Here is a 72089-nt window from a genome sequence, read left to right on the forward strand (position 1 = left end):
TTAGAAATGTAACAAAATTAAACAAAGTGATGTGAATTTTTATGGAGAAAAATAGAGGTGAAGATTCCACCATTCAACAATATTTATGTAATGTTATTTAATTTTTAATTATGCAAATTAAACAATTGATTTGATTCTTAATAATTGCCAAAAGCAGATTTCCAAAATATCAAATGTTAGTCGCAAGCATAATGCATCAAGAGTATAAAACTAAGCATGCATTATCAAGAGAAAATACAATTGATTAATAAAAACCATTTAAATCATTTTTTTTTCAATGCAATTAATCATATAAAAATATTACAAAAATTAAATAAATAACAATTACCACATAAATATTGTGTGAATGGGCTGCCTCCGTTCACCTCCCTTGGGATTGGGTTTAGCTCATCATGGTGTAATACATCTCAAAGATTTTATTAATGCTCAAAAGTTGATTACAAATGATGAAATAATAGGAAAATCGATTTAAGACCGTCCGTTGCGACACACAGGAAGTGTCACGGAAGAACGGCACAACTGAAGTGCTGTAAGCGCTATTCCTAAGTCGCGAGAAAGGAATTGGAAATTGTCGCAATTAATCGACACTTTTCAACGACTCTCCTGGACTGTACAATGTTCTTCGTGTTCTTGGCTGAGCAGCAGCATAACTTCTTCGCCTGTCGACCTCTTCTTTTGATTCTCTCGGCTCTAACTCTCTCTCAATGACTTGCCAACCTCTTTTCGACGAATTAGGCTAGTATTTATAGTGTTTTGGAGCCCAAAAATACTAACATCAATGCGTATAATTTCCCATTAATCCTCTAATTGCTCGCTGCCCAGAAATAGGAATAATTACCAAATTTAGATTCTCCACACGTTAACTCACTCCCTGTACGCTCCTAATCAGCTTCTCCACGCCTTGGAAGATTTCCCGCGACTCCACATCACTCCATGCATAGCAGAAACACGATTGAGCTCGTGTTCAGTTCACGTTGATCTGTTTTGAGATCGTGAATTAAAACGAGCTTTCCAGCCAATGTCGATCAAATTCGATGCCAAAAATGTCTTCCCTATGTCATATCACATCTTTTGATTCTTGGCTGAGCAGCAGCATAACTTCTTCGCATGTCGACCTCTTCTTTTGATTCTCTCGGCTCTAACTCTCTCCCAATGACTTGCCAACCTCTTTTCGACGAATTAGGCTAGTATTTATAGTGTTTTGGAGCCCAAAAATACTAACATCAATGCGTATAATTTCCCATTAATCCTCTAATTGCTCGCTGCCCAGAAATAGGAATAATTACCAAATTTAGATTCTCCACACGTTAACTCACTCCTTGTACGCTCCTAATCAGCTTCTCCACGCCTCGGAATATTTCCCGCGCCTCCACATCACTCCATGCATAGCAGAAACACGATTGAGCTCGTGTTCAGTTCACGTTGCTCTGTTTTGAGCTCGTGAATTAAAACGAGCTTTCCAGCCAATGTCGATCAAATTCGATGCCAAAAATGTCTTCCCAATGTCATATCACATCTTTATGCCAATTTTCAGTGATTGAATCGCATTCCAACTTCTTCATTTTCTCGACCAAACATCATGCAGAACTGTTCTTCGTTTTCCGCCAATTTTCAGTTTTCAAACGAAGAAGAAAGGGTGTCCCCCTATCCTGAACTGGGGTGACCTGGGGGTGCCCCTTAGTAATTAGGTTACCCCTTATCCAAAAGCGAGAGTCTGAATAACACTTGTCCTCCGGGTGCCAAAATCAACTTTTCGAGCCGAATTTTCCAAAAATATTTATTTCCAAAAAAATACCTACAAATACATAAAATAACAAAATTAGTACAAAATCGAGTGCCAACAATATATAGTATTGAGATCAAATTAGACACAAAAATGTGTCTATCATGTCATGATTGGAGCGTCGTTTGATGAGTATAAATTGGTGTTGAACCGCTGATTTGGACGACAAGTCCGTGGTCAGTTAGGATTCGTGGGTCGGGCCCAATAAGGAAATCCTTAGAAAATTAGGTTTTGGGAATAAAATTGATATAAAAGGGATTAATCTTTTTTTCCCACGACCAGCTCTCCATCATTCTGCACCTTCACGCCAGCAGGAGAAGATTCCCGCCGCCGGCGGACCACCACCTGCCGCCGTCGGTCGTCGTTATTGCCGTCGTCGGCCAATTTCCGGCTGGCGCTCCCAGGTACGTTTTTTTTTTTGTTTGCTGATGTTTATGATCCTCATGAGTTGTTCATGCTTTGATCATGATGAAGTTATATACATGTGTGTATATTAGTATGAGTTTTATGAAAAATCCTCGTTTTTTGAAAACGTATGTTCGTTCAATCGTTAGTTTTGAAAACTAACTATAATCCCTGATTTAGGAGAGATATTTTTTTTATATGAACCTAGGTCCAGTGATAAAACTTAGTTTATGAGTTTTCATGTGTACCAAGGTTTTATCATAAAAGAAGTGAATTTTCATGAAATCAGAATAATCCTTCGTTTTAAAGACAAATAATGATGACACGAAGGAAAATATGTATGATGAACTTGTGTCCAATGATAAAATTTTTCTTATGAGCTTTCATGTAAATACAAAACTTTATCATATGTATGAGATGTGAGCTTTCACAATATTTTTGAAATAAACCTTCGTTTTAAAGACAAATAACGACGATACGAAGGAAAAATAAAATTTTTTTTATATATATGCAGCCGTGACATATATTGTGTAAAATATGATGGTATATTTTATTTGCATGATTTTTTTTTCATTAGATAAAATTCTTGAGAATTTATGTAAACAATGTTGCATTAATTGTTATTTTTTCGAAAAATCAGAAACGTGGGTTTTGAGGAAACTTCGAAGATAGACAATATATTTATGATGAAATATTTTATTTTTGTAAACTTCATAGGTCAGTCGTGTGAATGTTCACATTATGAAAATTGTGTCCGTGATTTCATGAAAAATCAGTTTCGGAAATTAAATAAAGTTTCGTTCGTTTTTGCAGTTTTCGAAGAGACGAACGATTAACTCTAGCATTACTATCACTATTGTTAGTAGAGGTATAAAAGGTAAGAGTTAAGAGTTACCATTTTTGCTTGTATTTCCTTGATTTATATCTGGACGGCATACTGAAGTAGAATGTAGTGTGAACCTTTTCAGCCACTCAGCAAAGATGACCAATTCCCAAGCTGACGACGCCTCGAGGGAAGAGATGTGCGTTGATGATGGTATCTCCAGATATGAGACATGCATGGATGAAACTTCCGTTGGGGGAGATGAAGACGAAATCCCTGGGATTAAGAATGTCCCGAACATAGATGATGCATTCTTTGAAAAAGATATTCCAGGAGCTGAGCAACATTTGAAATCCCCAGTGTATCGTCTTTTGATAAATCCCAGAACTGTTACTCAGAAGAAATTGGTGACTCCTAAGACAGTGATTCGATTTTGTCTTGAACGAGGGATCTTCACCTCATCAATCATAGAGTTTAAGCTTTCTCGACGACCTTTGGAGAAATTTGCCGGCTGGGCGAGGCATATGTTGGGTTTTCCTCATGTGAGGACTATGCTCGACCAGGCGCAGGTGAAGAGAGCTATTCAAGCTTCTGGAGAGTTGTTCATTTATCATGACGCAAGTGGTATTGTGGCTCTGTTTGCTCGCTGGTGCATTCCCACTCACACTTTCATATGTAGATGGGGAGAGTTTACCATTACCTTGGAAGATGTGGCGGCTCTGATGCATCTCCCGATCACGGGCAATCTTCTTGGGGATCTTTCAGATGAGGAGACCGCCGTTTCTCATGTCTTGACAGCTGCAATGGAGAAAGCGAATAAGTCTGGTAGTAAAGGATGCTATGCTTCCTGGTTGACACACTGGTGGCCCAAAGACGAGGTTTCTGATAAACCCATCGACAGTATGTTACCCATTGCTTCTTTCTTATGTTTATGGTTGTCCAGAGACATTTTTGAAGACAGTGGAAATTTGTTGAAGCCTTTTGTGATTCCCTTTGCTATTAAGATGGCTCAAGGTGAGCAACTTCCGGTAGGTAGTTTATTCTTAGGCTCCTTGTATTACAACCTGGACTCCTTGATTATAGACTCCAGTGTATCGAACGGCTCTATGAATATTGAGTGTTATGCCAACACGATGTTTCTTCAAGCTTTGATGTGGGAGCATTTTAAGAATTATGCACCTACTCCACGTAATGTTCTGCAAGGACCGAATACTGATGCGCGCCATACTTTCCCTGAGAAAGATAATGCTAGGATCATGTGTTGGTCCACAAAGCAGCCTCGTTCTAAAATACGCTTTATTGATGTGTTAGATGACCGAGTTCAATTTTCGCCCGTGGGTTTCAGTCCCTGATTATGATTCTCAGCCGATGACATTCAATACTGGAGAAAGCACGAGTTTGATGTCTGGTGCGCATCTGAGTGATGGCGAAAGATCTTTCATGTTGAGTTGCACCCCTGGTCATTTGCTATCAACCACGTTTGGAGAGATTTCAGTGGAGGAGTATAACATTGATAGAGCAGCTCGACAAATGGGTATGGATCAGTGTGTTCCAACCATACGGAGAAGGAAGCCATCAGTTGAGCAACTCATGACTCATTTGGATCATACTCACGTGGATGGGAGTAGCTACTGGTTTCCTGGTTTTGATAGATTTGCCTATGTAACTCCAGGTTATGTAGAATTCTGGGATCAGCAACTTGGGCGTTTGCGTGGCTTTATAAGATTTCCCAGACCTCCATTCAAGGATCTTCCTTCGGCTGAGATGATTTCCAGTCGACCAAGATTGAAGTATCTTTCTGGTGATAAACGGAAGTCGCCTCCAGGATGCTCTCGGGTATGTTTCTTCATATAATATTCACGAAATTATAAGAACTGTATTATGATTACATTACTGGATTTCACCACAGGATGGTCGTAATATACAACCTTGAATCGGTGTAGATTTCTCAGAGACTGAGGCGGTTATTCATGGCGGAGAAGGCGGGCATAAAGGTTATAAGTTGTTACCCAATACCGTAAAGTCCCCAGTTGGTGCTTTGGTGGGTTCCCAATATTTCTCACCGTGACTTTCATTGCTATTAACATTAGAATCATGAAGCCAATGTTGTTAATTTTGTTGCAGAATTTTACTCCATCAAGTCTTGAAGGTATTCAATTTTCCTCTACTGAACAAGCAATCGTTGATTTGAGTGACGAAGGAACTGTAAGTATTTCTTCACTTGTTCAAATGTGGTGCTTCATAGATGAAAATATTGATTATAAAGGACGTGTACAGGAGGATGCCGTCATGGAGATGGAGAATTCTGGAACTCAATCATCCACTGGGAATGGGAATGGAGGTAATTCCCATGATTCGGAGCCGGATGGAAGTGATGTTCCTCTTGTCGTTGATGTGGAAAATTCCAACCCCTTGGACACTTTGGAGACTCCTCAAGTAAGTATTCATCCTGTATATTCTTCATAGAAGTATAAAAGTGCTGACTTGTGAATGAATTAATGAGAACCCATGTGAATATACGAAAACTTAGTCGAACTTCGTCGTCAGAAAATTCAGAACCCCAGCTTTTAGTAAAAACGCTGTAGAATCTTTGTACGGAGTCGGATTTTGATGATCTGCATGTGCAAATTCAAGCCCGGAAAATTTCCAAGCTTTTGACAAAGAAGATTTTTAAGTTTTGAGCACGTTCAGAGCCTGAAAAAGGCGAAATAGTAAACTTCCAGGAGACTTCCAGAACTTTTTCAGATTGCGCGTCACTTGATATTTTGGCCACATCTACTCGATCGTTCATCGGATTGTCATGAAATTTTGACATGTCATAGAGGACATACATACGAAGAGAATGGAATATGACCCATCCTCAGATTCCTTGTAGATTGCTCCAAGTTTGTCTCTTAGTACAGGGAAGAGTTCAGTTTCTTCAGACGGACTCATCGTAAAATGTGTTTTCATGACTTTCATGTTATTTGCTCGTGCCTTGAATGTAGTATGATGAAATTTGATGATATTGCCTTGCGGGTATACTGTGTTTCATAATCTCCTTTGGCTTCGTGACTCTAACCTCATGTAATCTTCGTATTAGGTGCTAAATACCGAAGTTGAGGATATTGTAGCCCATGATGACAACTCTAACCCTTCCGAAGTTATTGATGAAGAGACAACCATCCCTGAACTTCGAGGCCATGAGATGGTCGCTACTGATGTTGTGGAAAACCAGATGGTTGTTGCCTCGGTGATAGAAGAAACCGAGATATCAACAGAGAATACCGAAGGAATTGTTGCTTTGGTCGTGGAAGCTGCTCCAGCGACTGAGAACCGTATAATAGTGTATGAATATCCAACTGCAGGGGTTGCTTTCGATCCTACCTTTAACACTTCACTCCCGTATCATGAACTGGTCGGTGGATTCAGCGTTCCCATTGGATATGCACGCTTGTACGAGACGATATGGAAGAAGTTTGGCCACATGATCGTTGACAGGAACTCTGGGCGTGCTTATGCTTTAACCATGCAAGTAGGCGTTATCTTGCGTGTCGTGAGTGATATGCATACGAGACCCAGGAATACCGTGACTCCATATATACTCTTTGATTGGGAGTTTAACTTGGAGAATTCAGAAAGACTTGGCCTCAACGTGAAATGGCTTCGTAAGCAAATAAACATTATCAAGGATTCATGTGAGAAGAACATACCCTTTCCCAATGATGTTGCGAAGGAGAAGGAGGACAAGATTGCCAAGATGACCGATGAGTTGAACAAGGAGAGGGCGGCTTTGCAAATATTGAAGGATTCTGATGAGCAAAAACCTTTTCTTGCTGATCTCTTGAACTTATGAACTTCTAAGAGATGTGAGGTTTATACTTGGGTTTTGATATTTAGATGGTTTTGGATTGACTGATGGTTAAGGATTTTTCTTGTAGATTTGATAGAGATTTTCTTTTACGAAATATGAACTGAATTTTGATAAGTTGCTGAATTCAAATACTGATTGCAAGTATTGCAAATGTTTTGGAGGAATTGAAATAAAAATGAATGAAAATCCTAAATGTTAAATCCCAACGCCATGAATGCTTCAAACGCCCAATACCTTAAATGTCCAATAATTTCAGATAAACGCCTTGAGCCAATTTTCGTGAATTACTGGTAGGGTTCTGCCATCTGTGTTGGTCAATTCGTAGTATCCTCCGGCCACGGACTCAGCGACCATGAATGGTCCTTCCCAATTGGAGTTCCTTGTAGAATGAAGACCGCGCTGAACTGCTTTGAGAACCAGGTCCCCTTCATGAAACTTGTTAGGCTTGGTCGATCGTTCCTTGAATATCTTCCGCTGATTCGGAATTCCCTGTTTGATGGAATTCCACGATTGTGGATCGTACGGACACTCGCGCGGAAGAGAGTATCCAGCATAGTGTTTATCATGCTTAGCCAAGTCTTCAGCAATAAACCTCTCGATGGAGTGACCGATTTGAAGAAGTTCTGAACCCAACCATTGAGTGTAATATTGCTGAGGTGAAGTTACCCACTCGTAGCTTTTGATGACTGCTAAATTATTCATGGGGAGAAGTCCCTGGACCATAGTAGCGTATTTGAACATTGGTAATATTGGAGCAAGAGGAGGAATAAGACTTGAGCTCGAAACCTTCTGACAAAGGTGTGCGGATTTCTCCAAGTTCCTCGTAAGTCCCATCAGAGTTTTTTCTTCCAGATGCTCAAACGGTGGTGCGTTCTGCTTCGTCTTCCGACTCGGAATCCTTGTCGATGACAGGATGTGTTGAAGGCATCGTTGTCCTTTCAGCATGAATCCAAGTTCTCCCAAGGACCATGTCGTATCCAGGGTCTTCCCGGATTATGAAAAACTTGGCCTCAGTGCAGATCATCTTTCCGTAACTTTGAGAGTGATGAAGCCGTATGCGTTCTGGAGATTCCTTCGTGGTCCCTGATTGCTATGGGAGCGTGGGTGGCTTCCCGTCGAGTAATACCAGCAGCTCTGAGAGTTTTCAAAGGGATGATGTTGACGGCGGTACCAACATCGATGAACGCCCTCTTGAACTCATTTCCTTTAATGTGCACTGTGGTGAGCAGTCCCCAGTCATACATTTCTTGTCGGTGGCTGAAGGTCCGGTGGTGGTCTCTTGGATCAGCGGACGTCTTCCGGACACGATGTGGTTCAGTGCAGCAAACATGTCTTTCCTTTGAGCTTTCGAAAGATACAACAGCTCGCAGACATGTTCGATCAGAGATTGGACCGTTTCCTTGACAGGAGGTTCAGATGGTAAAAGTTCTGACTGGGAGGGGGTTTTTGTGCACCCCTCAGTCCCCAGGTTGAGCTCTCCTGATTCGACCTTTTCTTTGAATATGCGCTTCAAAATTTTGCAATCACTCGTGGGATGGCTGACGTATCTATGGAAGCGACAATACCGATAATTTTCCATGACCTCTTCAGTTGGTTCCTTCTTGACATAAGGCAATTTGATTGCACCATCTTGAATCCAGGCATCCAGTAGTTCATTAACTTCTTCCATTGAACAGGGAAAATCAGGTGCTTCTGGATCTTCCGTATGCTGAGGAGGGATTTTCGAATTCTCCTTCTTGTGTGCCTTTGAAGGGATGGAGGAAGTATGATTGTGTTGTGGTTCTACTTTTCTCTTACTCCCTTCTGCGACAGTATTTGTTGAAGGTTGCAGGTTGTACTGCTTGTTGATCAAACGCCTGCTTCCTCGAGTGTCTTTTGAATCTTCAGTCTTTGTAGACTTTGCTCTTTCCAAAAGAGCGGGTGCAGTGGTTGCCGACCTCTTCGCGGCTTCGTGAAGCTCTGAGAAAGTCTGGAATCGAAGGTTTTCCAGCAAGGCCATGTAGACCGGGAGCATGTCATTGATGCACAAGTCCACCAGTTGTTACTCCGTGACGTTTGGGTCATGACAATCCAGGGATTGGACTCTGAATCTTTTCACATAATCATTGGGATTTTCACTAACCCTCTGAAACATCCTTCCAAGGTCGGAGAGGGTGACTTGTTCTGACACGAAGAAGTATTTCATGTAGAATGCGTTAACCATTTCTCCCCAATTGTTGATAGTCCCTGGTGTAATGTTGTTATACCAGGTGTATGCTCTGCCTTTCAGAGATTTTGAGAATTCCTTGAGACGAACGGCATGATTATTTTCATGTTCTCCCAGGGCTTCGAGAAAACGAGAGACATGTTCCCGAGCATTTCCATTTTCATCATATAAGGTGAAGGTTGGAGAAACGTAACCTCTAGGGAGTGGAATCCTCTGCGTAGCGGCAGGATAAGGAGGTTGATGACGATGATCATGCGATGTTTTTTCTTTTCCACGGTTCTCCAGATACTCGCGAGTGATGAAATTCGATGATCCCTTCGCTAAAGAGTTGTCTGCAACAGTTTTGTGGACTTTGTCGTCTTCTACTGTATGGATTGGAATTACTTCAGGACCGTCATCTGAGGATTTCTCCTTTCCCTTCTCTTGAGTCTTCTCTGACATCTTGTCAGTAAGAGTTTTGAGATAATTACACAGCTCCTTCTGTGTAGCAGCCATGTCAGTCTGGTTCTTTGCAAGAATCTCTTGCACTTTGATAAGATCAGCAATGGTAGGCGGTGGATCTCCTCTGACTTCTTCATGGTGTCGTCCGGACAGTGGATGACCTTCGGCATGAGGAGGAGTAGTGTCACCACCATCAGTGTTGGAGGTCGGAATTGTCTCCGGGATATTCTGATTGTTGTTGTTGCTAATGCTAGCACGGTTTGTGTTAGGATTCGTAACTGAACCTGACCTGAGATCAACCATCTTGTGAAATTTTTAGATTGAAACCGAGAGATTAATCTCCCACTGTGGTCGCCAATCTGTATATGGAGAAAAACGATTTGCTGGTTTTTAAGGAATTGAGGAGACGAGCATATGGAGGAGACTCCTCGAACCGAGCGAAATGTTAAACCTCACACAGATGCACCGCTGCAAAGGGGGTGCTTTAGATTCGAGAGATCAATCTGTAGTACCCCGGCCTAAATCAAGACAATGACCGTTCCAGGGTAAATTCGGTCACAAGAGAGGATGGGTTGATCTGTAGGAGGGAAGCTGAGAAATGTATGGAATCAATGGTAATCAAAGATTGTGGGTGTGTAAATTCTGAATACGATAAGCTCTGAATGATTGAAATTGCCCAATTGAGATTAGTTGCTCAATTGATGAGTTGATGATCTCGTGTTGTGAGTTTGACGTGAGATTGATGATACTGTTGATGCTGATGATTCAATCATGATTCAGAGACTTATTTATATTGTTGGAATTTTAGACACCATGATTCCATGAAGTGTGACAGTTGATGGAATCAAGGAGTGGGGAAGTGGAGATCGTGTTTGAAACCAGCTGCTCAACGTGTGAAGAGTTGGTCGATTTTCCACCCACTACCTCGTGAATTCCTTCAACTGATTGCACGACTTGCTCACATTCCATCGTGTGTTTGAACACACGTGCCGTAGACCGCCAGACCAAAACCCTAAGTGATATCCCCCAAGTGACACGATTGACGTCTCGTGGTTTGTTAGTCAATTGATAACTTCGTGGTTTGATGGGACGATGAGTCCATGTAGTTGCTGAGTTGAGCATGATGTTCTGAAACTCATGAATTGAACATGTCATGAGACAGAGGTATAGTTCTTACGATGAAGTGAGCAAGTATTGCTCATTCGATGGATCGTTGAATATTGATTGTTGAACCAATATTCCTTGGTTTGAGCAAATATTTATCATCTGAGCAAGTGTTTCTCATGTAATGAATTGTTGAATATTTGATCGTCTGAGCATGTATTGCTCATCTGATGGATTATTGGCAGCGTACCCAAAATATTAATTAGAATACTGGTCGTTGAACCGAGCATAATTAATAAAATTAATGACCATGAGTCCGTCGTAAAATTATTAAGGTTGGAATCTGGAATGATTATCCTTGGATTCAGAAACCCTAATTTGATCAATTCATGGTTCATCAGAATTTCAACCATGGGACGAAGGAGGGAGCGACTACATGGACCGTGGGTCAACCATGTAGTCTCCACATGCTCACGTGAGCAAATACAAAGAACTCATGAAGAGTTGACGATTTGTTGGTGAAAGAATGATCAAATGCTGATTTAATCATTTATTCGAAAATGCTCGTCTGAGCCTTAGGTGAGAAAACCTAATTAATTATGACGAGGCGAGGGACCGACCATGGAGTCATGAAACCGGCCCTGGGTTGTCATGTGTCCACCTGACGATCACTTCATGAAAATCCAAAGTGTTTGGAAGAGTTTTGGACCTAATACGAGCAATTGTGCAAATTAGGTCAAAACTGTGAAAATTGATGGGACCGGCTTCCGTGAGCCAAAGAGCCAATCTTGGTCGGTCAAGATAGCGTGCTCGTGTCCCCAAGGCGTCCGCGTCTCAGTCCTGAGAATTTTGATATTTTTTGGCGTGCAATTGAGCATCCATTCGAGAAAACATGCCAAAATTAGGGTTTCGACGAAACTGAGGAAAACACCATGAGATGATGAAAAATAATTATAAAATAAGGAATGAGGAGGCATGGGACCGCCGTGGTCAATGCATGGTCGGCCGGTCGTGACCACGGTCCCGTGGTGTCTTTTCCTTAATTTTATAATATTTTGATGATTTTATGAAAAATTCATGAATTTTGAGAAATTTGATGAATTTAGGGAGTTTCCATGAATTGAAGGAGTTTTCATGAGTTCAGGGAAGCAAAAAATATTAAAATAATAAAAAAAAGGACGTGAGGGACCGTGGAGGCATGGCCGGCCGGCTTGGACCCGGTCCCACGAGTTTTCAAAAAATTTTAATACATTTTAGGTATTTTTGATGATTTGAGGGAATTTTTCCTAATTTGAGAGAAATACCATGAAATCAAGGAATTTGATGAATTCAAGGAAAACTAATAATAAAATAATAAAACAAAGGGGCGTGCGGGACCGGCTAGGGCATGGCCGGCCAAGGCCCGGTCCCACAAGTTTTCATAATTTATTTTATTTTATTATTATTATTTGATGATTTATGCAAAATACCATGAAATCAAAGAGTTTTTTCATGAAATTAGAGAAATAATAATAAAAATAATAAAATAATAAGGAACCGTGGGGTGTGGGGCCGGTTGGCCAATGGTCACGCCCCACACTCCTTTCCTTAATTTTATATTATTTTTTATGGATTTATGGAAGTACCATGAAACTGAGGAGTTTCCTCGAGACGAAGGAGATTTGATAAAATGAGAGAATTTTCATCAAATCATGGAAAATAACAAAATGCATTAAAAATATAAAACTGGCGTGGGATTGACCACGACATGGTCGGTCGGTCGTGTGTCCGTGCTCCCAGCACCCTGGTCAATATTTTTATTATTTATTATTTTCTTCCCTATTTTGCATAGGTTCATCGTTTCGTTTTATTTTTGAAATACTCGTTCGTGCGGTGACTGTTAGTGTATCGTCGTTGAATACACCTTCACCATTTGAATCGGGGCTTACTTAGAGGTAGCTCAGACGCCCGATTGTTGATTATTTATTACTAATTGTGGAATTCGGTGGAGAATAATTCACAAAACTGAGCAATAAGATGTTTATTATTAATTCATAGGATCAGCTGAGGATTCGACTACGAATTCAGAATAATAAAGTGAGCATTACCATTCCACGGGATCGTAGATTCGACCATAGAATCGGAGTAATTAAGATTTATCTATTACCAGTTATGGATTCGATCATGAAATCGGAGTAATGAGATAATATAATTATTGAAATTCTATGATATCAAGCTGTGGATTCGATCATAGAATCAAAATAATTGTTTATTGTCATTCCATGGGACCAGTCGTGGATTCGACCATGGAATAGGAGCAATTATAATTAGGAATAATTAACTTTGTGGCTCTATACTAGCAGAGCAAGCTGTCTAGGAGCATTAATTATCCTGATATGAGCTTGTCGGTAAGTCATATCATTTATATAGTCAGGGTAAACTCGTTGTTTGTTCCTGAAGACGTTATCGCTCTATACTAGCAGAGCAAGCTGTCTAGGAGTCGTCCATCTCGTGATACTATATAGAAATAATCACTGAAAGTGCTAAGTATTCATGAGATATGTCGTTGTCCAGTCGTGAGACTACATATCTACATGTACTCTGAGAGAAAGTACTCTCCGTTGAGAATTCGATGAGAGACCCGTGTCTCGATACTCACGTCTGATTGCTGAATCAGAGCTTCGTATAATTATGAGCTTACGATTCTAGCCTTTGTCGAAAATCCACCATCTACAAGGTGATAAAATTTTGTGGAAAGATTGGCTCGAAAAAGTGTTAAAGGCACTCGGGAAATTACGAAAGGCACCCTAGGGCAATTGCTAAAGGGACCCCAATCGAGGATAGGGTCACCCATCTTCTTCTCCAAATTCAAAATAGAAATTGGCGGGAAAATTTAATTTCATCTGGCACATTTAGGGTTTGAGAATTAGAAGTGTTTCAGTGAGATTAAATGGCTGGAATTCATTGGGCATGCTTGATTCAGCTACAAAGGAATGATATGGGCTTTAGAATCAAGTATATTTGGCTGGATAATCAATTCAAAGTACGCTATGGTTTTCTCGTGAAAAGAGAGTTTGAAGTACGCTCGGGACTATTTTGTATTATTTTTGGAGGGTTGGGGTGTGTTTTGAGCATGTTTAGCACCATCTGAGACGTTACACAACCATTTGATGCGTTATTGAGTAAATATTAACAGCTGCAGACACAAAAGCATGAAAAGAAAAGGAAACAAGATATTCTTGAGTTATGAGAGAATATGTGAGAGTTTAATGCAAGATTTGGAGGTGTTGTGAGTATGTAAAGATTTGGAGGTGATGTGATCGTTTGGGGAAATTTAGGATTCGATAGAATAGAGAAAATCGAGTTGCAGAGATATTTTTCAGCTGCTGCAACTGAAGAACACGAAGAATAAACGATGCCAAAGACGGTTGCAAAACCGAGGAAACATCATGGTTTATTAACGGCGGTATTTGATATCTAATAGATATATAATATTTCATTTTTCAGGATCTTGCCTTGAGTATCAAAGGAAAATACTTGAACATCAAGATATAAGGGTTTACCATGTGTTCAATTAATTTTTTCGATATTATGTGGACATTCCAAGTTTAATCTGAGTATATCTTGATGTTTGTACAAACCGGAAGATTAACAAGCGTATCGAAAACGTATACTTGAATTAAAGTTTAAAAGGATCGGTCCTTGCCATAAGGGATCGGTCCTTGCCATGGATCGGTCCTGAGGTCTATCCTACAATTAGGATGGTCCTAAGATCTATCCTGAATTTTCTTCGACCACGAAACATACTTTCACGAGTCGATATACTTACTTATATTATGTTTAACATATTCCTCCATTCATAATCTCAAGGTTTGAATTCAATCCGAAAGTTCAATACACTAAATAATAAAAAGTCACCAATTAGTATTATTTCGGTTCACGAAGTCCATATATAAATTATACTTCATAACTCCATATACTCAAGTTATAAGAAACAAGTGGTATATCTTTGCTTGATATTTTGATCATATAGTAATGACCAACTCACTGATACTAGAGACAAGTAAACAAACTTTAATTTGGATGTTATGTTATGTTTTCAATAAATACAGACTTGAAAGGACAAAGATAGAAATGGAACAAGACAAGCCTGTTGTTACTGACCTCGAACTGAAGAATGATGTGTTCCTTAATATATATAATTACGTCTTCAGGTTCTTCATGAGTAACACGAGAGAGTCTCAATATTTATATGTTCATAATCCAATCTGACAAAGTTGACTCTAGTAATCAAATCAAGCAGTTTCGAGTTTTGGAACTAAAATATGACATACTAACGGTTGGTGAGTTCAACCGAGTGATGCTTTAACAATTGTGTTTAACTTCTGAGAGGAAATCCAAATTATGTTTCTTGCTTTTTATGGATAAACCACACCTTCCTCCTCAGATGAATTTGACCAACATATTTCTTTCAAAGATCCATGAGTCACAGTACTAGAAACATTATTAGTAGGACTATTAGTAATATGAGATCTTTTATTATCAACTTTTATTGCTAATTCTTTAACGGTTTGATTAGCTTCTTGAAGAGATATTTGTTCAACAAATGCAAGTTGAGCATTATCGATAATGAGTGTGCCCACTCTAATTGCTTCTCAAAGAATTCACAGCTACATCATCTACCTCAATGCAAGCATCACCTTTAGATGCACTATGAGCAGTTAATTCATCTGTATTATGACGTAAATCATTACTTTCACCCATATTATCGTCAACATTCCCTGGCATATATTGTTGATTGACTGATTTCTTCCTATTATCACCTTGATTGTCATCAAGTTTTTTGTTTTTCTTTCCCATATATACATCGTTCGTTATCCACATTCTCCTTAGTTTGATTTATCTACACATTCTCCTTGTTGGGTTTATCTTGAGCTTCATTTTCTCCATCAATCGAAGCACAAGCTTTATGCATACACTATGATACCATCTTCTTTTATAGTTGTATCGTAGCATCTACTGGTTTTTTCTTATACTCCCCCAAAGAATGACCAGTAATTCTACAATATGAGAAGAAATAAAAAACCTTCTCATACACCACCTCAGCGATGATAACTTCGCATTCATGTTCTATAGAGCATTTCTCGGTTAAACTCATCAAGTGTTGGTGTGTCAAGTTTAGTTGTCGTATTTTAGTTCCAAACTTGAACTTACTTGATTTGATTACTAGCCTTAACTTTGTTAGGTTAGACTAGGAACATATGAATGTAGAGGCTCGCTTTTGTTACTCACGAAGAACCTTAAGACGTATCGGCATCAACGAACACATCGTCCTTCAATTCAAGGTTAGAAACAACAAACTTGAGTTGTTCCATTTTTATTTATGTTCTTTCAAATCAGTATTTATTGAAAATATAACATATGAAGTAAAGTTTTTTTACTTTTCACTAGTATTAGTGACTTGGTCATTATACCATGATCAAAATATCAAGGAAATATATACTAGTTGTTATATACAATTTTAGTATATGGAGTTACGAAGTATAGTTTAATTATGGACTTCATGAATCGATATAATGCTAATTGATAATTTCTATTATAACTTCTGGAATGAATTCAACCCTTGGTATAATATATGAAGGAATATCATAAACATAACCTAAGGAAGTAAACTTGCAAAATTTCATTTCGTAGTCGAAAGGACCGATCCCGTGACGGATCCTTTATGGCGAAGACCGATCCCTTATGGAAAGACCGACCCCAGGTGTAGGACCGATCTCTAAGCGATCTTATTTGAAGTTTAATCTGGGTTTTGCATTTTCGATGTTTTTGGTGATCTTTGGGTTTATACAAACATCGAGATTTGCAAGGATTGAACTTGGGATGTTCACGTGATGTCGACATCATGATTTGAACATGTGTTGAACTCTTATTACTTAATGTTTAAGTTTTTTCCTTGATTCTTAAGGCAATATCCTGAATTTAAAATAGTCTATATCTTTTGGATATATAGTTTATATTCTTACCATATCCTAGAGGTTTGCATATCTCTAATTACTATATTAATGAAGTATATGAATGTATGCTAGCTAATATTTTTTTTAACTAAGAACATGTTTGTTTTTAGGTCTGTATAAATAGAGGGTTCTATGTAGAGGTTTACCTCTATCTCTATATAAATACCACTACCTAGAGCCTTTTAAATTTATCTTTGTTTAACCACTACATAGATACCTCTATATTAAAATTTCAAATGTCAAATTGTTATATATTTCTTTTTTTACCCTTATGAATTAAAAAATCATGTGAAAGTCCCATCCCGTCACCATTAACATTTAACATGGTTATCATTTGATACTTATGAGTTTAATTCCTGAATGTTCATATATATATATATATATTTGTAGCACCCATAATTAATACCTAACCTCAAATAACAACTACACAATAGTTGAATTGACACTTGCACAACTCGACCTTTACTTAAACTAATAAGTACATCTTCCTATTTTTTCCTAAAAGATGGCAAAAAGGACGATGACAAACAACGACTGAAGATGCAAAAGAAGCAACAGGAAGACAAGAAAATCATGAATAACGAGAACATGATTTGAAAATCAGTGCACTACTTTAGTCAAATAAATATCATAAGTTTGTACCAACACTCTTTTTTTTTCTGAAGTTTGTATAACTATGAATTTTAATTTATTGAACAACACAAATGAAGGATTCCAAATAAAGAATAATATCTTAGGCCTTTTGTCAAACAGTTTCCATCCCAAATTGATATTGAGTTAAAAAAATTATAGTCTTATACCAAAATTCATGATCAGATGAGAAAAAGAAAACATAGAAAGCAAACCCAATTCAAGTGTTATAATAATAATATCAAAAAAATTAAGCAACACTCATTGGAGATTAGAATCGAGACAAACCCAAATTATTAAACCCTATATCTAACAAATTCACAAAATAATGACTACAAAGATAATTTATTGTAACGAAATAAGGAACACATAATAAATAAATAAATATCTTATAACCATGAGATAAACTGATGTAAACTCTCTACTATTCAAGTGGAGAAGTAAAGAATTGGGTTTCAGCGGAAGAAGACGATAAGAGAGGTAACGATCTGTTTTTTTAGTTTGTTACAGGGACAGAAGATATGAATTTTTTTATATTTCACTGAGGACTGAAGAGATATTTTGCATATTAAATAGAGGTTGGTCCATAAGATAGCACCCGGTTGGTGTAATTTTATTTCCTTTATTTTGGTAGAGGTAGAGGAAAAAACAAACATCAATAAAACTGGGTCCTCCTCTAGATAGAGGAAGGTAGTACTTTGCCTCTATGTAGAGGAAAAAACAAACATGCTCTAAGAGTGATTTCGGTATATTTGTTGGAATACAATTGGAATTTGTCAAAACTGAAAATATACATTTACTGCACATCTTAAGGATTTTGGATTCGGTAATTCCTTGTCTTACAAACAAGCCTTGGTCATAATATTATAAATAGTATAGCTTGTATTCTTACAAACTCATTCATTGACACACTTCCTAACCATTTGTGTGGGAAGCTAACTCGTTAATAAAGGAGTGTAATCTAATTAGGTGAAATCTCTTGAGTTGTCGTCATTAATAAAGTCTTCTTTGGGATCAAGAAGTTTTTAGTAGTACTATTGGTGGGAAACTAAATCGTATTGTTATTTTAGTTTTCGATTATTGATTCAATTGGCTAATAGTGTATGTATCCTTGATCTTTCAAACTTGATTATTATATGGTCATTCTCTTTTGGTTTGTTTGAGGATTGACTATTACAGATCTAGTGATTCGAGATTTGTAGATCGAACTAGTGATCATCCAATGTTAACATTGTATGTGTTGATCATTATTAGGAATAAAGTTGTTTGTGCAGGTTACTTTGAAGACTGGAGACTAAAAGTTTTTTTCTTTCTGGTATTTTGGTCTTTGTGAAACTTCGTGCACACTTGAATCTCTGGGATTCAAACATGCGATTTATTTCGATAGACATCAAACTTATTGAAAAATCGAACAAAGTGTTTAGTTGCTTCTCCTTATAGAATTGGTATGATAGAACTTGTTCACTGAGATTGATTATTCCGATAATCTTTGTCTTGGTTCGATTTTGACCAAAGGAGTTTACAAAGTTTATATTCAACTTTTTCTCTGACCATTACCGGATTTCGGAGGTATATAGTGAGGTGGTTACTAAAACAGGTTAGACCTTTACTGCTTCGGGTTACGATCCAGAGGGAAGAGCAGAAGTCTTCACAGCATGTGACTCTATCTTGGGATTTGCTTGTGCAGACCGGATTGGTTGTAGGCACAGATATACTGAAGGAATTGAGTAACTAGGAGTAGTTTACTTGGTCTCATCTATACGAAATTACGGTAGTCAGTTTGTATAGCGACTTAATTCTGAAAGTATTCAAAACTGGAATAGGTCCCGTGATTTTTCTACATGTGCCATCAACTAACAATGGAGTTCCAATTCCACGACCAATTTTGGAAAGAGTCTGAATTCGTCAATAACCCAGTCATAATTCACAAATTCTCACCCATACTTGTGCAATGACATTCCTCTACATATTACGGTTAAAATCCTTTGTCCACTTATCCTTTGTCCGTGATTTTAGCTGACATACACCAATCATTCTAACGCATCGTACTTCATCTAGTGATGCAAAATGAAAACAATAAAATCTTATTCCTAATGAGGCGGAGTTCCAACGGATATGATTAGGAGGTCAAAAATCCTTGAGTTTTATATTTCATCTTCAATGGTGTTGCACCCTTGGGAAGCAACAGTCTTCCAATTAAACCGTTTTTAGAATCATCGGTCCCTTTTCTACACTCATCATCAGAAATTCTTTACTCTTGACACAAGGTTTGTTAACTTATCTATCGGAAAAGAAACCCCACGAATAATTTCAATTAAGCTATGCTCAGGGACTGAGGTTTGAGAGCTAGAAGCAGATATGGATGGAATATGATGAGCGCGTTCAGAATCACCAAGGAAACTCCAAGAACATATTGGTTTATCAGTATTCATTGGAATTTTATTTTCAAAAACCTAAAAATTAGGTCCAAAAAATTTGGAGCACATATATTGCCCTCTATCTCTTCCCTCTGTTTCCGCCATAAATGATATCATAACACATTCTGATAATGTAGCCCATAAATAATTTTTTTAAAATGACCTTTTAAAGCGTAAAACAAAAACTTTTATGTGCCCGCAATAAAAACGATAAAATACTAATAAGATACTCTCTCATATAGAGTGGGGGCCCACCCCACATTGATTAGGAGGGCCCTGGTTGGTCTCGTCATGTGAGAGCATTTTTTTCTTGGACAACTAACATAGTCCAGATATAGGATAATTAATCCAGACCTTTGATCATTCCCAGCTTCACCCCACTACCAATCTCAATGCTAGAATCATTCCCTTCTTCACCGTAAAGAGTGTGACACCTATTGTCCAAATTTTGGACTAGCCCTTGTTGGACTAGCTATAGCAAGGTCGCTTTCTCACTTGATTATTTTCACTGTCAATAAAGAGAACTTCAATAAAAAGCCCTTAACATTAATGCTATGGGTTGGGATGAGAGTATCTACTCTCATCCGTAATCTCGATACCAACTAATAGCGTGTTCGTTTCCAATAATTGGATGCCAGGTAATCGAATTACAAGAGAATCCAATTCTAGTAATCAGATTATGAGGTATTGATTTCTTAAGCAAAAATTAGGCGTTCGGTTCAGATTTTCAGATTAAGGAACGAGGAAATATGAATGCAACATATAGAATGACCTTAATACCAAATTGTACCTTTCAAAATCAAATTTTTTTAACGCCGGCTTATCAAGTGGAACTTGATGGTTGATGATTCCTAGTCGAAGATGACATAAATCTGTGGTACAAACACAAATTCAGAGAGTTTTACAGAGGCGAAAGGGTTTTAGGTCGGAGAGAGTTTGACGAAGACAATGAAAGCGATGAAATTTCAATACGTAGGGTAATTGAGTCATTTAACTCATGATTACGAGGAATCGGATTCCATTGCACTGGTCACGGACTGCAATAGAAAACGGGAATTTTGAGGCAATCGGATTAACACGGAATCCAATTCCGAGATGGTTTAAGTTGTTCGGTTCAGATAATTGGCTCAATTCCCTTGTAATCCAATTACTGGGCGTCCAATTATCCGAAACGAACACGTTGTAAGTACAATTACCCAGCTGCTGTTGGAGGGAGGTTTTTCTTCCGCCACAGTATATATGGTTAAGTGATGGCCCATAGTGGTTGGGCTTAACTATAATGTGGTTGGCTATAACTAAGCAAAATGCACTAACATAGTGGTTGAACCATAATATTGGGCATACCAAAATCTTCTTAGGCATACAAGGCACTAGTCCTAACTTGGGTGACCTTATAAGGGGTATCCTATGGGGTGGTTCAATTACCTATATGCCCTTAAATTACTACTAATCTATCCCTAACCCTAATACAAAACCTATAATCAACTACACTTAAAATCAGTTTCATTCACCTTCTTCCTCTCCACAGCCGAACTCATTCACCCTTTCCTTTCTTTTTTTCTCATCGCGGAAATTTAATTGTCGATTCGTGAAACTTTAATCGACGATTAAACTCATCTATATAATGGGTCGTCGTAAGGCAGTATCTCGTTCAAATCGATCGATTGAACAACCTATTGATGAAGAAGAAGATTTAGAGAGTGAAGAACAAACTCAAAATCAACCATAAAATCAACCGGAAGAAGAGATTAAAGAAGAACCAACTCCGGAAATGAGAATAAGAAGGTTAGTTCTACAAACCCATCTCATATTTGATGTTTTTGATTGTTTTGGTCGATTTAATTCGTCAAAATCATGTGTTCTGCGGCGGTTACAGGGTATGGTTCGGCGTAAAACAAATGTTAGATGTGCGCCGAGCTGTTCTTGGAACTGAACCCTGAAAGTGCATATGAACGGCTCGGCGTAGATCTGAAATCCGTTTTGAGCCGAACTTAGTGACACAGAGACTTATATTTAGGATCGGCTTATTCGATGGTGTTCGTTTTGTGCCGAATATGTTTTGTGAATTTTAGAAATTTTGCATGTGTGTAGGATCGGCTTGTATGGTAGTATTAGTTTTGTGCCGAATAAATGTTGTTTGAATTTCAGAATTTTTGCATGTGCTTAGGATCGGCTTGTATGGTTGTATTAGTTTTGCGCCAAATAAAGGTTTCAATTCATAAGTCTAGATTCGGCTTATTCGATAGTATTAGGGCTGCGCCGAATATCATTGTTAAAATTTCATAAATTTTACAAGTGTATAGGATCGGCTTATTTATATGATATCATGTTGCGCCGAATACATGTTTGAGTTCATAATCATAGATTCGGCTTATTCGACGGTATCGGTTGTGAGCCGAATAGTTAGGATCGGCTTATAATTGTTTTGTGGTGTGAGCCGATCCACTCTCTGCGTAAGCTAATAAAAATTTCAAGACATGATTCATACTTGCGCCGAATTAGTCTTATAACTTTCATACTTGTGTCAGGACCAATGCCGCGGGTAGGGAGATGTTGAAAAAAATGAAAGACAAAATTGATTGTAAAACACCAATGACCGTGGAAGAACAAAACTACCTCTACAAAAAGTGGGATGCAATCATCAACAAAGGAGAAGGACCCGAGGAACCCGCACAAAAGCCTACCACTAAGAAGAGGGGTCGTGGTTAAATGCCCTTTTATGTTTCCAACTTCCTTTTAATGTTTTTCTTAAGTTTTAAGTACACTTTTATGGTGTTGCAAACACCTTTGCTTTTAGGTGCTCAACTTTTCTTTCAATGGTGCTGGGATTGGGTTATGGACACCTTCAATTTCATGTTTTAATGAATATCTTAACAGTTATGCGCCGAATGTATAGAGTTCGGCTTATCCTCTAATGTTAGTTACGCGCCGAATCATTTGTCCTTCAGGTTCGGCTTTTTCTATAATTTGAGTTATAAGCCGAGCCTTAAAAATCATTATTGGTGTAATCCAGTATATAGTTCGGCTTAAATCTTACCAATATGGTGAGCCGAATCTGTAAAAATTTTCAAATTTTTTTAAAAAATAGCCGTTATGTATATAGGTTCGGCTTATGTTCTAAAATTTCTATAAGCCGAACCTTTACTTTTTTTTCACGAAAATCTAGGAACGACTCTTTTTTTGAAAGATATAGCCGTTGTAAAACTATATTCTATATATACCTACATGTTTTTTCATATTCTTAACCACATATGCTCAACAAATGGCATCCCCAACTCCTAAGTTTACTATAGAAGAATATTTATCTCTTTGCACTAATTATGTAGCATACTATCCAAAGAAGGGTGAAGAACGACGAGTAAATGGTCTGATGAGTATGTACTACTTGGTTAGAATTCATGAAGCCTTCAGCACGGAAACAGGTAATCCTCACAACCGGGATAGTGCCTCCTTGTTTTGCCGAATTATAAGTATTAAGAAAAAAGTCACAGACTTCATAGCTTTAGTTCGGATTGTGAGTCGATATCGACTCAAAGGTGAAACAAACTCTGAGATTGAAGTTCGAGCTCTAGAGGAATGGCGACGATGGAAGGGAAATAATTTCAAATACAAAGATCACTACCACATTCTTAGAAGGTTTCTCATTACCCGTTTAGGATATTAGAAATTAATTGGAAGCCTACTATGTAGCAGGGGTGTAATCCACAATTTCTATGAATTTGAAAAGTCTATTTGGAATGATATAATAATTCTTGTGTTCATGAATCATGAAAGGTTCGGCTTTCTTCAGAAATATACTACAAGCCGAACCTAGCAAAGTAATTTTGGTTTTTTAAAGTTTCAAGGTTCGGCTTGCAGTGAAATAATATTATGAGCCGAACCTGACAAAAAAACTCTGGTCTTTTTTTGTTGTCAGGTTCGGCTTTCAGTGAATTGTTATTATAAGTCGAACCTGACACAAAATAAACGGATAAATCCATGAAACATTTTTTATGGAGATCCTAAAAGAATCTCATCCTCTTCACTGACCTCTTTCTCATCCTCTTCACTGACCTCTTTCTCATCATCTTCACTGACCTCTTTCTCATCATCTGGAGGCTGCACATGCAAAGATTTCCAAAGATCCATTTCTGTCGCATAATTTGCACACCAATCCGTCGCAAAATTATTTTCAAATCTAGGCCAAAAGGTTGCACTCATCAAGGGTGGTAATGGGCAACCGGGTCTAAGTTTGAGGCCGATAAAATGACAATTTTGAACAAATCCAAGAACAAGTCTTTTATCCTTTACACCATCATTGCAAGGTTTTGTTGGAGGCGCGTAAGTAAAGCTACTACCCGTCCATGCGAAACAATGTACGACGCAATTGAATGTCTCCGCTATTAAAAACCCACAAATGGGCATTGTCATCCAATGTTCTTCGGTAATGATAAAATCCCCATGCAAACGACGTTCGAATGCAACGTACTCCGCTGCCACCCCTGCATCTTTTCTTGGACCTGTTCTCATCATTGTCTTATAGAATTCTTTGTTTTTACGTAGGGTTTGTAACAATCGTTGCCGAATATAGTTCACTTCATTTTCAGGGGGCACCGGATTATTCCCTTCCATAAAAGGACCAAGTTGTTCCGCCGTGACGTAATAACCACAATTTCCATCGCCTTGCACGTCGTCCATTGCTATAATATGCTCATGAATTATTGGCGATAGATCTTCCAAGTAGTTATCGTATATAAAATTGATAGGCCTCATATACCTACCGGACTTATCTCTTTTGGGTCCTCTCATCCTACCAATTTCATGTACGGTCCTTTTCTCCTTTATCTTAGTTTGTGAAGGATACATCTTAGCCTTCCCCTTGACATCCTCTTTACTATCCTTAGCTTGTGACGGACAATCATTATCATTCACCTCTTTGTTACTTGTTTCCGATTTTTGAATACTCGGGCGACCTCGTTTTTTTGGAACTTTGACTTCTTCCTCCTTCATCAACTTCTCAATTTTTTTCTTTGCCTTTTCAAACCTTGCATCATGGTACTCAACTCCGGATGGATTCCTTTTATTAGCCAATAGTTCCTTGTTGGCTTGTCTAGTTTGAAATTATTCATTTTCTTACTCTTCCTACCTTTCGGGTCACTCTTCTCCGGTTCCAAAATATTTTCTTGGGTGAAAGGATACATGACCGGCATAATGTTGTCCCATAGGAATTTTTTTTGAGGTCGGGACATATTCCTATACATCTCCGCCAATTTTTTCCCATTTGTCGTGTCCCATATCTCTAGATCATCCTCATCGTCTTCGGTTGGGAGAGGATCGAAGCTTAATTGTTTCCAAAAATGATCAATATCCTCAAATGGTATGATACCATCCTTGTATCGAAGTGGGTCATGGCGTCATGGAAGTCCCATAGATTTCTTCATTGTACAAACACACTCTTCCTCCAAGGTGGCGCCTAATGTCTTAATCAAATCCACTTCTTTCATCAACAAGTCGATGCATAGATGGGAGACTCTATAAGTTAACTCCTGTAGCCAATTAGTACCATAATTCTTGTGTCTAAACATAAGGTCATGCTCGAACGCGGTTTTAATTCTCACAACATCACTTTTGAAATATTCATCAATTGCATCAAAAACCGTGACAAAAGTGTCAACACAACCAAAAAGGTTCTTCTTCAAACGATAATGAGCCGACTCTACCATATTTGTGGCTTGGTTGTCGAAGTGTTTGTGCCGATTTGTGAAACAACTCACGAACCTTTCTTTATTAGGTTCCAACACATCTTTGACCAAGTAAGTAATGACATCGGGGTAGGCGGTCTTCCAATGCTTAATAAGCATTTTAAAATTTTCTTCATAGACATCCTCGGTGATTGACCATATCAAAGCTTCCCATTCTCCTTGGAAAGAAGCCCACAACATCTCATTATGTTCATATGCTTTCAAGAATTCCTTCTTTTTCTTTACTCGGGTCTCCAACGGTAGCTTAGCAATATTCTCTAATTCTTTCAACTTAAGTGGTTGAATTATCGGTTGACATTTTTTCCTCACATTGCACCATATGTGAAACGTACAAAGAAAATTGAATGCATCCGGAAATACATTCTTAATAGCATACATCAACGATGAATCTTGATCAGAAACGAACACTTTCGGAAGAGCACCCTCCCGGAAGATTAACTTCAATTGTTCTAACCCCCAAACATAACTCTCTTTCTTCTCGTTTTTCATGAAACAAAAAGCCACGGTGAACGGTGCCTTTGTCGAAGTATGCCCCATAATGTTCATCAACGGCATCTCATATTTATTAGTCTTGTACGTGCAATCCAATATAATAACTTGTGGGAAGCATAGAGCCAATTGGGCGCATTCCGGGTGGGCAAGGAAAAGGTGTGTGACTTGACCGAAGTCATCCAACTTATTTTGGCAAGCGTAGTTATTCTTCACCCCTAACCACATTACTTGTTGCATCACCATCCTACCTTGCAAATTGAGTATTCTAATCTTTTGTCTTGCATTGTAGATAGTTTGCATAGTCGACTTGTTATTGTTGTTGTCCGCCTTCAATTTTCTAAGAATCCTAGAAGGTGTCAAACGTGCTCGTGTTATTTTATCCACTTCTAGCATCTCTTCGGGTTTGAGTCGCGCTACTTTCGCATGTCCATGAAGGTCTTTGGGACGTGGGTGGTTATGACGACAATCCATATCTTTATTCATTATCCAATATTGATCTTCTTTGTTCATGGACTTATTCTTGAGGTTGAAAACGATCTTGAAAGGGAAATTTCTTTTCTTCGTCTTCGTCCTATTCTTTCTCCCGGTCTTCCCAACGTATACAGTACCCTTTTTAACCTTGCTAGCGCCGGTTCCACTAGGCTCACAAATCAGTTCAAACCGATCCCATCGGCTTTGTTGTCCTTTAACTAGAACACAATTTATCTTCATCGCGTGTTCCTCAAGCCAGTCCAGAACCTCTGGTTTAGTTTTGCATATCTACGTTCATTCCAAAACAAGTAATTAGTAAGAAAAACTTTGGAATATTCCGACAACATTAAGGAAAACAAAAGGTTCTTACATACCAAATCATTTTGGAAGTGATCCTTGGTATCCTCGTGAATTATGTCTACTGGATCAGGTTGATTTTCCATGGGTCCAAGCACGATCTACAAAGAATATCACAAGGTTAAATACTAGAAAGGGAATATAATAACAGGGTTCGGCGCATTCGATAATCGCATTATGTGCCGAACTATAAACATCTACAGGTTTCGGCTTATACGATATCCTCAATATGTGCCGAACCACGAACAATATTTTAACCCAAAAATTAACAAATTCATGTTCGGCTCAGACGATAATCATATTATCTGCCGAACCTTGAACATAAGAGGTTTCGGCTTATACGATATCCTCAATATGTGCCGAACCACAAACAATATTTTAACCCAAAAATTTACAAATTCATGTTCGGCTCAGACTATAATCATATTATGTGTCGAACCTTAAACATAAGAGGTTTCGGCTGATACGATATTCTTCATATGTGCAACCAATAACAATATTTCAACCCAGAAATTAAAAAATTATGTTCGGCACATACGATTTTGGATATGTAAGCCAAATTAGTAATGATTCTATTCCGGGTTATTCAGGATGTTGTTCGGCTTACTATCAAACTTTCATATAAGCCGAACTAGTGTCTAGCAAAAGGGTTGGAATTGGAAATTATAGGTTCGGCGCATGCAGTAAACAGATTCAGTAAGCCGAACCGTTCATCAATTGGTAGATTCGGCTCATAGATGTGAGCCGAACCTCAACCTGTTTCGCCGAACCATGATTCAAAAAACCTAACTTTTGATAATTGAGTGCTCTAAAAGTGAGATTGAGCATAAGATATAAGTGTACTTGTGTATTAGAAGCATTGGGTTCCTCATATATGTACTCATCATTTGGATTTGGCTCATAAAAATCATCATCTTGAGTTTGTGTTTGAGTTTGAGCTTGAGTGGGTGTAAAATCATTCTCATAATCTAAGAAATCAGCCATTTGGGAATCATTGGTGTAGTTGATATGTATTTTCCTAGGTTTTTTATATGAATTATGACCCTCCTCATCCTCCATTGAATCAAGAATTAAAATTTTCTCACTTTCTCCTTCTCTTTCTCTCCTTCTTAACCAAACCAAAACTTTGATTTTTTTTCCTCAAATTTTTCATCTAAACAACTCTTATAATTCTGAAAATTATTTTAATCACTAAAAAAAAATATTTAGTCACTAATCAAGATTATTAACACTAATACGTAAAGGGCAGATTTGCCATTAAAAAAAATTGGGTTAAGGGGTTATCTGATTTTGCTATTTCACAACCTTTTTTGTCTTCATTCAGTATGCCTTGGAAGATTTTGGTATTCCCAATATTATGGTTCTAGTGGTTGGCCTAAAGGTCCTGCATTATTTTTGTTTTTGATGCAAACAGCAGAATTAAGGACTCCCTCTGCATTATTTTTGTTTTTTTCTAACCCCGGCAACAAATCAGGAAAGCAAAAACTTTACGACCTAAAGTACACCTTTTGGCTACTTTCTTCGTGCAAATTCATATGCAAGGGCCTGATCAAGAACCTACACTGAATACAAGTACAACCCTGCAAGAATGTGATCAATCTTAATCCGATCAAACTGCTTACGTAACTGGCGAATGTCTTTAAATGCAGGCCACATCCCAAGTTCAACATCACAATAGCAGCCATAGACTTTTCAAAGGGAATTATCAGAACGAGTAGAAGGTTTCCTAACCTTTACAGAGAGTTTCATTTTCATGGGCCCTCTCGCAGCTACCAATCCCAACTCCGCCACTGAACTAACTAAAGAGCGTGCACTCGCGGCTCAAGGGAACGGCCAAATTGCAACTATTGCATCTCTGGATTTGTTAGCATCATAGAAACACTTACGTTCTTTGCATACCAAATAAATGCTGAATTAAGTCCAAACAACCCACATGGAAAATCAACTACTACATGAGCATTATCCTAACAGTAGGTAGCTTTTTATTTTGGTTCCTTTTCTGTATTTTCATTTTGATTATTCTTTACTTTAATTTAATATAAGATTAAAATTTTCAGTAGTTGATAAATAGCCATCCTTGTCGATTGATAAAAAGAAGTAAGCTTCATTTATAAGATGGGGGAGAATGAGAATGAAATGAAAACAACTTTCCCAAGAAAAGTCTAAAACAAGCATTCCTGTTCCAAGCAACCAAGAAAGAAATCCAACCTTCTCAAGGAAAGTCTAAAACAACAAGCTAAGGGGGAAGATGAGACTAATCAAGACTAACCCAAACTGTAAGAGAGACATATTCTATCTCTCTACCCACTAATGGAGAAATACAGTTCCGGGTTCGTGCTGTTTTGCTCATTCGAGCTCCTACTTGGTCTCATCGCTTTCTCGGCTTGTGTTGCAGCTGAATTCAAGAGAACAAAGGTAAATTAATATATGTAGTCCTATACAATTATGACATGTATTTGTTCAATTCTGGTTTGTAATTTCTCTTGCTCATTCTTTTGTAGTTGAAAGATGTAAAGTTGGATGAGAAACTATGTTATTTGCCCGGGAGCCCGGCATTTGGGTTGGGAATCACTGCTTTGGTATGTCTTTCAATTGTTCAAATCCTAGGAACGGCATACGTAATAGGCAACAAACTTAACTCCAGAGAGAAGAAAATTCATGATGCTCGAGAAACAAGGAAGCAAACCATATCAATCATTTTGTTGGTTCTCTCTTGGTAAGGAATCAAAATTCTCGTCCAAACCAAGTCATTAAAGCAACCATCATAATTCAATCAATAAAAGAAATGGTACATGAAAATTTAATGCCTCTGCTAAGTGCTAAGCCAGTTTGTTTCTTATTTGCAGGATTAGTTATGCGTTTGCAATAGTTCTATTAGGAGGTGCATCCAGTATGAATAAGAAACAAGCATACGGCAGAGGATGGTTAGACGGCGATTGCTACATAGTAAAATCCGGTGTTTTCGTTGGAACGTCAGTGTTAGTATTAGTTACATTTCAATTAATACTTGGATCGATTATCCTAATGACTAGGAGAATAAATTTTGGTTAGCAACATGAAGAAATAGGGATAGGTTTATTTTGCAATGGGTCATCTAGCTAGAGAGGAAGAATACTGCTACTGATTGGGAATACTGGTCCCAAGCAGCTAGTTATCGAACGGACGATACATCACAAAAACGAAAAGAAAGAATAACTGTTGAAAGTTGAAAGATAATTTTATTCCTTTTATTTTAGTTGACAATGGGATTCAAACCCTTTGAATGTAAAGTACTGCACATTACTGTAATGGAATGAGCGGAAGGATCACACTACTTTTGTCTACATCATTTAGATAAAGAGATGAAAATGATAAGAAATTGTATATGAATTTAAAATTGTAGGAATAGAGAATGATAAACTAGAAGATATTAACGAGATTGGACAAAGGGACTGGAAACGTACAAAATGATATTTCAAAACAGATTTCAATGACAGATTATTTACAAGCTAAAAATGAATGTACATGATAAAATAACAAGTAGAGAAGAAAAAATTGAGCTCCAATGCCTTTGAAGAGAGATCATCTTAGTTAACTGTCATGAATGTTTTCACTTTCCTGGAGCAAAGTCAGTAGCATATGACCAGGCATTGTTGTTCACGGGGTCAGAAAGGTGATCTGCCAGGTTCTCAAGAGGACCTTTGCCGGTAACAATAGCCTGAACAAAGAAACCGAACATGGAGAACATAGCAAGTCTCCCGTTCTTAAGTTCCTTTACCTTCAGCTCAGCAAATGCCTCTGGGTCCTCTGCAAGTCCTAAGGGGTCAAAGCTACCACCTGGGTAAAGTGGGTCGACGATCTCACCTAGTGGACCACCAGCAACTCTGTATCCCTCAACAGCTCCCATAAGGATAACTTGAGTGGCCCAAATCGCCAAGATGCTCTGAGCATGAACTAAGCTGGAGTTCCCCAAGTAGTCAAGTCCACCTTCACTGAAAATCTGAGAACCAGCTTTGAACCAGACCGCTTCACCAAACTTAACTCCATTTCTAGAGAGAAGTTCAGGGAAAACACACCCCAAAGCGCCGAGCATGGCCCACCTGGAATGAATCACTTCCAGCTCCCGATTCTTGGCAAAGGTCTCTGGGTCTGCAGATAGTCCAGCAGTATCCCATCCGTAATCACCAGGGAATTCACCAGTTAAGTATGATGGAGATTCACCGGAGAAAGGTCCAAGGTACTTGACACGGTCTGGACCGTACCATGGACTTCCTGAAGAAGCAGCAGGCTTCTTTGCTGATGTCTTCCTCATCACGATCATTCCATTGTTACTGGATTTAACATTGGTTGAGAATTTTGATTGTGAGTTCAAAGTTACAGCGGTGCCTGCAAAAGATGGGGATGAGAGAGCCATGGATGCCATTTATATGTTTTGCTAAAGAGAAAATAGAAAAGGCTGCTGAAGAAGCTATTTCGGTGATGCTGTTTGATGAGTTATATTGATGGGGAGTTCGTGTCTCTTTTATAAGACATTATGGGGCCAGGCATATCTATCTATGTAGATCTTCTGCTGTGTTATTATTGGTCCTGATATTGGCACCACATATTAAAAATCCTTCTTCCGTTCTCAGCCAAGGAAATTAGGATGTCATGGATTTTATTACCAATTATTGAACTGATAGGCATATAAGGACAACTTGATGCACATACCACAGGTGTAGTATATTTGGAGTAAGATGTGTAATAAATGAATTTATAACATTCTAGCAGACAGTAATAACATTCTAGCAGACAGTAAATAATTTGCTGCTGCATCATTACACAAGGGATGGCCGAGTGTTTCACCTTCTCTGAGTGGCCTACACTCGGTTAGAGCCACATGAAACCTTTTACTGTCTGTGTTTGGACATCTTACACAAAAATTAGATGACACAGACTTATAACCCTTTCTTTAGGTGTTTGTACAAATTTAAACACTAATGTAACAGAAATAGCGAGGATTAAAAGTTTTTGGAAACGGCGCCAATGGCGCTGTAGTACAGCGGTGAATTCAATGGGCGATGATACCAGTGACCCGAGTTTGAAACTCGTCAGTTTTAAAAAAATAAAAATAAATAAATAAATAAAAATGGAAATGGAAATGGAAATGGAAATGGAAATGGAAATGGAAAGCAATTGATGTTTTCCTCTCTTCTCCTGTTATAAGAGGAGTCTAAACTAAATGCATTTCTTTGTAGAAATATAAGAGCATAGATTCACTTAACATATACATACTGTCCTTCAGTGGAAGTCCAAAGTAGCCAAAAGATAGATGTTCTATCAAAGTAAACTACAAAGGCTGGTGCAGTTCAGTTATCATTGATTGTGCAGTCTGGCAGTCTTTGTTAAAAAATACATCTATGTTTCTAGGTTTGGTTAAACTGTTAACAATTGGGTTTCTAGGTTTAGTAGTAATTTTAATGTAGAAAAGAACGATACACTTAATATGAAATATGAATGAAGGATGCATGTTAGCAGGGTAGCAGAATTATTATAGAATTTGAGTTCTGTATCTGTTCAAGAGATTGGGATGGCTTGGGGTGTTAAAACTGAGGAGTGAAATGAAATATTTGGAACTTACTGACATGAATTTCTTTTTGCTTTATAGTGCATCATAACCCCCTTCCTGAGATGCCTCTGAAATTTCATCCATCAATTTCACCCAAGTTGACACTTCTTAACTCGAATTCACCTATTAACACAATTAGATAAAACTTATAAACTTCATAACCTCCGAAAGACGAACGAGTCAAATTGCGAAGCGACAAAACAACACAAACAAATTTAATCACAATAAACCTAATTAAAAATATGAAATCTGCTTGAATCAGTAACAAAGATTAACATTCGCATCGAAAATAGATGGTAAATCTTCAGATATTCCATTGAATTTTTGAGCGCCACTACATCATCGACAAAACAAACAAAAAGAGTTTAGGTTGTCCTGGATTTTATCACCAATTATTTAGTCAATAGAGATAACTTGACCCACATATCTCAAATAGTAATTTGGGGTAAGATGTGCCACAAGTTCATTATAACATTTTTAACAGTAAATAAGTTAGTGCTGCATCAGTACACAAGGGAATGTGACAACCGATTGCTGAGTATTTCGCCTTTGTATGGCCTACCCTCACTTGGAGACAAAAATAACATTTTTTTGTATGTGAATGATTAAGAAGATGTTTGGTGGTATATCATAAATTAGATGATACTGAGATTAGAACAGTAATGTAACTGAAATAGGCGGATTAGAAGATTATACAATTGGCGCCATTGCAAACATGAATAAAGCTGAGATTTAAAAACAAGCAAATGAAAAGCAATTGAAGGTTTACTCTTATCTCCTGGTTTAAAGAAAAGAGGAGTCTAAACTAAACCCATTTCTTTCTAGAAGTATAAGAGCAAAGATTCACCTTCCATAAAGTCTTTTTCAATGCGAGTCCAAACTACAAAGGCTGGTGCAGTTCAGTTATCATTCATCTTGCAGTCTGAGTCTAATCATTCATCTTGCAGTCTGAGTCTACATCTGTGTTTCTAGGTTTGGGTAGTAATTTTCAGAAAAGAACCATATGCTAAATATGAATAATGAATGCATGTTATCAGCAAGGCAACAAAATTATAGAAGAATTTGGGCCGTGTTTCAGCTTAACAGATTGGTATCCTTTGGGGTGTTAAGACGGGCAAGAAAAACTAAAGAACACTTGGGAGATGATCGAGGTGCTGGACGGAAGCATGTGCTAGACAATGTTGCAAAAGTTTGGTCAAGACTGCCCATGGACGTTATCTATAATATTCACAACGAACAGCGGAAGGGCTAAGGTGTAGCTAGATGTTAGATATTCACAACGAACAGCGGAAGGGCTAAGGTGTAGCTAGATGTTAGATGATATTGTCGGGTTCAAGGTTATGTTTCAATCGGAACATACTAATACGTCTAGTGGAAACTGAAGGCAGCTTACAAACCTGAGTGTGGTCTAAACAGTCATGTTCTAGAAAAGATTTTAAAAACAAAAAAAAAAAAAAAAAAAATTGTCTGCAACATGAGCTTGAAAGCAATTCATGATAACCGAGAACTGAGCAGTGAAAATGTAAATTTGGAAACTTACTAATATGAATTTCAGTTCACTTTACAGGATATCATAGCCACTTCCTGAGATGCCCCTGAAATCATCCACCAACTCCTCCCAAGTTGAAACTCTCAACTCCAATTCACATATCCACACACAGTGATAAAACTTATCAACTTCAAAAACCTCCGAAACTCAAATCAACTGAGTCGAATTGCGAAGCTACAAAACAACACAAATAATTTTAATCACAATAAACCTAATTAAAAATATGAAATCAGTAACAAAAATTAACATTCGCATCAAACAGAGATGTAAGCAAGCAATTTCTTTGTAAAAGTATAAGTGCATAGATTCACTTAAGATATAGTCTCTTTCAATGTGAGTCCAAAGTTGCCAAGAGACAAAGGTTCTATCAACGTAAATTACCAATGCTGGTGCAGCTCAGTTATCATTCATCGTGCAGTCTGTGTCTACATCTGTGTATCTAGGTTTGGGCAACAATTTTAACCATATGTTTAATATGAAGAATTTGAGTTACGTTTCTTCTCAACATATTGATTCGTCGTGGTGTTAAAGACGGGCAAGAAAAACTTAAAAGAACACTTTGGAGATGATTGAGGTGCTAAATGGAAGCATGTACCAGACAATGTTGCGAAAGTTTGGTTAAGACTGCTCATGGATGTTATCTATGACATTTGCAATGTTAGATGAAACTGTGAAGAACAAGGTTATGTTTCAATAGGAACATACAGATAAGTCTAGTTGGGTGCTGAGGTGGATCAACACAGGGCTCAAGGCAGCTTGCATATTCAAGAGTGTGGTTTGGAGTCTTTAGAAAGTTTAGTGTTCTAGGAAAACGAAATATCGTCTGCAAAGTGAGCTTCAAAGCAATCCATAATTTCAACAAATTTGGTTAATATATACAAAAACCAACAAATGAGCAGTACAGATGAAAATTTAGAAACTTACTGATATGAACTTCTTTTCACTTTGCAGGGCATCATAGCCACTCTTGAATGTCTGTAAAGTTTCATCCATCAATTCCTCCCAAGTTGAATCTCTTAAATCAAATCCACAAATTAACAAAATTAGATGAAACTTCAAAACCTGAAATGTAACCAATTGAGTCAAAATAACACATATAAATTTAATCACAACAATCCTAATTAAACATATGAAATCTGCTTGAATCAGTAACAAAAGAATTAACATTCGCATCAAAAGGAGATGATGAATTTTCAGATATTTCATTGAATTCTGAGGCGCCATTACATCATCAATAAAAGTTTCAGATATTTCATTCTCTCATTCACAAATTTTTGTACTACAGACATTGAGCTCCAAAGGAGCACAAAAGTAATTCCCGTCCCTATAAAAACACTGCCTATTCAACCTAGATGTAAGAAAAGAAACACATGTGAAGGCCGCAGATTTTTCACTTCCAAAAAACAATACCCGTAACAGTCGCGGATCATGGCGATGAAATATGGTGAGGACGGAGGGATATAACTCAAGGAGAGATGGAGCAGAAATAAAATCGAATAAACTACAGGTTGATGTCAGGTATCAATCTCCTATCTATCAATCAGATAGCTACTCCTTTCTGTTTAAGAGTGATTTTATCCCCTAAACTGAGGGCAATCCCTTGAGTCTTGCTCCTTATCCTAATGTAACCACTCAGCTTCCCATCAATTTGCTTCTCGATGCTCACATTCACTAATGCATCCTCTCCAAACACACTCTTGGCGTATAAGTTTGCAGCTAGGAACCCACAGTCACCATCCAGCGCAGACGGAGCAGTGAGGCACTTCATGTTAGTGGACTTTATAATGTGGTTCAGGAACTCCTTTTCGTCTTGAATGACTGTGTTGACAGCCACCTTGTTTTCCCATTCGAACTCAGCCCACATAGTTCTAAATGCAACATCAGCACATGTAGCAGGAGAGATGTAATCCATAATGTCGATGTGTATGTCATTAAGAACTACAACTGTTCGCTCCATCACATTTGAAGTCTCATACACAATGTTCCCGAATATAACCCCGGTTTCAGTTGAAGAGACCTTAATGTTGGCCCTAATCTGCTTACTAGACTCTGGAGCTAGTGTATAGTTTTGGGGGCGCTCAACAAGTTTCAAGTCACCCATGGTAGCCAACTCCAGGCACAAATTCTGGAGGGTCTCCTTTGTACGATTGATCACCGTGACATCAAGTACAATGTCGTAATGATGAACTGTAACATATGCTTCAGCATAAACAGGGTCACTGAATCCTGTCAGCTGAAGAATGCGGTTTAGCTTGTTGGCGTCATCTCCATCTTTGGTGAATTCTCCAGTAGCACGTTTAAGATCATCTTGGACCTCATCTTCCAACTCAAGCTGGCTCATACCCTTCCTACTCTTCAAATGGTAGAAGTCGATAAGATCATCTGGTTGTGCATGAGAAATCTGAGCCTTAGCTTTAATCTCTTCTGTTTCACAGAACTGCTTATCTGCAAGCATCTTGACGAAACTGTCACGGCATGACTGTAACCATATCTTTCGTATCTCATCTCTGGTATTGCAGAGCAATCTTATGCAAAGAACAATTCTATCATATGAATCATTGTCAATTGGGTGAGGAAGGAAGGAGGACTGTCCAAGTTGCAGCATAGAAACCATGACTAACAAAGCTTGAGAAGATGCTTTGTTCACTTCGGGTTTAGATGGTTGAACCTCTTCCAATCTCAATATAAGCTTCGTCAGTGTACAAGCCACGACTGCTCCAAGGAAAAAGTCACCAGTAAGAATTAAAGACCTCAAATTGCCGGGAGAAGCCAAGGATCCTTGAACAAGGGTAGGAGGAGATATGGCAGTTTCCGAGGCAGCACTCTGAGTAGCATAGGTACCATCAGCAAGAATTGCGGGTCTCCTAGAAGATACAGTGATGGAATTTACTTGCTGGGATGGTTTTGAAGTATCTGCTCCATCTCCTTCTTCATTCACTGTGAAAAAAGGCAGGTCCCCAAGACATTGCTTGATGGTAGCAAGCCCGCTCTCAACTTCAGAGAGTGAGAGACAGTACTCTCCAATGATCCAGAGGGCACAGGAACATACACGTGCTGCACGTATCTGGTAGAACGTGTCCAGGAGCCTAGTTATAATTGCAACCCTAAGTTTTGGGTTGGTCTCAATAATCTCACGTACAAAAACAACCACATCAATAGCTGAAGCAACATTGCTATCACCCAAGAAATCCATCAATAAATGAACCACAGTGCTGGCAACTTCAGGGAATTTTATTGCACAAGAATGAATAGCTTGAACAAGCATTTGACGGTATTCTCCATTCTTCTCAAGCTCGGTGCTCTGAGTCTTCACAACTTCCTTCTTCAGTGCTTGAACAACTTCATCAATGTTTCGAGGAGTTATCAGTTCAAGAGCAATGTCAATTGTCTTCCTTCGAATATCGAGATTAGGGCTTGCAAGTGCCCTAAGCACATCCATGATCATATCAACCATAATCTCCCGGTGAGAAGTTTTGAGCTCATTTAATCTATCAAGCACAATAAGCTTAACATTGTTATCACTCTGAGACTGCAGAAGTTGGCAGTAGGTGTTGGCAGCAGCCCTGATAGCCGTTGGTGCAGATGAAAGTGAAACAAGGGTTCCAGCACATTCATACATAACAGCATTGGAAGGTGCACTTAACAAGGAAATAATAATCGTAATATATTTACCCTTCTCTCCACGATTAGTTCTGCAAACCTTTCGGATCAATTCCAACACAACCATCTGAAGCAACTCTCCCCACTCAGGAATGCTATCAACACGGGTAAGAAGATAATTAATGGCACGTTCTTGAGCACAAGTGAACAACATAAGAAAGGCATTTCTTTTCGCAGAGGGATCTTGCTCGGATGAAAGAGCTTTCTCAATCATCTCAGGTGCATCAACAAGAAGCTGCTCACCTTGAGGAAGTTTATAAATGGACATAACTGCCAAAATTGCATTTCTTCTGATAAAAGGATGACGATGTTCCAAGTTTGCCAATATAGACGGGATCAAAGGCTCGATAATTTCAGTCTCATTCAAACGACAAAGGAATCTAAGTGTAACACCACGTATGTATTCATTTGGATGCTGAAGATTATTTCTTAGATTCTGACAAATCAAGATCATTTCAGGTAAAACTTTTCCTTTGGAATCAGTTTTATCAATAATTTCTAAATAAAGAAGTAACAGTTTCTGAATTGTATGATCCTCTGATGGTAAAACATAGCGAACAATAGTTATGAAGAGTTGAGGAAGCGTTTCACCATTGAGTAATAACATTACTGCTTTTTTCATTGCTTCAACCTTTGCATCAACATCGCTTCCTTCTAATGATTCTTTAATTTCATTAGCAAGCGCTGGTGTTCCCTTGTCGAAATGAATCAACAAACTACAAGATTTCTCCATCTACAAAATCAGAACATAAAAATTAAAATTCTCTGATCAGATCCCAAACATAATAATCCCTAATACACAAACTCCATACTTCCACTACAAAAAAAATTTAAAAATTGAACAATCAGATCTGATCAAATTTATACAAGATTCACCAACACTTCTGAAAAATCTCTGTAAACTTCAGTATCAGCACTCAAAACCTAACAAAAAAAATGTAATCAAATCGAGATCAAAACTGACGAAAACATTTCGCTTACCCTAAAAAATTGAAATCCGTCGCGAATGTAAACCAGATCCACTGACTTGCATATGCAATGAGCGATTAAAATAGAGGGAAATCTCAGATCTGAGAATTTTGGGCGAGTGGGAGAGTATGGAAAGGTGAGGAAAAATGGGAGTGTTCTTCTCAAACTGTGTTTACCAAAGTAAACCCGTCAGACTCGAGTTCCACCCGTAGCTCGGGATTTTCACGGATTTATATCGTAGGATTAGAGATGCTGATTGGTTCGGTAGTGGATTGAAAACTGCCCAGCCCAGGATTTTAAACTCTTTTGGCGTACTCATAATTATTTTTTTTGGACTGTTGTACCCTTATGCTGTACCATCCGATTTTTTTTTTTCCCCGAAAAAGAGGCAAGCCTCATGTACTGATCTTAGAACTCCAATTCAAGATTGGGATTGATTAACTGATTCTAGAATTTTCAGCAATTACACAGTTTTCAAACTTAAACAAACAACAAGGACAATCAAACCTGTTAACAACATAATCCCAAGCCCTAAAATAAACAAGAATTCCTTCCATTCCTAACTGATTGCAGGACAGGTTTAAGTAGTTTTGGTTGGAACAAGAGAAACATTTCCAAACCATATAACAAACCTACATACAGTAGAGATGTTAGGATATGCAAATCCAACTACTTCTCAAGGGATTTTTCAAAATCATAGTGGAAGTAACATAGGTTTAACAGGATCCATAGATCCATCCTTCTGCCAATGATTTTTTCGAAGTAACAGTAGCATAAGTAACAGGTATAACCTAAATCGGCTATAAGGTGGATGAATCGGTCTGGAACTGACTGGATCTTCTCTCGGTCTTAGTGTCTTTGTTGTGTCTGTGTCTTTGGATCTCTAGCTGTTGCTGGTTTGTGAACCGGAGTCATGGTGTCTGTCAAAGTTGTTGCTGGGTGATTCATTGTTGCCGATGCTACCGGAAGATTTGCTATGTAGATTCCTTTGATACGAACAGTTTGTGCTAGGGATTGAACAGAAATCCCAAACCTTGATTGGAACCCCTTAAATCAACAAACCCACTGATTTAAAATAACAACAGATAAGATGAAGTTCTTAAGAAGCAAATTTAAGAAAAAAAGTGTTGAAAATAGAAATCAACAAAACTAAGTTGAAAATTAGATCGGTAAGTTAGAAGACTATGAAGACTTGTTCAAAGAACGGGACTCTTGTCAAAAAACTCTAATCAATATTTACCAGAAGCAGTTACAAAAACCAACAAACAAGAAGGAAATCAGAAGATGAAGGAGAGGGAGAAGATGGGTTGAGTTTTTCCTGCTAAGATTCGCTCCAAAAGGCGGATCTGAACAGGAAAAAACTCCGGACGGCTAAAGTTTCAGCTGTACCATCGGAACCGACTAACTTCAAACTTTCGAAATTTGAAATCGTATAAAATAACGTCTTAAATTAACTACATTTGTAGTAGAATATCTATAGGTAGCTTGATTTGATAATAAGAATTAATTTAAGCAATACAAAAGAGATGGTTCCTTGGCGAATCTATCCGTACTTTTAATAATTTCAAGTGATATAAGTGAAATGGCACCCAAGCCTTGTTGCGGTTGCAACAAGATACCCGGGTTTGTTAAGTACATGCTTGACATTCTTGAGAAGCTTTAATGGGAAGTACCAAATAATCTGAATGATTGATTACAAGCTAAATGATTGTATGTACAAAAGTTGAAAGATAAGAAAAGCCATCTCCTTCGCCTTTGAAGGAAAGGACATCATCTCAGTTGACTATCATGTACATTCTCACTTTCCTGGAGCAAAATTGGTAGCATATGACCAAGCATTGTTGGTCACAGGGTCAGAAAGGTGATCTGCCAAGTTTTCTAGAGGACCTTTGCCGGTAACAATAGCCTGAACAAAGAAACCGAACATGGAGAACATAGCAAGTCGCCCATTCTTAAGTTCCTTTACCTTTAGCTCCGAAAATGCCTCTGGGTCCTCTGCAAGTCCTAAGGGGTCAAAGCTACCACCTGGGTAGAGCGGGTCGACAATCTCACCTAGTGGACCACCGGCAACTCTATATCCCTCAACAGCACCCATAAGGATAACTTGTGTGGCCCAAATAGCTAAGATGCTCTGTGCATGAACCAAGCTGGGATTTCCCAAGTAGTCAAGTCCGCCTTCGCTGAAAATCTGAGAACCAGCTTTGAACCAGACCGCTTCACCAAACTTAACTCCATTTCTAGAGAGAAGTTCAGGGAAAACACATCCCAAAGCGCCGAGCATGGCCCACCTGGAATGAATCACTTCCAGCTCCCGATTCTTGGCAAAGGTCTCTGGGTCCGCAGATAGTCCAGCAGTATCCCAGCCGTAATCACCAGGGAATTCACCTGTTAGGTATGATGGAGACTCACCAGAGAAGGGTCCAAGGTACTTGACACGGTCTGGACCGTACCACGGACTTCCCGACGAAGCAGCAGGCTTCTTTGCTGATGTCTTCCTCATCACAATCATTTCATTGCTACTGGATCCAACATTTGTTGGGAATTTTGACTGTGAGTTCAAAGTTACAGCTGTGCCTGCAAATGATGGAGATGAGAGAGCCATGGATGCCATTAATATGTTTTCTTAAAGACAAAAATAGAAAGACTGCTGAAGAAGGTATTTTGGTGGTGTTGTTTGATGAGTTATATTAATGGTAGTTCATGTCTCTTTTATAAGCCATTGTGGGGCCAGGCATATCTATCTATGTAGATCTTCAGCTATGTTCTTATTGGTCCTCATATTGGCACCACAGATCAAAAAATCCTTCTGCCTTTCTTAACCAAGGAAATTAGGCTGTCCTGGATTTTATTACCAATTATTGATCAGATAGGGACAACTTGACCCAGATACCTCAAATTACTTGGAGTAAGATGTGTAATAAGTGAATTTATAACATGCTAGCTGACAGTAAATGATTTGCTGCTGCATCAATGCACAAGCGAATGTGACAAGGACTGGCCGTGTGTTTCTCCTTCTTTGTGTGGACTCAGAGCTAAATGAAACATTTTGCTGTATGTGAATGACTGATGTGCAGTGGTATATCTTAAAACACAAAAATTAGATGGTAATAAAAAATTTAACCCTTTCATTAGGTGTTTAGACAATTTGAACACTAGTGTAACAGAAAAGGCGAGCATTCAAAAAGTTTCTGAAAACGGCGCCATTGCAAACATGAATAAATTTGAGATTTAGAAACAAGCAAATGAAAAAGCAATAGATGTTTTACTCTCTTCTCCTGTTATAAAAGGACTCTAAACAAAACCCACTTCTTTCTAGAAATAATATAAGAGCATAGATTCACTTAACATATAGTATCCTTCAATGCGAGTCCAAAGTTGCCAAAAGATAAAAATTTCCATCAAGGTAAACACAAAGGCTGGTGCAGTTCAGTTAGTCTGACAGTCATTGTTAACAACAATCTCTAAGTTTGGGTAATAACTTAAATGCAGAAAAGAACAATATGCTTAATATGAATGGAGTGTGCATGTTAGCAGGGCAATAATTATTGAAGAATTTGAGTTCTGTTTCTGCTCAACAGATTCGTATGGTTTGGGGTGTTACAGACGAGCAAGAACTGAGCAGTGAAATGAAAATTGTGAAACTTACTGACATGAATTTCTTTTCGCTTTATAGTGCGTCATAGCCCCTTCCTGAGATGCCACTGAAATTTAATCCATCAATTTCTCCCATGTTGAAACTTCTTAACTCTATGCACAATTGCACATACAGTATTAACACAATCGATAAAACTTATAAACTTCAAAACCTCCGAAATTCGACCAACTGAGTCAAATTGCGAAGCTACAAAACAACACAAACAAATTTGATCATAATAAACCTAATTAAAAACATAAAATCTGCTTGAATCAGTAACAAAGATTAACATTCGCATCAAAAATAGATTATGAATCTGCAGATATTCCATAGAATTTTTGAGTGTCATTACATCATCAACAAAGCAAACCAAACAAAACTAGGTTGTCCTGGATTTTATAACCATTTATTTAACCGATAGAGAACTTGATCCAGATATCTCAAATAGCATATTTGGAGTGAGATGTGTCACAGATGAATTTATAACATTTCTAGCTAACAGTAAATAATTTAGTGTTGCATCAACACAAGGGAATGTGACAGGGATGGCTGAGTGTTTCACCTTCTTTGTCAGGCCTACACTCACTTAGAGCCAAATAAAACATTTTTCTGTCTAATGATTAATATGTGTGGTGGTATATCTTAACACGAATGTAAGTATGTAACAGAAATAAGAGGATTAGAAGATTTTGAAATGGCGACACTGCAAACATGAATAAAGCTGAGATTTAAAAACAAGTGCACAAAAAACAATTAAACTTCCACTCTCTTCTCCTGATATAAAAAAAAGAGGAGTCTAAACTAAACACATTTCCTTCTAGAAGTATAAGAGCAAAGATTCACTTAGCAAATCGTCTCTTTCAATGTGAGTCCAAACTATGAAGGCTGGTGCAGTTCAGTTATCATTCATCGTGTTTCTATGATGCATAAAAGAACCATCTGCTTAATATGAATAATGGATGCATGTTATTAGTAAGGCAACAAAATTATTGAAGAAGTTAAGTCCTGTTTCTGCTTATCAGATTGGTATCGTAACTATCGTTTGGGGGTGTTACGATGAGCAAGAAAAACTCAAAGAGCACTTTGGAGATGATTGTGGTGCTGAACTGACGCATGTGTTAGACAATGTTGCAAAAGTTTGGTTAAGAGTTGTAAGACTGCTCATGGACATTATTAATGACATTCACAATGGTTTGAACAAGTTCTCCTATAAATCCATGCATCAACGTAATATGGAAAGGAAAATAGGTAAAAGGTGTTGTTAGTAGGACAAGGTTATGTTACAATCAGAATATATGAACTAGTGGGTGCTCATGTGGATCAATACAGAGCTCAAGGCAGCTTGCATACTTGAGTGTGGTATAAACAGTTTAGTGTTCTAGTAAAAACAAATGATTGTCTGCCACTAGTGAGCTTAAAAGCAGTCCAAGATAACAACAAATTTGGTTTAAACAAAGAACTGAACAGTGAAAATGAAAATTTTGAAACTTACTGATAAACATTTTGCTTCACTTTGCAGGGCTTCATAATGCCTTCCTGAGATGACTATCAAGTTGGATCCAGGCATCCAGCAATCCCTCTGAAGTTGAAAATGTAACTGTAATTCACGGTGATATACACTTCTAACTTCAAAGCGAAAGAAATTCAACCAACTGAGTTGAAACGCAAAGCTACACAACAACACAACAAGTAAATTTAATCACAATAAACCTAATTGCAAAAATAAAATATGCTTGAATCTGTAAAAAAAAAAGTTAGCAAAAAAAAAAAAGGTAGATGATGAATTTTCAGATATTTCATTCAATTTCACAGCGCCATTACATCATCAACAAAACGAACAAAACGAAATTAAAAACAAAAAAGAAGTACCCAACAGCTAGAAATTGCTTCAATTAAACCCTAATTAATTCCAACTTCCTTTTTACATTAATAATACCCATTAAAAAAACCCTAACCCCCAAATCCGTAAAGAGTTCTTCCTTGTCTCTTGAGAGCATAGACAACATCCATAGCGGTGACAGTCTTTCTTCGGGCATGTTCAGTGTAGGTTACAGCATCACGGATCACATTCTCCAAGAAGATCTTAAGAACACCACGAGTCTCTTCATAAATCAAACCACTGATACGCTTCACACCACCTCTCCTTGCTAATCTTCTAATGGCTGGTTTAGTAATACCTTGAATATTATCTCTCAACACCTTCCTGTGTCTCTTCGCTCCTCCCTTTCCCAAACCCTTCCCTCCTTTCCCTCTTCCTGACATTTTCAATCTCTCTGCTGCTCTGGAAAAACAATTTTGGAACGAAATGTTTTAATAGAGATTTCGATTTGGAGGAAGAGATTGGGGATTATATCGCTTCTTTGGTTTGATTATGTCCGTAAGATGGGGTACTGATCCAGGTGAAGACTGCTCTTTTGTCTTTAAAACGTTAGATTAAAGTATGTCCAATGTGATTGGTTAAACTAAAGGTAGTCGGATCGGGAAAGTAATCAAATTGTGTTTTCTCTTCCTATTGAAGATGTAAACCGTCAGATTCGAGTTCGATCCGTAACTTGGGGTTTTCATTGATTTCAATCGTAGGATAAGAGATGCTGACTTTTCATTGGTAGTGAAGCATTCAGCTCTTTTGGTCATTTTGGCCAGTGAATTCACATTGGGCCATTGGCGGTCTTATATTCCGCAACTGCTCAATCTGAAATGTCTTTAGGAGTTGAAAGACTTCAAAGTTGGCATCACCCCGCAGCACTTCAGACCATGCGACATGCGACAATGTAATTTGAACAGGAAAAGAGGCAAGGTGTTGTCAGAAGTTGGATTAAATTGTGACATACAAGGTTATGTTTCAATTGGACATGGTAGTGCACGATCCATAATTAAACTATTGAGCAACAATGGGACCGACTAACTTTCACACTTTTAGAATTTGAAATTGTATAACAATAACATCTTAATTACATTTGTCATGGAATTTCAATATAGTAAGTTTGATTTGATAAAAGAATTTAAGCATTACAATAAACTTTATTGAATAAAGAAACGAGTTTAGTTTGTCGTGTGAACACAAAAATTACGAAGCCAATCATGTGTTCGCAAACAATATTCGCATACTTCCTAATTCTAGAATCGTACATTGTGTGCGTATCGGCATGATTATATCGATTCATTGACTCAAAGCCTTCGGACTTGTCATTGTCTAGTCAGATATGATCATAAATAATGTTCGTATAAAGAAATAAATCAAGAATCAAGTGTAAACATAAAGCATATGAAGTTTAACGCTGAATGTAAAGTGCTGAAATGTAAATGAGACGAATTTACGTGGTTCAGCACTAAGGCCTACATCCACGGGACTTGGTGTTTTACTATGTACTGAATGGTTACAAAGATAGTCGAACGACTTTTGAATATACACAGGTTTGCGGAAGTAGGGGGATCACTTACTCTTCCTATTTCTCTCTCCTATGCTCTCCTCTATTTGCTCTCCAAAATGGTCTGTCCCTTCTCTCTTAGTGGAGAGGGGTATTTATAGGGAAGGAATGCGGGTCCCATCTCTGAGATGCCGTTGTAATCTTATCTTCTTGTGCTTTGTGCCTTTTACGCAGAGGTCTTCGGCGCATGCCGCGGCCTGAGCTTGAATACGAAGGGTTGTCCTTGCTTCTTCCACGAGCTGATCGACACGTGTATATCTCTTTGGTATTTAATGCGGGTAGATGGATGTCTGCTCGTGTCAGACAAGTGTCTCTTTGTCTGGTCACATCCGTGTCAGCCAAACCTCCTCTCAGATGTTGATCTGGGATCCTCCTCGGGATTGGGTTTGTTAATACCCAAGGGGTATTATCTGGTGCTCCTCTGAGCCATCATACCTCTGTGGTCCTCTGCCCCTGACCGTCAGATCTGCTGACCGATGGCATCCTGCTTGCTATCATGTTTTGATGTCTCACTTCGCATGCCTTCCACGTGTCTCTTTCTGTACACGTGGAGGATGATGAAAGGTGTACATACAATTTGCCCCTCTTATTCTAACTTGGGCGTATTTTGCAATTTTGAAGAAGAAAGGTAGTCCTACACGTTTCCCACTTTGTATTAACTTCTCCCGTAACTGCTCCTTGGTACGAGGAGCAGTTATTGTCTTCTCTAGCTTCATAAATAGGAAAGAGAATGTGAAAAAAAAACTTTTATCCTCTTCTTGTCAGTGTTCATTCTCTTCTTGTTCTCTAGCCATTTACTATCGTCGTTCTTGTGAGGAATATAGCATTCAATTTTCTGTTTCTTTCTTATGCCTCTTTCGTTTTTGGATTGTTGTTGCTCCTGTATTTGTTGATATTTCTGATCCTCCTTTCTTCGCCTGCGGTTGGTGCTTGTCGTCCTCTTCTATACAGGTATGGGATTTTTCATCAGTTGTTCGACATTGATTTATCTGTGTATCTATTCGTTTGTCTCCTGCTGCTGTGTTTTTGGTTTTACGATGAAGATCATATGTGTCGAAGCATATATGCTTGCCCCTGTTCTTTGTTACAGCGTCTGTGAGTCGGTATATGAGTAGTTTTCAGTTTCTTAGGGTTTTTCATGTTTATTTGGATGAACCATCAATTATGGTTTTTTTTTATCTTTAGTGATCTCCTCGTATTCTTCTCTAATTTGTTTTTGTGTTTCCTTGTAGATATGTCTGATCGTCCGCAGGCTTCTTACCAAACTCCTCCATCTAGTCCGCCAAGATCCCCTCCGTGTAGAGATCCTGACAGATATCCACTTGGGGAAGGCCCTTACAAGTCTTCGCAATCGGATCCTTGGGATCATAGGGTTTTATCTTCCTCCGGTGCGAAGATTAAGCCTTCTAAGAAAGGGGACATGCCGAAGGGTCCTTCTGGGTCCAGATATGCTGTGAACCGCGCCCCTTCTCGTCCTCGTGAAGATTTCAGGAGTGCGCAGGTTCCTCCTCGTGATGACTCTAGGAGCACGCGGGCTCCTCCTCCTCGTACAGAAATAGTGGATGCTCCCCCCCTTCGTTCAATGGCTCCTCCTTTAGTGCCTCCGCAGAAATATTTGCCTCCTCCTCCCGCGGTTTCTCTCAAAGGGAAGTACTCCAAGGGTTCTATGCTGAGGGATGATCTGTCTACAAATCTTCCTTCTAAAAGGAAAGCTTCGGAGTTGGGTCCTTCTTCTGATTCCGCAGACGAAGAAGAAACTGTCCCCGTGATACGCAACATTTCAGTTGGTAAGAAGAAGGTCACTTTTAAGCATATTGATCTTGAGGTGTTCAAGGAAAAGCACGAACTCCAAGATTTTGAGGTTCGCTTCTATGCTCCTGACGATGATATCACCTACGAGCTCCTTGCTAATTATCAGTTTGACGAGTTTCATCTGTTGACTACAGGCGGGTCTTATGTTGCCCTTATATAAGTCGGGTGACTCCTTTTATTATGACGTGTTGGCTAGTCGCGAAGGCTCTTCCACGAACACTCATAATCGCTCCGTGTCACAATTATCTGGGAATTATCTTCGTTCACTGAAGGAATGTTATCTGCGGAGCAAGGGAGAGACTACGATGACCTGCTATGTTCCGAACCCTGCTGAGAGATAGTGGTACACTCCTCAGAACTTTAACAGTTCTTTTGGGGATTATGTCAACAGCAGGAACCGTAAGCCGTGGAGTGTTAGCCTTCGTAATATTGCTGCTTCTCGTGGTGAAATTCTCCTTTTGAGTGAGGTGAGTGATGCCAAGATGAAGTATGTTCCTGGTACTGAGGGATTTGCTAACCGGAAGCTCTTTCCTGCTCGTGAAAGGATTAAGCGTGACCATGATTATGAATGGCATGCTACTGTTATTGAGGTAGTTGGTCCTTGGGCTTACGGATGGATTCCAGGTCCACGTGGTTGGCGTCCTTCTGAAAATAGCAAGCCTCGTGAAACTCCTCCTGCTCGTTATGGAGATTTCCGTCCTTGGTGTCCTAATTTCGCGGGCATGAATTTCCCTTATGCTCTTGATGTCGTTGATGGAGATGAGGAGGAGGGTTCTGGTGTTATCCATCCATCAAAGAGTGTTGATGCTGCTAAGGTATAGTTTTTTCTTATATTCTCTATCTTTTTGCCCCTTTTTCCTTGCTTGGAATAATTTTGATTTTTGAAGTGAGGGAAAAAATGAGCCTTTGTGGAATGTATAATGGTTTTTAGGTATCGAAGAAGAAGAAACTTGGTCCCAAACAATTTTCTACTGCGGTTATCGGTGAGGCTGAGGGTTATGAGGAGGTTACGATCCCCGTAAACCAAGGGTATGGCGAGGATGAAGAAGTATCCAACGGAGAGGAGCGTACCGACACTTCTCACCCTGATGACGAAGGTGGTAATGAAGAAGAAGTTGTCGCTGGTGGTGATGGTGAGGCTGAAGTTGCCGCGGGTGGTGATCTTGAAGAAGAAGTTGCCGCGGGTAGTGATGGTGAGGGTAATTTTACCGTTGGTGGTACTGGTGGGATTGGATCTGCCCCTGTTGGTGATGACACTGTTGGTGCGGGTACTTTGCCCGTAATTTCCCCAGAATTCTCTTTCGGCAGGATATATTCCGCGGGGGAATCCTTCGATGTGACTGCTGCCATGGGTCTTGCCGAGGAATTCTCATTGCTTTCCCCACATGATGATTGGGATGTGCTTGGGGACCTTGGCAAAGAAGGTATCGCTGATCAGCAAGCTGAGAACGTAGGTGATCATGCTGAGGGTGGTAACGTCGAGACTTGTGCGGGTGAGGAGATGACCGCCAAGGGGAAGTCTGCGGTTGAGTCTTCTTCCGAGGAGTTTCCTTTCTCGCTAATGCCTGAAGGTGAAGATGCCATTTTGGCTTGGCTAAAGAAGAAGAACCTGATGTTCGTCCCTAACCCTGCCCCCGTAGTTGCTGGTGAGAAGAATTCCGATGCTTATACTCGTCGACTGATGCAACTGTCTTCGGAAGCCCGCGTTGCTGAGATGTGGGAGAAGGATCTTAGAGCATCGGAAGCTAATTTAGTGGTTGACCCTCCCTCATCCGTTGCTGATATGATGGCCATAGATGATGGGTACCAGTACGGTTTTCCCCAGCAGCGTGTTTTAGAGGTAAATCCTTGTACTCTTTTTATGTTATCCGCGCATTGTGTTCTTCGTGATATCCGATCCCTTTGGTATAATATTGTTTGTTGTTTGTGACGCAGATGATGAGGAGCGAACATTGCAACCATGTTCTATACCAATTATTTAAGGCCAAGTCTCTAAAGTTGGAGGCCAAGCTTCGTCACAGGGAAGAGGAACTGTCTGCGGCTGAAGCGGAAATAAATGAACTGAGGGGCCGTCTGAAAGAAAAAGAAGAGTTGGGTAAGGATGGGGAGGGTCTTCGTTCAGAACTTGCTATAGTCCGCAACGAATTGGAGCAGACTCGTAGAAGCGTCTCGTCCTTCACAGGTTTGTATTTTATGGATTTTTCACTCCTTGTGATTCCCTCTGTATTTTGGTGTTCTGTCTGAGTCTCCCCACCCTATCTTCAGTGGGTGGAGTCCCCGAGTTGATATGGCTTAGGAAAGAAGGGAACGACAGAAATCCCGTATTGCAGAGTTGGTGGGTAAGTTGAAAAGCGAAGCCGTGAAGTGGAATGCTCGTGCTGATGAGCACAACGCCTTAACAGCTGAGTGGCGTGAAAAGCGAACACTGATGGTTGATATGCAAAACAAGTACAATCATGACCGTTGTTTGTTTAATGGTACGCTGCTATGGACGCGTGACAACCTGCGTGATGCTCGAGAACATGCTTCAGACTTAGAGGCTAAAGTGCTCTTTTCAGAAGGAGAATTGCAACAGGCTCGTTATTTCTTAAGCCTCGGGGTTAGGTATAGTATGCTGCGTCTTTCCGAGGAAAGAGATAATGCTAGGGCCGAGGTTGGTGCTCTTAGTAAAGCCCTAGCAGCGTCTCGAGCGGATGTTTCTCGCCAAGTGGAATCTGAAAGAGATCTTGAGATGAATGTATATCGACTTCATAAAAGGATGGGGGAGGTGAATGATGAAGTCAACCATCTTCGTCACTTGGATTCGATGAAGCAGGTAGATTTAGACGCCAGTCAATTTTCTCTTATGAACCTTCATGCAGATTATAAGAAACTATCCGCTGAGTACGACTTTCTTGATGAGGCTCGGGACGCAGTTGTCAATGAGTATGAGGAGGCTTCGGCTAATGTCGAAGGTATAACCTCGTTTTATCGAGTGTGATTCTGTTATTTCTTCGTTTTTTTAACCCCTTGGTATTTCTTTTCTTTGTTTTCAGCACTCGAGGTACAGCTTCACGCAACAAATGATGAGCTTAAAAAGACTCAATCTGCCTTAGTGCAGCAGGAAGGACAAACCAACCATTTCAAAGGGTTGGCCGCGTCTCGTGAGGAAGCCGCGGAGATTGCCTCCAAAGAGGCGGAACGCCTGTCTGTATTGCTGTCTCAAGCCCACTAGCGGACCGCTGTTATCACTTATAAGGCTCGATGTCAGTTGGCTGAGGAGACCAACAAAGTCCTGGATAAGATTGAACTTGGTCTTAAAGTCGAACATGGTCTTGTCAAGAACTATCCGCGCCGTCCCCTTCCCGCGCCTTTGTCTGGTTCTTCTGGCCCTCTTAAGGTGGCAGCGTACCTTCATCTCGCAAAGACAACCCTGTTGATAGAACTGTGTCGTCCAAGTAGTTTTCTTTTATTAGTCATAGAAAGTTGATCCTTGTTGATTATATAATTTCAGATCATTTTTGATGTGTTTCCTTCTTTAATCTTATTTGCCGAATCTTGTAATCAACTCTTTATGAAATGGATAATCCTTTTGGCGTACCTGCGTTATCAATTCATCTTTTTATTTTAAAGTATTGTGAAGTGTTAGACTAAAAATGACTGGTTTTGTAAAAATTTGAGTGTTTGAGTGCGACACCGAAGGTAAATACCTTCGTGATTGTCTTGAGACCTGTCACCCCGCTGGCGAACCCTGGGCCAGAGGATTCCCAAACGGTGGGGTCCGAGGCAGCGTTTTAGGATATGGAATTCTTATTCGAAAATATTTACATGCACCCATTCCGTCGACCCACTGCCTTGAAGTTGGTTGGGTATCTCTTTCTGCTGGGTGCCTTCTCCCTGGTCTTACACTCATAGACACTGATAGGGGAGCTCTAAGAGATTGTAGATTAACTACTTTCCCCAATATTGTTAATAAATTTTGTTTACTTGAAGGTTTCAAAAATCTTGTTTGATTGATAGGTTGAGGCCTGCTACTCCTCGTCCAGAGATAGAAACATGTAAAGCGGTTACGATGCCTTCTTCTTCTGGTATTCTTCACGCAGATGCAAAGCTGCATTGCTCCTGTGGGTAGTACGGTTTGAGACACTTAGCATTCCAAGGATGCCGGAGGACCTCGCATTTCAGATTGCAAAGATAGTAGGAATTGTTTCCCGCAATGTCGTGTATTATAAAAGGTCCTCCCCATGTAGGTGCTAACTTTCCCCATTTCTTCTCTCGTTGATACTGTGGGATTGTTCTTAGCACATATTTCCCCTCTACAAAATTTCGAAGCTTTACCTTTTTGTTGTACTCCCTCGCTAGTCTTCGTTGATAATTTTCCATCTTCTGCAATGCTGCTTCCCTCCTTCCTTCCAGGTCGTCCAATCTCTCTAACATCATGTCTGTTGTGAGATTTTTCTCCCATGCTTCGGTCTTTGTAGTTGGCATGAGGATCTCTGTTGGGATGACTGCTTCAGCTCCATAAGTGAGGAGATACGGGGATTCCCCAGTGGCAGATCTTCGTGTTGTCTTATATGCCCATAACACATTGTGCAGCTGTTCACACCATCGCCCCTTATGTTCGTCTAATTGCTTTTTGAGGATAAGGGCAAGGGTCTTGTTAGTGGCTTCCGCTTGTCCGTTGCTTTGAGGGTATATGAGGGTGGATTTGTTCTTCCTTATTTTGAAAGTATCGAAGAGCATGTCTATATTTTTCCCCTGTAATTGCTTACCATTATCGGACACGATTTCCACTGGTATGTCGAACCTGCAAATGATGTTTTGGAATATGAAAGTAACACATCCACGTATCTGATCCTGGCTAAGGCTTTAGCTTCCACCCATTTACTGAAGTAGTCCAAGGCTACTATCAAAAATCGTCTTTTTCTTGATCCTTCGATGAAAGGCCCGACGATATCTATGCCCCATTTTGCAAATGGCCACGGGCTATCTAAAGAATTTAATGTTGTTGCTGGCGCGTGTATCTTTTTGGCGAAACGCTGACATTCTTCACATCGTCAGGACATTCTTGCGGTATCCTGTATCATTGTGGGCCAGTAATATCCTTGCATTTTTGCTTTGTCGGCTAGTGATCTCATGCCGCTATGATTCCCTGCGTGATGAGTGCCAAATATTGTATATATTTATCCCTTTTTGTTGGCATTTAACTCATCCTTTGCGCATTAATTCTACATTTTATCCCATATTCTGTATTTTCATTGTTTTCAAGAATAAATATTTTTCTTACTTAATTTTGCATTTTTAGGTAATAAATAAAGTCTGGATGACTTGCGGAGCGGAAAAGAGCTGAAGAGTGGTGAAAAGCCGGAAGAAATTACGCAAGGAAGCCGCAAAGAATGGTGCGCACAAGACCAAAAAGCTAGGAATGGGCTCAAGAAGGAAGAATTGTTCTTAAAGAAGATATGGGCTTGGCATACCCAAGGCCCAAAACCCTCACCCAAACCCATTTTCTATATCCAAGCCCGTCTCGGATTTCAGCCGTCAGATTGAAGCATTTCAGCATCCTACGGTCGCTCCTATGCCTGTGCATCAAATCCCGATGATTCCGCTAAACACTACAACACCTAACCTAATCTCGCACCGTAGACTTCGTTGTATTTTACATCCTACGGTCGCTACAAGATGCTTCTTTCTTATCCGTCCGATCCACCTACCATCTCCATATCCAGCGGCTTCAGCTCGTGGTACACACATCTTGATACACCCGCCTAACACACTAATACTCGAACCCTATGACCTAGCCAAACAGCTCCCTACCCTAACCCATATCGACCTCCACCTTCGTCTTCCTCTCCCCCTCTCTGCAACAGAAACACCCATTCCACCACCATCACCTCCACCTGCTACTTCCATCATCCATCACTCCTGTCACCACCATCACCTCCACCATATCCATCATTACCCGACACGACCCATCCCCCTAATTCGAAGCGCTTTAACCTCTCTCACCAACTGACCTAGGTGAGGGTTGATAAAACACCTCAAATTAGGGAGCAATTGTAGCAATTGGGAGCAGGAGAAGAACCGAGAGAGGCAGAGAAGACATGGGGCGACGTCAATTCAAAGTTTTGGTGAGTAAATTTCGGAAATTGAAAACCCTAATTTCAATTCTAGGGTTTCGGAAAAATTGGGTATTTGGTGATATAAATAGGGGGTGATGTAGAGAGTTAGAGGGGGATGATCTCTGGACTAGCCAGAAAAACATTTTGTTCTGTTTTATGTCACAATTAAAATTTCAGTTCATCTCATGACAGTTGATAGTGAATGTTATATGATGTTTTGATTTTTATCTTGAATGTTGATTATTGTGTTTAATTTATCATATATTATGAATGTTATTGTTATTATCATGTGTAGTATGAGCTAATTAGCAACAAGCTAAGGCTTTGATAAAGCCTTGGTGCACTGTCAAATGGTAAATTGCTAGGATAGGATGCCATATGCTTGTTTTTCTTGTGCATTGGGAAGAAAGCAGTGCTATGATTGCTTGTGATTGATTGTGCTGTCAAAAGACAGTCAATACTAGGGGTATTTCTGTTAGCAAGCTGTTTTTCTTTCCTTTCTATTGTATGCATAGGACTCAACTCAACCTAGGAATATGCTATTTGATTAGAACACAAGGTGGAATCTAAGCCTTAGCTTAGCCACAATTCCTTTCTTCAGTTACATTCCTTTACTGTTTTTATTCACTGCTTAGTTATTCACTGCTTTTATTCACTGCTTTTATTCACTGCTTAGTTACATTCCTTTACTGTTTTGCTTAGTTCTTGTATTTTGAAGCCTATTGTGCACTGAAGTCAGTGCACAAACTCACCTCTGCCCTTGGCTTCCAAGCCTTGGTTCTTAGCTGTTTTCTTTGCTGCTTTGCTTTACCTTGCTGCTTTGGTTCTTTACTTCTGCCACTTTGTATGCCATATTGCTTTATCTTGCTCACTGTCTTCATTGTAGCTTAGGTTTCTCTTATAGTGCTCCCACTCCCTGTGGACTTTCCCCTGCTTTCCTTCTATTCTATAAACTTGGCCTTGTATACTTGCAAGTTTCTGTGTGTTTTCCATTGCACACCAAGTTTTTGGCGCCGCTGCCGGGGAGTGGTGTTGCCACTGCTGAGTTCCATTAGCATCTCTGCGTTGCAATCATTGCAGGCCTGCTTCACTATCATTGCAACCCTCTGCTTGCAATCATTGCATCAGATCATTGCATACTTGCCTGCAATCATTGCACTGCAATGATTGCACTGTGATCATTGCAGGGTTGGCCTGACTATCTTTGCACTCTGTGATCATTGCAGGTACCACCTTGGCTGTGCTGCTGCTGCTGGTGCCTTCTCTGCCAAAGCCTGCTGCTGCCAACTGAAGCTGCCAACTGGGCTGCCTATTTCTGTTGCTGCTGGGCTTGTGCACGCTCTGCTGCTGGGCTCTGTTCCAACCTTTGTTGCTGGGCTTGAACCAACTGAGCTGGGCTTAGTAACCTCAATTTCGCTGGGCTTGCAACTTCTGCTCCTGGGCTTGCCCTTTTCTGCTGGGCTTCGCTGCAGATTCTGCTGGGCCTGTGTTGCTGAGTCACTTCAACTGTTGCTGGGCTTGAGCGTGAGCTGCTTAGGACGATCCTAAAGCCCAACTGGGCTGTGCAACTAAAAGGGGACTAAAAGCCTATTTTTGGGCTTCCCTCCAAAAAACAAGTAAGCCTAACCCATGAGTTAACCCACTTGGGCCTCATTTAAATTCAAATTCGGGCTTGTAATAATTAATTTAATTATTTATTTGGGTTTGTAATAATTTTTATTTATTTTTTTTTTTTAATATTTGGGACTGTAATTATTTTTTTTTGTTTTTTTTTATTTTTTCTTTTATTTTTTTTTCTTTTTCTTTTATGGGCATGTCTTAATTATTATTATTGTTTTTATTTTCTTTTATGAGTTGTGCTAATTTATGCTAGGTTTAGTTCAAAAATTTTTCCAAAGCCCAATTTTAAACCAAAAACAAAATCCCTTATTAAAACCAGCACCCATTCAAAACCAAATCTTCATAACCCTTGTGGGCCAAATTGTTTCCGATTGCTCTGTCTGACCAACATGTTAGTTAAGGTACCTACTAGGACATGATTGTGACCTACAGAGACCAGACAAACAGACTTGTTAGAATCAACCCAGACGAAAAAATCATAAAAATGAAAAAATCATAAAAATGGAGCTCATTTACCTTGAAATGTCGACTCTTGTGCAAATATGTATTTTTATTAGGAGTCTTAGTCTAGATATTTAGGCACCCTGATTCTAGCACAATTCACATAGTGATAAGAAATTTGCACGCGCACGATCTACCAATACATGTATGGCCTCGATCTTCAAGGTGTTTGATAGGAAGTTACGATTGCCAATCACTTTAGAATACTGAACGAAACTTGACTAGCTTGTTCTTTGGTTGGTTGGGATAGAAGGTGGAGGTTACATTAAGAAAGACAACCATCGAATTTAACTGGGTGCATCAAAAAGGGCTACCTCTTGCAAAAGTGTCATGTAATTTTTGTTTCCTTTGTATTATGTATCAAAAGTGTTTCCTTATTCAAAAAAAAAAAAAAAAAAAAAAAAAAAAAAAAAAAAAAGTTGTATATATTCAGAAAAAAAAAAAAAAAAAAAAAGAGAAAAAAATATCAGAAAAATACAAAAAATCAAATTTATCAATTCCATCCTCTCTTGTTCCAAAAAAAAGAGAATAGTCAATGTAAATAAGAGTCATGTAATAGTCATTTTTTTTGTTTCATTATAATAGCAAGGAGGTGTTGCCATTGATGTACAACGCGAGTAATTGTGAAATACCTCCAACTCATTCACAATTCTCGTAAAGTCCGGACAGCTAGCTAGATTTCGACCTCAGTTCTTAGCCTGAGAACTATCTCTTGGTGATTAGTAGTCATAACTTCAGATTTTCTTTACACATGTGTAGATACACTTTACACTCTTATCACATGTTTTTTTGTTATCAGTGCTAGGATTGTGCCTTCGATAGCTAGATTGACATCTCCATTTTGCTGTGAGCTTAAACTGTTTTGCACATGTCACATTTCATGGAATATGAGCTTATATTTTGTCCTTAGGTTTTGTAGGCACACCTCTGGTAAACCTCTCACGAGACTTCACTCGTCCACTAGGGACACTTAGTGGTTTAAAAGGCTTAGTGCATACGCTAAATGCATTCGAGAGACCAGCGACAGTGGTATAGTAGGATTTCCTTAGTTTTGTTTTACTTGAGGACAAGTAAAATTCAGGTTTGGGGGTATTTGATGAGTGCCAATAATGTATATATCTATCCCTTTTTGTTGGCATTTAACTCATCTTTTATGCATTAATTCTACTTTTATCCCATATTCTGTATTTTCATTGTTTTCAAGAATAAATATTTTATTAATTAATTTGCATTTTTTTTAGGTAATAAATAAAGTTCGGATGAGTCGCGGAGCGAAAAGAGCAGAAAAGTAGTGAAAAGCCGGGAGAAATTACACAAGGAAACCGCGAAGAATGGTGCGCACAACCTCATTTTCTACACACAAAAGCGCCTCCGTTCTCAGCCATCAGATCAGTTCTCAGAAGCATCCGACGGTCGCTCCTTCATAGAGCATCAAAATCTGAAGTCTCTGCCGAGCACCACAGCGCTGAAATTCCAAGCCTTCAGATTAGATGGTAGTTGAATCCAACGGTCGCTCCCTTGCTGTGCATCAAAGTTTGATATCTCCGACTAACACTACAACACAACACCTAACTCCATCTGGCATCGTTGATTTTGTTGTATCATATAATCTGACGGTCGCTACAAGCTTCACTCCGAATCACCATCCGATCCACCTACCAGCTTCGCATCTCGCGGCCCATCTCACGAAACATCGAACTCGATGGACCCGTCTAACACCCTAGCACCCGAGCCCTACCACCTAACCAAACACGCCCCCTACCCCAAACACAGTCGACCTCCCCCTCACTTCTCCACAGCAGAGAACCACCATCACCTTCCCCTTCCACCGTACACTACCACCTTCTCCACCTCAATCACCACAACGAAAACCATCATCACCCTACCACCCTAAACATCACCTCCACACTTCCCCCTTTCCTTTCACTCTCTCTAGCCCTCTATTTTAATGTTTTCACACCATAACCCTAGGTGATAAATCATTAAAACAGATGAGTCTAGAGAACAAATTAGAGCATGGAATGGAGTAGGAGCAATTACAAAGCATGGGTCGACGATTTCAAGCATCAATTTCAAAGAAATTAGGTAAACCTAATTTAACTGACTTTTGGGGAATAACCCTAATTTTGTAATTTAGGGAAATTGTGTTATGGGTATAAATTGGGACTATGGGTTGTGTTAGAAAGCATGCCAGGATTAGCCTGCATCCAGGACTCTCATGTCCTGTTAAATTTTCATGTTTCAGTTAAATGTGCCTGTAGTTGTTTTGTTCTGTTAATTGCTTACTTTGTTTTGTTAAATGTTAAATGTTCTGTTAACTGTTATCCATTGTTAATTGTTTGCTTTGTTCTGTTAATTTCTTGCTGCCATTTTAATTCACTGTTATCCATGTTTAATTCACTGTCATCCATGTTTAATTCACTTTCATGTTTAATTCATTGTCAGGAAGTGATGGTATGCTAGGTTAGAGTTTTCAATACACTGTTTTGATTGAGCAGTGGGGAGAAACTAGTGCTCACTAGTGACAATGAGCAAGCTAGTTTTCTTCCCACTCCATTTGTATGCTTAACTCTATTGCATTGTTATGATTGAGCAATGGGAGGAATTAGTGCTCATAGCAAGCTAATTCTCCTCTCATTCCATTGGTATGCCTAGAGCCACTGCCTTGGCCTTGTAATGTCATCACTGTTAACCTTCTATCTCCCCTGCCCTTGGCCTTAGGCCTTGGTTCATTCCTGTGTTGTTTTCTGTTGCTTTTGTTCATCTTTACTTGCACTGTTTTCACTGTCATGTTCTTTTGGCTTGTTCAACTGCAGCTGCTGTTGCCTTTGCTGCACTGCTGCTGTAGCTGCTGTTGCTTGTTCTGCCTGCAGTTGCTGTTGCTGTTGTTTTGTCCTGCAGCTGCTGTGCAGCACTGTGCTTGCTGCTGCACTGCCTTCCCTGTTGCTGCCACTCCACTTTTCTTGGTTTGCTGCAACCCTGTTGCATTTCTCTTCATTGCAGTTGTCTGCAGCTGCTGCTGCAACTTGTTGCTGCTGCTGTTTCTTGTTACTTCTTTTGGCTTGCTTTCCTCTGTTGCTGTGCAGCTCTTTCTCCTGTTGCTGCATGCTTCCCTGCTGCAGCTCCTGCATCAGACCACCACTGCTGCATTGCTCTTCCTTCTCCTGCCAAGTCCAGCTCCTGCAGCCTACTGAGTCCAAAATCCAACTGAGCTCAAAGCTCAGCTCATTCCAAAAAGACTAAGGCCCAGCCACAGTTTAGGTTAAGGCAAGCCAATTCATTGTTACATTGAGCCCAATTCACTGTGAAAGCCCAGCTCAACCCAAGGCTCAAAGCCCATTGTAAATTGTTGAAAGACCACAGGCCCAGCTCAAACCAAAGCCCAAACCATTCAACTGTAGGCTTAATCCAAAAGCCTAAACTCAACTCTGAGGCCCAGTTCAGCCCAAGCCTAAGTTTAAGGCCAAAGCCTAGTGCACTTCAAGACCCTTTGGTATTCAAAGCCCAATAGCAAACTAGGAACCCAATTGGCTAAAACACTTCCGAAACACACCCGATCTCTGTGGATCGACCCGTACTTGCACGAGCTACAACTGACGACCGTGCACTTGCGGTATTACTGTAGCCCCACCCCCCCCCCCCCCCCCCGTTTTTGTTTTTCTGCGCATAATTTCTATACCTTTTCCAAGCTACCAAGTTTTTGGCCGGGGAGATAATTTTTAGGACCTTTTAGAAGCCTACCAAGTTTTTGGCGCCGTTGCCGGGGATTGGGTGCTGTGTTTTTATCTGTGTTTTTCTTAGCTATTTTGCATTTCACTGCATAGCATTGCATCTGCATCTGCTTCACATCATTTGCTGTTGGACTGCTGTTCTGAACTGTTTTCCTGCTGGGACGCCACCAAGGAAAAGAAACCAAAACCCAATGGGGGTTTTTGCAACAATATCAGAGCAGCTGGGCTGTGCTAAAAAGGTAAGTCTAAACCCATTCCATTGAGAGAACTCAACCTGTGGGCTTCCAATTTTTTAATTGTGGGCTGTAATATTAAAGCCAATTTTTTGGGCTTTTATTCTCTATTTGGGTTTGTAATAATTTATTTGTGGGCTTGTTTATTTGTGTGGGCTTGTTTAAATTCTTCCATGGATTGTAATTGGACTCTGGGTTTAAACCCAGCTGAGAGGTATAACTGATTGTGGGCTTGTTTCCATCAAGAGTGGACCTCGAAACAAAAGTTTTAAAACAAACGTCGGGCCTTAACCAAACTGGGCCAAATTAAACTTTCAAAATTAAAACTTAGTGTTTCGTAGGCCGCAGCCTCATTAGAGGACCAACAGTGGGCTTGCTCCCATACAAAAAACCAAATTTTATTTATTTTAAAAAAAAAAAAAAAAAAAAAAAAAAAAAAAAAATTTTGCTCCCATTCAAAAACCAATTTATCTTCTTTTTCTAAAAAAAAAAAAAAAAAAAAAAAAAAAAAAAAAAAAAAAAAAAAAAAAAAAACCCTTTTTGTTCCTTTTGTATATATTTTGCTAATCCAATATGATCTCGGCTGAAATATGTTGGATTTTTGCCTTGACTTGAATAACGGAGTTTTTAATTCTGCTTTCGCCCGAAATCGGGTAGGTATCTCTCTCCTTTACTCTAATCAGCCATGTCCTTTCCATATGTTGCATTTTAATTCTTTCCATATTTTTGAACATTGAGGAACAATGTTTAGTTTAGGTTTGGGGTAAGAGTAGATGCCACGTAATATGCTATAATTGAAAACGAACTCCTTCTTCTTTTTGAAAAAAATTGAAAAATTCCAAAAAAAATTAAAAAATCAAAATTCCAAAAAAATTAAAAAATGAAAAAATCATAACAATGGAGCTTCATTTACCTTGAATGTCGACTCTTGTGCAAATATGTATTTTTATTAGGGAGTCTTAGTCTAGATATTTAGGCACCCTGTTCTAGCACAATTCACATAGTGATAAGAAGAAATTTGCACGCGACACGATCTACAAATACATGTATGCCTCGATCTTCAAGGTGTTTGATAGGAAGTTTACGATGCCAATCACTTTTAGATACTGAACGAAACTTGACTAGCTTGTTCTTTGGTTGGTTGGGATAGAAGGTGGAGGTGGTTACATTAAGAAAGACCAACCATCGAATTTAACTGGGTGATCAAAAAGGGCTACCTCTTGCAAGTGTATTAATTTTTTTTCCTTTGTATTATGTATCAAAGTGTTCCTTATTCAAAAAAAAAAAAAAAAAAAAAAAAAAAAAAAAAAAAAAGATGTATATATTCAGAAAAAAAAAAAAAAAAAAAAGAGAAAAAAAAATCAGAAAAATAAAAAAATAAAGTATTTATCAATTCCATCCTCTCTTGTTCCAAAATAAAAAGAGAATAGTCAATGTAAATAAGAGTATGTAAATAGTCATTTTTTTTGTTTCATTATAATAAGCAAGGAGGGTGTATGCCATTGGATGTACAACGCGAGTAGTAATGTGAAATACCTCCAACTCATTCACAATTCTCGTAAAGTCCGGACAGCTAGCTAGATTTCGACCTCAGTTCTTAGCTGAGAAACTATCTCTTTGGTGATTAGTAGTCATAACTTCAGATCTTTCTTTAACATGGTAGATACACTTTACACTCTTATACATGTTTTTTTTGTTATCAGTGCTAGGATTGTGCCTTCGATAGCTAGATTGACATCTCATTTTGCTGTGAGCTTAAACTGTTTTGCACATGTCACATTTCATGGAATATGAGCTTATATTTTGTCCTTAGGTTTTGTAGGCACACCTCTGGTAAACCTTCACGAGACTTCACTAGTCCACTAGGGGACACTTAGTGGTTTAAAAGGCTTAGTGCATACGCTAAATGCATTCGAGAGACCAGCGACAGTGGTATAGTTAGGATTCCTTAGTTTTGTTTTACTTGAGGACAAGTAAAATTCAGGTTTGGGGGTATTTGATGAGTGCCAAATAATGTATATTTATCCCTTTTTGTTGGCATTTAACTCATCTTTTATGCATTAATTCTACATTTTATCCCATATTCTGTATTTTCATTGTTTTCAAGAATAAATATTTTTATTATTAATTTTGCATTTTTAGGTAATAAATAAAGTTCGGATGAGTCGCGGAGCGAAAAGAGCAGAAAAGTAGTGAAAAGCCGGGAGAAATTACACAAGGAAACCGCGAAGAATGGTGCGCACAACCTCATTTTCTACACACAAAAGCGCCTCCGTTCTCAGCCATCAGATCAGTTCTCAGAAGCATCCGACGGTCGCTCCTTCATAGAGCATCAAAATCTGAAGTCTCTGCCGAGCACCACAGCGCTGAAATTCCAAGCCTTCAGATTAGATGGTAGTTGAATCCAACGGTCGCTCCCTTGCTGTGCATCAAAGTTTGATATCTCCGACTAACACTACAACACCTAACTCCATCTGGCATCGTTGATTTTGTTGTATCATATAATCTGACGGTCGCTACAAGCTTCACTCCGAATCACCATCCGATCCACCTACCAGCTTCGCATCTCGCGGCCCATCTCACGAAACATCGAACTCGATGGACCCGTCTAACACCCTAGCACCCGAGCCCTACCACCTAACCAAACACGCCCCCTACCCCAAACACAGTCGACCTCTCCTCCCTCACTTCTCCACAGCAGAGAACCACCATCACCTTCCCCTTCCACCGTACACTACCACCTTCTCCACCTCAATCACCACAACGAAAACCATCATCACCCTACCACCCTAAACATCACCTCCACACTTCCCCCTTTCCTTTCACTCTCTCTAGCCCTCTATTTTAATGTTTTCACACCATAACCCTAGGTGATAAATCATTAAAACAGATGAGTCTAGAGAACAAATTAGAGCATGGGAATGGAGTAGGAGCAATTACAAAGCATGGGTCGACGATTTCAAGCATCAATTTCAAAGAAATTAGGTAAACCTAATTTAACTGACTTTTGGGGAATAACCCTAATTTTGTAATTTAGGGAAATTGTGTTATGGGTATAAATTGGGACTATGGGTTGTGTTAGAAAGCATGCCAGGATTAGCCTGCATCCAGGACTCTCATGTCCTGTTAAATTTTCATGTTTCAGTTAAATGTGCCTGTAGTTGTTTTGTTCTGTTAATTGCTTACTTTGTTTTGTTAAATGTTAAATGTTCTGTTAACTGTTATCCATTGTTAATTGTTTGCTTTGTTCTGTTAATTTCTTGCTGCCATTTTAATTCACTGTTATCCATGTTTAATTCACTGTCATCCATGTTTAATTCACTTTCATGTTTAATTCATTGTTAGGAAGTGATGGTATGCTAGGTTAGAGTTTTCAATACACTGTTTTGATTGAGCAGTGGGGAGAAACTAGTGCTCACTAGTGACAATGAGCAAGCTAGTTTTCTTCCCACTCCATTTGTATGCTTAACTCTATTGCATTGTTATGATTGAGCAATGGGAGGAATTAGTGCTCATAGCAAGCTAATTCTCCTCCCATTCCATTGGTATGCCTAGAGCCACTGCCTTGGCCTTGTAATGTCATCACTGTTAACCTTCCTATCTCCCCTGCCCTTGGCCTTAGGCCTTGGTTCATTCCTGTGTTGTTTTCTGTTGCTTTTGTTCATCTTTACTTGCACTGTTTTCACTGTCATGTTTCTTTTGGCTTGTTCAACTGCAGCTGCTGTTGCCTTTGCTGCACTGCTGCTGTAGCTGCTGTTGCTTGTTCTGCTGCAGTTGCTGTTGCTGTTGTTTTTGTCCTGCAGCTGCTGTGCAGCACTGCCTTCCCTGTTGCTGCCACTCCACTTTTCTTGGTTTGCTGCAACCCTGTTGCATTTCTCTTCCATTGCAGTTGTCTGCAGCTGCTGCTGCAACTTTGTTGCTGCTGCTGTTTTCTTGTTACTTCTTTTGGCTTGCTTTCCTCTGTTGCTGTGCAGCTCTTTCTCCTGTTGCTGCATTGCTTCCCTGCTGCAGCTCCTGCATCAGACCACCACTGCTGCATTGCTCTTCCTTCTCCTGCCAAGTCCAGCTCCTGCAGCCTACTGAGTCCAAAATCCAACTGAGCTCAAAGCTCAGCTCATTCCAAAAAGACTAAGGCCCAGCCACAGTTTAGGTTAAGGCAAGCCCAATTCATTGTTACATTGAGCCCAATTCGCTGTGAAAGCCCAGCTCAACCCAAGGCTCAAAGCCCATTGTAAATTGTTGAAAGACCACAGGCCCAGCTCAAACCAAAGCCCAAACCATTCAACTGTAGGCTTAATCCAAAAGCCTAAACTCAACTCTGAGGCCCAGTTCAGCCCAAGCCTAAGTTTAAGGCCAAAGCCTAGTGCACTTCAAGACCCTTTGGTATTCAAAGCCCAATAGCAAACTAGGAACCCAATTGGCTAAAACACTTCCGAAACAACCCGATCTCTGTGGATCGACCCGTACTTGCACGAGCTACAACTGACGACCGTGCACTTGCGGTATTACTGTAGGCCCCCCCCCCCCCCCCCCCCCGTTTTTCTGCGCATAATTTCTATACCCTTTTCCAAGCCTACCAAGTTTTGGCCGGGGATAATTTTTAGGACCTTTTAGAAGCCTACCAACTACCATATGTGATATACTATGCTAGCAAAACCCTTAATGATGCCCAACTCAATTATTCAACTACCGAGAAGGAATTGCTTGCCGTCGTTTTCGCATTAGACAAATTTAGATCTTATCTGATAGGGTCTAAGATCATCATATACACAGACCATGCGGCTTTGAAGTATCTTCTTTCCAAGAAGGATGCTAAAGCTCGCCTTATTCGATGGATACTCTTATTACAGGAATTCGATCTCGAAATCCGTGATAAGAAAGGTTGTGAGAATGTGGTTGCTGATCATTTGTCTAGATTAACTTTAGAGTCTATTGATGAATTTGAGCTGATTAGAGAATCATTCCCAGATGAACAGCTGATGTCTATCTCAGACCTTCCTTGGTTTGCTGATATTGTTAACTACCTCGCTACAGGTAGGATGCCCTCACGTTGGTCGAGACAAGACCGCTCTAAATTCCTGGCTGAAGTCAAACATTTCCTTTGGGATGACCCATATTTGTTTAAGTACTGCCCAGACCAAATCATTAGGAGATGTGTCCCCAACACTGAACAGAAAGATGTGATATCTTTCTGTCATGACCAAGCATGTGGAGGCCATTTCAGTGCCAAGAAAACCGCTGCAAAGATCTTGCAGTGTGGATTCTATTGGCCATCATTGTTCAAGGATTGCCATGATTATTGTGTTGCTTGTGAACGCTGTCAAAAGCTAGGAAGCATTTCGAGGAGAAACATGATGCCATTGAACCCCATTTTGATTGTGGAGATTTTTGATGTTTGGGGGATAGACTTCATGGGTCCATTTCCCATGTCTGACAGCAAGTTGTACATCCTAGTCGCAGTTGATTACGTTTCTAAGTGGGTAGAAGCCATAGCAACCAGAACAAATGACCACAAGGTGGTACTTTCATTTCTAAAGGAAAACATATTTGCACGTTTTGGTACCCCTAGAGCTATCATCAGTGACGGCGGTTCACATTTTCGTAACAAGTACTTTGAGTCTTTAGTACGCAAGTATGGCATAACTCACAAGGTTGCTACTCCGTACCACCCTCAGACGAGTGGACAAGTAGAAGTTTCTAATAGGGAAATTAAGCACATTCTGGAGAAGACGGTCAACCCGTCCAGGAAAGATTGGTCATTAAGATTGAATGATGCTTTGTGGGCCTATAGAACAGCTTATAAGACACCAATTGGCATGTCCCCCTATCGTCTAGTGTATGGAAAGCCGTGCCATCTACCTGTGGAATTAGAACATCGTGCCTACTGGGCAATCAAAGAGCTGAACTTCTCTCTGGACGAAGCTGGAATTCAAAGGAAACTTCAACTCAACGAGTTGGAAGAATTGAGAAATGAGGCTTATGACAGTGCCAAGTTATATAAGCAAAAGATGAAGATATTTCATGATAAGCGTATTCTGCGCAAATCCTTCACTCCTGGTCAGAAAGTCTTGCTGTATGACTCCCGATTACATCTTTTTCCAGGAAAACTGCGTTCCAGATGGAAGGGTCCGTACCTAGTACGCACAGTTTTTCCTCATGGAGCTGTAGAGCTGGAGGATGTCTCCAACAAGAACGTTTTCAAAGTCAACGGGCAGAGATTAAAGCCATTCCTTGAGCCATTTCCACCCGACATTGAAACAACCAACCTGGAGGACCCAGTCTATGTGGACTAAACTGGTCCACTCTTTCCCTAAATAACCAAAAAGTTTTCCAAATCTTTCCCTAAAAACCAAAATTTGTCTTTTTCCCAACAAAACCAAATTTTTTCCAAAAAGTCCAATCCCATTAAAAACCAAAATTTTCTTGTAGATAATGTGTTAGTTAAATTTCCTTTTGTATATTTTGTGCTCATCCATTGTGACTCCTAATATGATGGATTTTTGCCTTGAATAACGGAGTTTTAATCGAGCTCGCCGTACAATCGGGTATTCTCTCTCCTTTTACTCTACTCAGCATGTTCCTCTTCATATTTGTTTTTAATTCTTTCCATATTTTGAAACATTGAGGACAATGTTTAGTTTAGGTTTGGGGGTATAGAGTAGATACCATGATAATTGCCATAATTGAAAACGAACTCTTCTTTTTGAAAAAATTGAAAAATTCCAAAAAAAAAAAAATTGAAAAATCAAAATAAAAAATTAAAAAATTAAAAAACATAAAAATGGAGCTCATTTACCTTGAAATGTTGACTCTTGTGCAAATATGTATTATTAGGAGTCTTAGTCTAGATATTTAGGCACCCTGATTCTAGCACAATTCACATAGTGATAAGAAATTTGCACGCGCACGATCTACCAATACATGTATGGCCTCGATCTTCAAGGTGTTTGATAGGATCACTTTAGAATACTGAACGAAACTTGACTAGCTTGTTCTTTGGTTGGTTGGGATAGAAGGTGGAGGTTACATTAAGAAAGACAACCATCGAATTTAACTGGGTGCATCAAAAAGGGCTACCTCTTGCAAAGTGTCATGTAATCTTTTGTTTTTTTGTTATGTATCAAAAGTGTTTCCTTGTTAAAAAAAAAAAAAAAAAAAAAAAAAAAAATCAGAAAAATACAAAAAAATCAAGTATTTATCAATTCCATCATCTCTTGTTCCAAAAATAAAAAGAGAGTAGTCAATGTAAATAAGAGTCATGTAAATAGTCATTTTGTTGTTTCATTGTAATAAGCAAGGAGGGTGTATGCCATTGATGTACAACGCGAGTAATTGTGAAATACCTCCAACTCATTCACAATTCTCGTAAAGTCCGGACAGCTAGCTAGATTTCGACCTTGGTTCTTAGCCTGAGAAACTATCTCTTGGTGATTAGTAGTCATAACTTCAGATCTTTCTTTACACATGTGTAGATACACTTTACACTCTTATCACATGTCTTTTTTGTTATCAGTGCTAGGATTGTGCCTTGATAGCTAGATTGACATCTCCATTTTGCTGTGAGCTTAAACTGTTGCACATGTCACATTTGATGGAATCTGAGCTTATATTTTGACCTAGAACTTTGTAGGTACGTTCTAAGCAAACCTTCACGAGACTTCAACTCGTCCACTAGGGACACTTAGTGGTTTAAAAGGCTTAGTGCATACGCTAAATGCATTCGAGAGACCAGCGACAGTGGTATAGGTAGGATTTCCTTAGTTTTGTTTTACTTGAGGACAAGTAAAATTCAGGTTTGGGGGTATTTGATGAGTGCCAAATATTGTATATATTTATCCCTTTTTGTTGGCATTTAACTCATCTTTGCGCATTAATTCTACATTTTATCCCATATTCTGTATTTTCATTGTTTTCAAGAATAAATATTTTTCTTACTTAATTTTGCATTTTTAGGTAATAAATAAAGTTGGATGAATTGCGGAGCGGAAAAGAGCTGAAGAGTAGTGAAAAGCCGGAGAATTACGCAAGGAAGCCGCAAAGAATGGTGCGCACAAGACCAAAAGCTAGGAATGGGCTCAAGAAGGAAGAATTGTTCTTAAAGAAGATATGGGCTTGGCATACCCAAGGCCCAAAACCCTCACCCAAACCCATTTTCTATATCCAAGCCCGTCTCGGATTTCAGCCGTCAGATCGAAGCATTTCAGCATCCTACGGTCGCTCCTATGCCTGTGCATCAAATCCCGATGATTCCGCTAAACACTACAACACCTAACCTAATCTCGCACCGTAGACTTCGTTGTATTTTACATCCTACGGTCGCTACAAGCTTCTTTCTTATCCGTCCGATCCACCTACCATCTCCATATCCAGCGGCTTCAGCTCGTGGTACACACATCTTGATACACCCGCCTAACACACTAATACTCGAACCCTATGACCTAGCCAAACAGCTCCCTACCCTAACCCATATCGACCTCCACCTTCGTCCTCTCCCCCTCTCTGCAACAGAACACCCATTCCACCACCATCACCTCCACCTGCTACTTCCATCATCCATCACTCCTGTCACCACCACACTCCACCATATCCATCATTACCCGACACGACCCATCCCCCTAATTCGAAGCGCTTTAACCTCTCTCACCAACTGACCTAGGTGAGGGTTGATAAAACACCTCAAATTAGGGAGCAATTGTAGCAATTGGGAGCAGGAGAAGAACCGAGAGAGGCAGAGAAGACATGGGGCGACGTCAATTCAAAGTTTTGGTGAGTAAATTTCGGAAATTGAAAACCCTAATTTCAATTCTAGGGTTTCGGAAAAATTGGGTATTTGGTGATATAAATAGGGGGTGATGTAGAGGGTTAGAGGGGGATGATCTCTGGACTAGCCAGAAAAACATTTGTTCTGTTTTATGTCACAATTAAAATTTCAGTTCATCTCATGACAGTTGATAGTGAATGTTATATGATGTTTTGATTTTTATCTGAATGTTGATTATTGTGTTTAATTTGTCATATATTATGAATGTTATTGTTATTATCATGTGTAGTATGAGCTAATTAGCAACAAGCTAAGGCTTTGATAAGCCTTGGTGCACTGTCAAATGGTAAATTGCTAGGATAGGATGCCATATGCTTGTTTTTCTTGTGCATTGGGAAGAAAGCAGTGCTATGATTGCTTGTGATTGATTGTGCTGTCAAAAGACAATCAATACTAGGGGTATTTCTGTTACCAAGCTGTTTTTCTTCCTTCTATTGTATGCATAGGACTCAACTCAACCTAGGAATATGCTATTTGATTAGAACACAAGGTGGAATCTAAGCCTTAGCTTAGCCACAATTCCTTTCTTCAGTTACATTCCTTTACTGTTTTTATTCACTGCTTAGTTATTCACTGCTTTTATTCACTGCTTTTATTCACTGCTTAGTTACATTCCTTAGTTTTGCTTAGTTCTCGTTTTGAAGCCTATTGTGCACTGAAGTCAGTGCACAAACTCACCTCTGCCTTGGCTTCCAAGCCTTGGTTCTTAGCTGTTTTCTTTGCTGCTTTGCTTTACCTTGCTGCTTTGGTTCTTTACTTCTGCCACTTTGTATGCCATATTGCTTTATCTTGCTCACTGTCTTCATTGTAGCTTAGGTTTCTCTTATAGTGCTCCCACTCCCTGTGGACTTTCCCCTGCTTTCCTTCTATTCTATAAACTTGGCCTTGTATACTTGCAAGTTTCTGTGTGTTTTCCATTGCACACCACTGCGTCACCATAATGGATGTCGTTTAGAATTCGATGCCCCTCTTTCGTGGATAAGCAACGTAGTAACCGTCCGAGGAAGGATTTCTTGTACAGGACCCCATCCCGAAGATCATATCTTCCTACTTTGGAGAGTATTTTCCTGGCTTGTTTATGATCCGCGGGTAAGGTTCCATCTTCGAGAAACGCATGGATCACCATTCTCCAATCATCTTCTTTGCTGAAATCTTCGTCTTGATTTGCTCTTGACAGGATATCTTCTTCGTCAAAATCGTTATGGATGTCTTCTCATACCTGATCTTCGATATTTTCTTCCACTGTATCTTGATTGGTAGCAAAGGAGAATTGCGATGCAATTGAAGGCTCGTATACCCTTGTTATTTTAATAGCTTCGATGCTTTTGTCCTTCAGCATGGATGATATATATGCTAGGGCATCCGCGTGCCTGAGATCCCTTCTGCATAAGTGTCGGAACTTGATGTTCGGAATTCGTGATGCCAATGTTTGGACCAAGGCCATGTAAGCTGAGAGGGTGTCGTCGTACACATTGTACTCGAGCCCTATTTTCCGTATGACAACCTGCGAATCACTTGTCAGTCTTACATCGGTTACCCCCATCTCTATTATCAAGCGGAGGGCATGTACGACTGCCTCGTATTCGACGATGTTGTTAGTATGCCCTTTGAATTCTAACCTGAGTGCCTGTACGATCCTTTCTCCAGTTGGGGTGGTGATGACAATGCCTATTCCTGCCCCTTCCTTATTTTTGGAACCATCGACGAAGACTTCCCATTGTCTTTGACTCGCGGGTTCGAGGAAATCAATTGGATCCTTGCTTTCTTCATCGGCTTCTGGTATTCCCTTAATCTCTTCGTCGTTGTCCAGGGGGAGGTCTGCTAAGAAATCCGCCAAAACTTGGGATTTTTGGGAATGTTGAATTTCATGAATAATGTTGAATTGGTCCAGGTGGGTGTTCCACTTGGCTATTCTGCCTACTTTTCCCGCGTTTTTGAGGACTGATTCCAGTGGTGCTTTACATGGGACGCGGATGAAGTGAGTTAGGAAATAGGTTCTTAGCTTTTGAGTAGCCCACACCAATTCCAGGATAAGTTGTTCGATCTTCGTGTAGTTCCTTTCCGCAGAATTGAGGGTCTTACTGACATAATAGATAGGATGTGCTATCTTCGTATTGGTTTTGACCAACACTGCGCTAACTGCGTCTTCTGTCGCCGCTATGTACAATGCCAAAACCTCATCAGGATCAGGCTTCTGCAGGATTGGAATTGAAGCCAGGTGTTCTTTGATTTTTTGGAAGGCTTCTTCGCATTCTGCGGTCCATTCAAACTTACTCCCTTTTTTGAAAATATTGAAAAAATGTTTGCATCTGTCCGAGGATCGGGCAATAAATCTGCCCAAGGATGCTATGGGCCCATTGAGCTTCTGCACTTCTTTTAAATTCTTCGGGGATGGCATTTCTACTATGGCCTGAATCTTCGCTGGGTCTACCTCAATGCCCCTTTTTGTTACCAGATATCCGAGGAATTTCCCTGAGGTGACACCGAAAGTGCATTTTTCTGGATTTACTTTCATGTGATGTTTCCTCATTGCTTCGAAGATATCTCTCAGATCCTGGTGGTGATCTTTGCGCATCTTACTTTTGACGAGCATGTCATCAACGTAGACTTCTAAGGTACTACCAATCCATGGCCTGAAGATAGCATCGACCATTCTTTGGTACGTTGCCCCTGCGTTTCGAAGTCCAAAGGGCATTCTAGTGTAGCAATAAAGGCCATGTGGGGTGAGAATGTTGTGTGTAGTTATCTTCTCTCCAGGGCTACTTGGGTTGTAGCCAGAATATCCATCCATGAATGACAGCTCTTCGTATCCTTCCTGCTTCAACCAGCTGATCTATGCTTGGCAGGGGATAGCTGTCCTTTGGACATGCCTTGTTGAGGTTAGTAAAGTCGATGCATATCCTAACCCCTCCATTTTTCTTAGGAACGACGACCATGTTGGAGATCCATGTAGGGTATTTGACTTCCTTGATGAACCTGCTTCTAGTAGTTTCCGAAGTTCTTTTTCTACTGCCTTATGATACTCCGGTGCAACTTTTCTTATTTTCTGCCTGAAAGGTGGCGTGCCTGGTTTGATGCGCAGCTCGTGTTGGATTATTTTCGGATCAATCCCCGGCATCTCCTAACTTCCAGGCGAATACATCCGCGTATTCTTTAAGTAATTTGGTTAAGGAATCTTCTCTTTTTCGTCCATTATGGTCCCTACTTTGATCATCTTCGGGTTTTCTTCCGTTCCTATGTTGATTTCTTTTACGGGCTCTACTGGTGTGAACACCGGCTTCGGGTCCCCGAGGACTGGGACGTTCTTTAATTGCTATTTGGTATGTTTCTGTCCTTCGTTGGCTGCTGAAGTACTGTCTGTGTTTAGGACATTATCATCTTTTGTCAAACCCCTCCTGTGGTTTCCTTGAGGAACAGGTCTATGGCCTTTTCTTTCGCAGCTTCTTTATTTTTAATCCTTCGGGTTTTTCGCTGCTCTTCTTGTTCGTTGTTGATACGATCCTGAGTGGTCTGGCACTCTTTTGCAGAGACCCGATCTCCCTTGATTTCCATCACTCCCTCGGTGTAGGGAACCTGAGATATTGGTAGTAAGTTGCAGCCACTCCCTTGAGTTTATGTAACCACTTTCGTCCAATAATGGCGTTATAGGGGGATGGGGCGTCAACCACGCTGAATCGTGTTTCTACTTTCATGGGTCCGGCGTTCACCTGCAACACGATGTCTC

At 39.5% G+C, this 72089-nt stretch overlaps 5 protein-coding genes across 5 annotated transcripts; 1 reads left to right on the top strand and 4 right to left on the bottom strand.

Annotated features, from left to right (window-relative positions):
• Positions 1-28590: 28590 nt before the first annotated feature.
• Positions 28591-29882, top strand: LOC113310316. Its single transcript, XM_026558937.1, has 4 exons — positions 28591-28689; positions 28777-29134; positions 29221-29435; positions 29566-29882. The coding sequence occupies exons 2-4, from the start codon at positions 29030-29032 to the stop codon at positions 29768-29770; spliced, it is 525 nt and encodes a 174-aa protein (XP_026414722.1). The 5' UTR covers positions 28591-28689; positions 28777-29029; the 3' UTR covers positions 29771-29882.
• A 264-nt stretch (positions 29883-30146) lies between these two features.
• On the bottom strand, positions 30147-31200 carry LOC113310315 (chlorophyll a-b binding protein of LHCII type 1-like). Its single transcript, XM_026558936.1, has one exon. It carries the CDS (start codon positions 31119-31121, stop codon positions 30309-30311), a length of 813 nt encoding a protein of 270 aa, XP_026414721.1. The 5' UTR covers positions 31122-31200; the 3' UTR covers positions 30147-30308.
• A 3833-nt stretch (positions 31201-35033) lies between these two features.
• LOC113314445 (coatomer subunit beta-1-like) lies at positions 35034-38703 on the bottom strand. Its single transcript, XM_026563237.1, has 2 exons — positions 38497-38703; positions 35034-38248 (listed from the first exon to the last, which is right to left on the bottom strand). Exon 2 carries the CDS (start codon positions 38246-38248, stop codon positions 35396-35398), a length of 2853 nt encoding a protein of 950 aa, XP_026419022.1. The 5' UTR covers positions 38497-38703; the 3' UTR covers positions 35034-35395.
• Positions 38704-40021: 1318 nt separating this feature from the next.
• LOC113307721 (chlorophyll a-b binding protein of LHCII type 1-like) lies at positions 40022-41181 on the bottom strand. Its single transcript, XM_026556166.1, has one exon. It carries the CDS (start codon positions 41093-41095, stop codon positions 40283-40285), a length of 813 nt encoding a protein of 270 aa, XP_026411951.1. The 5' UTR covers positions 41096-41181; the 3' UTR covers positions 40022-40282.
• Positions 41182-43891: 2710 nt separating this feature from the next.
• LOC113307722 (histone H4) lies at positions 43892-44444 on the bottom strand. The gene has a single exon (XM_026556167.1). It carries the CDS (start codon positions 44378-44380, stop codon positions 44069-44071), a length of 312 nt encoding a protein of 103 aa, XP_026411952.1. The 5' UTR covers positions 44381-44444; the 3' UTR covers positions 43892-44068.
• Positions 44445-72089: the final 27645 nt, after the last annotated feature.

Source organism: Papaver somniferum, chromosome 9 (genome assembly GCF_003573695.1).
Source record: "Papaver somniferum cultivar HN1 chromosome 9, ASM357369v1, whole genome shotgun sequence".
In the NCBI taxonomy this organism is placed as follows: domain Eukaryota; kingdom Viridiplantae; phylum Streptophyta; class Magnoliopsida; order Ranunculales; family Papaveraceae; genus Papaver; species Papaver somniferum.

Coding starts and splice junctions, on each gene's coding strand:
- LOC113310316 (XM_026558937.1), top strand. CDS start 29,030: ATGGAGAAATACAGTTCCGGGTTCGTGCTGTTTTGCTCATTCGAGCTC. Junction 29,135..29,220: donor CTGAATTCAAGAGAACAAAG/GTAAATTAATAT, acceptor ATTCTTTTGTAG/TTGAAAGATGTAAAGTTGGA. Junction 29,436..29,565: donor ATTTTGTTGGTTCTCTCTTG/GTAAGGAATCAA, acceptor TCTTATTTGCAG/GATTAGTTATGCGTTTGCAA.
- LOC113310315 (XM_026558936.1), bottom strand. CDS start 31,121: ATGGCATCCATGGCTCTCTCATCCCCATCTTTTGCAGGCACCGCTGTA.
- LOC113314445 (XM_026563237.1), bottom strand. CDS start 38,248: ATGGAGAAATCTTGTAGTTTGTTGATTCATTTCGACAAGGGAACACCA.
- LOC113307721 (XM_026556166.1), bottom strand. CDS start 41,095: ATGGCATCCATGGCTCTCTCATCTCCATCATTTGCAGGCACAGCTGTA.
- LOC113307722 (XM_026556167.1), bottom strand. CDS start 44,380: ATGTCAGGAAGAGGGAAAGGAGGGAAGGGTTTGGGAAAGGGAGGAGCG.